Raw genomic sequence first — 72,089 nt, 5'->3', positions numbered from 1 at the left:
AATTGTGCTTCTAATCATAACCTTTTGGTGCTCATATTTTGGTGCTTGTCACTTCATAACCAGTTCTGGCTCAAACTAAAAGCATGAATCCCCCACATACTAAGTCATATGGGGCCATTCTGAATGTATGTTGTGAAACAGAGCAGTTAGGGGGTTGTGAACTCATTCAACTCTGAATGAAAGCACTTTTTCAGGGTCTCAGAATCACTTTGGTTTTGCTTCTTGGGGTTTTCTGCATGCAAATGATGCACCTGCCTATTGATCTATGGCTCTTTGATTGATTGATTTATGCATTCATTTGACCATTTGCCAGAAAGATCAGGAAATTATATTTGTACTTAGGGCAATTCCTGTTTGGCTTGTTGCAATGCTCCAAAATCAATCCTGGACTTATACGAATTCTAGTGCTGCCTAGGAACACTCCAATCAGTGAGAACAGGTGGTATATAAATTCACCTTCTTTCAAACAACACAATATATAGTAGTATGGGGTATAAATGGACAATCTTCTAGCCTCTATTGGATAATATTGGCCAGTTTACTGGTTATGAATGCCATTCTCTTTTGTGAAATTTACTTTCAGGTACAATAAATCAAAGATTGGGAAACCTCCTTTGGTCTGGTCTTTCATCTGAAAATATTACAGATTTGGAGGGGTGGGGACAGAGGGGTGGGCTGCTACAGGTTCGCCCGGGTTCCGGGAGAACCTTTAGCTAACGTTATGGAGAGTTTGGAGACTCTCCAAATCCCACCCCTGGCTGGCCTCGCCCACCCCACCCTCCCAGGAGTCTCCATGCGGCCTGTTTTGGATGAGAGGTAAGTGCAGGGCCCATGGGGAGACTCAGGAAGGGGGAAATATGGGCTCAATGGAAGCTCTGAAGGGCCTCCGGAGCCCGGGGGAAGAGGTTTTTGCCCTCCCAGAGGCTCAAGGAAAGCCTCCAGAGCCTGGTGAAGGCGAAAACATGCCTTCCCTGCCATGGTGCAGGAGGCCGACTAGGCCACGCCTACCCAGCAACCGGGCAGAGAATCTGTTGCTGAAATTTTTGAAGCCCACCCCTACGTGGGGGGGGGAGAAGTAGGGGGGGTTTCAAACCCTTAAAAAGAGGTGCTTTACAACGCTTCATTTAATGCCGCCAACATCTTTGGCGGAAGCTCCTAGATCTGTTTCAGAAACCACTTCTGGCAGTCTACGCATGTTCAAATAGAATAACTGTGCATCTATCCCACCTAAAGAGATACCCAATAGCAGCTTCTGAAGCAGCCCTAGAACCTCACAAAAGATGCAGCTGCTTTAATGACTTGGAAAAGTGTGTGTCATGCTTGTTCCCACATGTTGTGAAGCATCTGGGTATGTTTAGCTTAAGAGAAAGAAGGACTAGGGGAGACATGATGGCATTGTTCCAATATCTCAGGGGTTGCCACAAAGAAGAGGGAGTCAAACTATTCTCCAAGGCACCTGAGGGCAGGACAAGAAGCAATGGGTGGAAACTAATCAAGGACAGAAGCAACGTAGAACTGAGGAGAAATTTCCTGACAGTTAGAACAATTAATCAGTGGAACAGCTTGCTCCAGAAGTTGTGAATGCTCCAACACTGGAAGTCTTTAAGAAGATGTTGGATAGCCATTTGTCTGAAACGGTATAGGGTTTCCTCCCTAGGCAGGGGGTTGGTCTAGAAGACCTCCAAGGTCCCTTCCAACTCTGCTATTGTATTGTATTGTATCTGTTTGGAATGCCTTGCTGAGCCCTGCTAAGGAGCCTCTCAGTGACCGATGTAGATTTTTTGGATATCTGGATTGGCGGATATGAAACCGTAACTGATAGGAGATATGATATGCACAAAAAAAAAAATTCCCACCGGTGACAAATAAGTAGTCTCTCTCAAAGGAGCAGGATTGGATGGAATTGGGCATCTACTGCATATTATTTACATATTATTGGCTAGAGCAATCGACTTTTTGTGCCAGCAGTGCACAATAAACAATGGAGATGCTCCAACTTGCAGCAAAGGTGCCATAACCTTTCTCATCTTCTCGCAGCTCTTGCGCAGGGAACCTCTGTGCCTACAGAGTTGCTTTGCTTTCTCCTCTTTCCTCCAACCCCGTTTTCTCCCACAATCTGGATCAGTGATGTGGCCGCACAATATCCAACTTGGTAAGCATTCAGCCACTTGACACTTAGCAATGCTAATGTCAGATGCCAGACAAACTGGATGTTGGACAAAAACCAGTTCCAGCCTTCTCTGTGATGTGCAGAGCTGGCTTCAGCCGAGTGTTTCCAAAGACAATGGTGTAATTTGTGCTGGGAAGCTGATCAGGCTCCTTCACGTACAACAGGAAGGAGCAAAGAAAAGTCACAAGGGATGTTTTTGGTGGTGGAAAGACAAAGAAGAGGAAAGTGCTTTGATCACTGCTAAGTTCCTCTCTCCCTCACTTTAGGCAATGCTGTTGCGTTTATAAGGGTTAAAAGATCACCATTTCTGCTTTGCCCGGGGCCTGTGCATACTGCATACAGTAGTCCTTGACTTACATCAGTTCATTTAGTGAACATTCAAAGTTACAACCGCACTGAAAAAAGAGACTTATGACAAGGTTGACTCAGCTTTCCATCCGGTAAATTGAGGACCCAGATTGTTGGGGGCCATATGCTGACTCTGTAAACTGTTTAGAGAGGGCTGTAAAGCACTGTGAAGCGGTATGTAAGTCTAAGTGCTTATTGCTGTTGCTATTTCTCACACTTGTGACCATTGCAGCCTCCCCATGGTCATGTGATTTACATTTGGATGCTTGACAACTGGTTCATAATTATGATGGTTGCAGTGTCCCTGGGTTATGTGGTCACTCTTTGTGACCGTCTGACAAGCAAAGTCAACGGGGAAGCCATATTCACTCAACTACCATGTTACTAATTTAACTACTGCAGTGATTCACTTTACAAATGTGGCAAGAAAAGTCGTAAAAATGCACTTAGCAAATTTCTCTGTTATCAACATAAATTCTGGGCTCCACTTTGGTCCTAAGTTGAGGACTACCTGTATTTCTAGGAAACAGAAAACCAAGTCCTTTTGCGTGAACCCCACAAGGCCCACATCTCCCTGAAGAGCAGGGGTATCTTACTCTTTCATCATTCATGGGGATTAATCCACTCTACCAAATTCTATGGATGAAACCAAATCCCAGCAAACCATTGCGTGAAGTTCTTTCCAAGTCTATCAGCTTTGGGAGAAAGAAACACCTGTGGTCCAAATATACTTTCTCATGCATATTCTATGCCTTCCCTGTTCTTTCTTTCTTTTTCTCAGGCAGTCTCCTTGCCCCCAAATTACTATATTTTTATTTCTACCTACAACCCAATAAAGATCCTTGTATTCTGTTCCTATTGTCAACTCCTTATTAAGTGTCAGCCTCCTCCTCCTCCTCTCTCCTGGGTATCCCCATCACTTCCCTTCCTTTTTTATTTTAAACAATTGCCAATTCCGTAAAAGTATTGTTCATGTAATCATTCTTTCTATTTTGTAAAAAACAAAACAAAAATACAGATGACTGACTCATGAATGGATCCAATTAGTTTACAAGAAAATGTTGGGAGTCCAAGAAAATATTCAGAGCACTGGAGTCCTGGCTCTGAGCATTGGAGCACCATTCTCTCTCCCCCCAAGGGAAAAATGGAGATTCTCCAATCCTAGGATTAAGAGGTCCTGTAACCCAAAGCTACTCAGTTTTGCTAGGATTGAGTTGAAGCTTATTTATTCTGACCCCCACAACCTCAATAATCCCTTGGTCAGCTGGGGCAAAGTTATATAGTACAACTGAATATCATCAGCATGCTGATAATACTGCACTCTTTAGCCACAGAGGATGGTGAACAAAAACAGGGAGAGGTACACCAAAAAGCAGAGACCTAAGGTTAGACTAAAGGGGCACACGGTGGCTCAGTGGCTAAGACGCTGAGCTTGTCAATCAGAAAGGTCAGCAGTTCGGTGGTTCGAATCCCTAGGGAGCTCCCATTACTTGTCCCAGCTTGTGCCAACCTAGCAGTTTGAAAGCATGTAAAAATGCAAGTAGAAAAATAGGAACCACCTTTGGTGGGAAGGTAACAGCGTTCTGTGTGCCTTCAGCGTTTAGTCATGCCGGCCACATGGACAGTGCTGGCTCTTCGGCTTTGAAACAGAGATGAGCACCGCCCCCTAGAGTTGGGAATGACTAGCACATATGTGCGAGGGGAACCTTTACCTTTAAGGTTAGACTGCTCCCCCCCCCCCCACAAATGGAATCAGGCTCAGAGGAAGGAGGAGAAACATTAGAATGCCCCACAATATCCTGAGCCAGTGCAGAAGACTGTCAATAGTATTGAAGGCCATTGAAGGATCTAGATAAGGGGTGTCCAAACTTGGGAACTTTAAGACTTGTGGACTTCAACTCCCAGAATTCCCCAGCCAGCTGGGAGTTGAAGTCCACAAGTCTTAAAGTTCTCAAGTTTGGACACCCCTGATCTAGATAATCCATTTCCTCCAAGACCCTTTGGTTCTACAAGCCAACCATCTTCTCAGAAAACTTCTCTGGGGACAGGACAAAAATGTTCAACTCTATTGGATCCACTGATAGCTTGTTGAGGAAAGGATGGACCACTGCTTCTTTCAAAGATGGCAGAACCATCTCCTCTCTCAATAATACATTTACTACCTAAGCATGCCTTCTCTGGAGGTCGTCACCAGGGGTGGGACAAGGACCTAAATTGCAAGTGGATACATTAATAGCCCCAAGGATTCTGTTCACTTATTCAGAATTCCTAACATCTATTGTAACTTCAAACATAAGTTTCCCTCTCGTGCTGGTAGCCTTTTAGCTATCTACAGCTAGCACTTGGAGAACTAAGATTGCTTTTCATGAATATGATTAAATATTTCTTTTCCCTTTTCTTTCTTATTTTCTCTTATGGGACGTTTGAAAGAAAAATCCTGAAGTGGTTGTAAGCTTGTGTAAAATTATTTGCTGTTTTCCTCAGGAGCAACTGGTTTACAAAAGAAAATGTTGATTAAAATTTCCAGACAAATATGCAAATGCCATTGATATGTGTCATTTTGAGACCACAATATTAAAGGGGGTTCCCTATTCAGAAAAAAAACAGGAAATGAGGTACCCAGATTTTTTTTTAAAATGGGGTAGAAAAATCTTGATGTTCAAATACTTTAAACAGTATCCCCCCCTTTTTTTTTGCAACAAATACTGTGATTAGTTAAAATTTAAAAAAAATGTAAATCTTACAGCTATGGAAAAAAATGCAGTGAAAATCTTGCGTTAACTTTGGTTGGATAATAAGGTAGCTACTTAACAATGTCTCACATGAATGAATGTAAATCAGAAGGAATTCCTCCCTATTTATCCCCAGAGAGTTAAACATGGTTTGTCACCCTGAGAGAATATTCTATAACATAGGAATAATCAGAACACATTGTTGGCTCCAATTTTCCCTCATTTTATTTTTCACAAAGTAAAGTCAGCTTCACAATGTAGTCCCAGGTAGGAGGAGAATTAGCTGTATAATACGAGCTGTTTGGGGGAAAGTAGATGAAAGGGACACTCCATATACTCCGTCGTGTTTCCCTGCATTTACCAACGCTATAGAAATCGCCCTGATTTTCATTGTTATGTGCTTTGTATGTTGTTTGTATTAAGCAAATCTGCTGCTTTCCTTGCCTATTCTCCCCACAGCAAATCCACACGGATCTTTTGAAAGAAAACTGAACTCTCCTAGACAAAGACTGATGCCACATCCATCTGACATGTCCAACAAATGGGGTTTTGTGCGCTCTGTCAGCATCTTAATCAGAGTGTCATGCTAAGCCCACACGACACCTTCTCTGTGCCGGAAGCTCAGTCAGGACTTAATCCTTCAACTTGTATATACTGAACTAACATTCCGATGAGCCTTGATAATTCGTACCTTTTACATGTTTTCTGTCACCCCCTCAGATTTATCACGTCATGAAATCTGCCTTGTCAATCCTACTTCAAAACTGAGGGGGGGGGAAGTCCTGCGGTAGGTTAGAGCAAGCTGCTGTTCGCTCTTCATTAGCAAGTCAGCCCGTTTAAGTTGTGAGCAAGGTGGCAATTGAATTCCTAGCTGAGAGTAAGCCCCACTAATTCCATTGAATTCATTTCGTAATAAGTGTATACTATTAAAAAAAAGCTGCTAATTCATCTGACAGGTTCTACTTTTGCTTGATAGAGGAGAATAAGCAAATGGATAGGGTTTGGTAAGATAGGCATGGCAACTTTGTTAATTATTGAAATCCACAAAAACCTAGTCAACCCATCTGGTCCACAAGCAATAGCAAGAGCATTTAGACTTATATAATGCTTCACGGTACTTTGCAGTCCTTTCTAAACGGTTTACAAAGTCAGTATATTGCCCCACAACAACTGGGGCCTCATTTTACCAACCTCAAAAGGATGGAAGGCTGTCCATCTTGAGTCAGTCAGGATCGAACTGTTGTCAGTTTTTAGAATTAGCCTGCAAGATTGCATTCTAGCCACGGCTACTTCCATGTAGTTTCTAGGCATCTGTCACCACAGGGTTCACACACTTCTTTTTTTTAAAAGAATTTTATTGGTTTTTAAACATTTATGGGAAAAGGTAAAGGGGTGCATAGAAAATTTTGGCAGCTCCCACGCTAGTGGTAGAAATCCCTCCAAATCTCACAATTTTTACAATATTAAAAACAAGATATAAAAGATAAGCAAAAAACAGAATCTTATTCTACATTGTATCAACCATGTGTCCAATCATTTTTCCTTTGTCACTTTCTAGTATATCAACAATTACAAATATTTCAAATACTTTTATTTTTGTGACCTGAGCCTTTTCGATATTGCTCCTTCCTCCCTGTCCCCAGGTGGAGCCACAGCCCCCCCTCCTTCATATCTTGTAGCTTGCTACCCTTTTCACTACCTTCCCTGTGTTCGTCCTCTAGGAGAGAAAAATGTTTTTAATGAAGGCTTCAGCCTCCTGCACTATATTAATTCTAATCCTATTTCCCTCCCAAAAGATCAACATTCCCTCTGGCAATAACCATCTAAACCAAATTCCTTTATTGTATAATTTCTTTGATAAGAAGGAATACTTCCTCCTTCTTTCTCTTATCTTTTTCAGAATCTGCTTAAGAATGGTGATTTCTTCATCTTTATGTTTTAGTGGTCCCTCCCTTTGGGCCCCAAGCGCCTCATCCCTTGTGGTCCTCCTGAGAAATTTAACATGTACCTCCCTTGGAACATTATGACTTCTAGCATATGCTGAATTAATCCTATAAACCAGGTCCATATCCCACCACAACTATTCTTTGTCTCTCTTAATATATTCTGCTAAAATTGTACTCATAATATCCTTAAGATCTTCATTTTCTGACTCTGGTAGGTTCTGGGATGTGAGAAAAAAGGACATTCTTTCAAATTCTATTTTTGCCTTGAAGTTTTCCAATTCTACATTTCCCTTCCAGACTGCTTTAACCTCCTCCCCTAGCCCAGCCGTCCCCTCCTCCAACACCATAATTCTCTGTTTGTTTTCTGAAATATGAAGTTGAACACCTCTGAGTTCATCTTTAAGATCTGTCACCTCTTTTTTCAACTCATTTTGACCCCTCATAATTTCTTGAAACATTTGGGTAACAGATAGCTCTTTCGGGCTCTCTCCAGACCCTTCTTGTTGTAACAATGAGGTAATTTTCGTTTGCTGCATGCTTGGACTGGAGGTGGCAGATGGAGGAGCCGAAAATAACTTGTATGTATATAAGTCTTTTACAAAAAAAATGGCATTGGTGGATTGCACAGCTGTGCCGGTCCAAGGAGGCAGGCAAATCCGAAAGCAAAGAGTTAATTCTCCTTCACTGTTCCAAGACACCGAAGCACAGCAGAAAGGGGAAAGTCAAATAATCAAAGTCCAGGTAGACCACATAACAGGAGAGGTCCCGGTCTCCCTCAGAGATGGTAATAAAACAATACCAGAGGGTTTCTTTTTCCGAAGCTAGTTTCAAAAGGCAGACTTCATTTGTAAGTGCAAAAACAAAGATGGAAGGGAGCTATCTTAGCTCCTCCTTTCACAGGGAGAAGAACGGAGGTTTCCATAAGATTTTTTTTAAAAAAAAGACAGCTCAGTAATCATCTCTTGCAATTGTGATAGTGATCTTTCTCACAGTTAGTTCAAGTGATGAGTCAGCCTTTGTTCTCTCTCCATTCGAATAGAGAGAGAGATAGTTCAAATGCCGCTTAATCCGAGGGGGGGGGGGTAAAGAGAAGAAACACCCCCCTCTAATCTTCAGTTTCAAATAAATTGAACACGAATTTACAGTAGTCTACTGCTTATCCTTTAATGACGATTAAGGAGATCAGGGTGGCTCCCCCACCAACAGCATTTAGCCGCTCTTCCTTGGATAACCTCCTTCCTTCCGGAGCCCATTCGGCGAAAGGGCGGACAGCCTGAAGCTGTCCCAACCCCCCCCTCCACTCCCCAGCTCCTAGGCAAGGCTGAAAACACCCCCGCCGGCTGCCACCAATTCCGGGGGGTTTCAGCAAGCCCTTAACACGCCCTTCGGCAGGGGACCCCTCCAAGGCCCCCTGTGCTCCTTACGGAGCCAACCAAGGAGACAAGCGGCGGACAGCACGTCCATCGCCAGCAGGAACCGGAAGTGATCTCCAGGGTTCACACACTTCTTATTGGGATGTTCTGAGGGTTTGAGACTCCATGTGGGCCGGTGATACAGAAAAATGTCTTGCCCTTGGATTCTTGAAGTTCCAGCGCATTTCTTTTCACTTCAGGGGACTTCTGCACCACTACTATATCCTGTCTCCAATCTCTGAAGTAGGCCCACCATTCTCTTCATGTCTATCTGCCTTGAATGCCAGGGAGGCTAATTGTGCCCAGGAAAAGACACAAAGGGCCCACCAGATAAAGATGTGCAAAGGCCATAGCTCCTGCCAGCTCATCAAGCAGGAATGATGAATCCAAGACGACCTCCAATTGACCTTCAATTATCTCATATAGGAAATAGCATCCAGTCAACAAGCTGAAAATGAATTCTGAGAAAATCCAAATTACAGAATTTCTGGTTATAAATCTAATTTGGCTTGCAAATCAGCTATAGGAGACAGTTTTCAAGAAATGGGGGATTCTTTGGACAATTTTTTAGTGCCATGGTAACATGACAGAGCACGGAATCGCAGTGAGGAGTTGGGCAACCTGTAAATTGAACACGCTTACATGTAGTCCTCAACTTACAACCTTCAAACGTACCACAGAACTCCTAATAGGTACCTACGACCTGGATTCGAATTTCTGAAGATGGTCCTCCCACAGTCATGTGACTGAACTTTGGGTGATTAGCCCAGGCCCCATTTAGTGCTTTTTGCAGCATGCTGAAGTCACATGACTGTGTTTTATAACAGCCTCACTGAAACCTGGCATTCACTTCTGGTTTTTGGCAAAACCGTGCCCATAGCAAACCACTGGTTTGCATAATAACCACACTGTTTGCTTGACAACTACTGTAAGCAAAAAAAAGGACGGGTGACCCAATTTACAACTGTCACAAATTTCGATCACAATGGGAAGGCTGTTATTATGATTGTTAATCCTAGGATTCCTGTATATATGAATAAGAAGTACAGTACATGCATGCATACCTATGTGTACATGGAATGAATTGGTGAGGAGTTATTTTCTTTCCTCTTGAATTTGCCAAGGGTTTGAAGTATCACCTGTTTCTGCTTTTCCTTTTCCATTTACCTTTGTTCAATAGGAAATGTCACACTTCTATTCATGTATGAACAGAAAGAATAAGTGCTGGGTTATTTCTCTTCTGGAGGATTCAAGAACAGGTCTTTGGGGGACTTTTACTTTTGATGCAGTATCAGATGCAGATCAGCTCCACCCTGCATTTGCAGCAATAATGACCTCTATGTACTAGTTAAGAGAGTGAGTACTAGTTAAGTTTCTCCCTCCCCCATCTGAAAACAGTGAGGAACTAGAGAGAGAGAAAGAGAGAGAGAGACATGTTTGAGGAGGGAACGCTTCTCGAAAATGTGACTGAAGAGATCCAACTCTTGAATCCAAAGAAAATGGCTGCCCAGATAATTAGCGTACAGCTTTACGGATGCTTCTGAAAGTCAATATGCACATTTACACAAAAGACATTTATTACTATTGGAATCTACTTCTTCTTTAGCATAATAAGAGTTTGCATATTGCTGTTAGGAGGAATTTGCACAAGGACCTATTCTCTGGCAGGTAATAGTAAGCAAATTCCTTAGGATCAAAAGGGGAATCAAATGAAAATAACAATTAGGGAGAAGAAAAATAGTTTGGGATGTTGTAGGCAAGGATGCTGTGTGTGTGTGAGTGTGCTTGTGCCATGAGGAAACTCGGCACAATTGTCCAGTTAACTAAGAAATCGGAGAGTAAACACCCCTCCACCCCATATCCACTCCTAACTGAATTGCTTTACCTGAAGTGAAGATTGCCAAAACTGGTTTTATTTTGTAAAGAAATCGCTCTAGCAGGTGGTCCTCAACTTAGGATCACAATTGAGCCCAGAATTTATGTTGCTAAGTGAGAAATTTATTAAGTGAGTTAAGTGCCCCATCTTATGGCTTTTCTTGCCACATTTGTTAAGTGAACCACTGCAGTTGTCAAGTTAGTAGCACGGTTATTACTAGCTGAATCTGGCTACCCCATTGATTTTGCTTGTCAGAAGGTCACAAAAGGGAATCCCATGAGCCCGGGACACTGCAACTGTCATAAATACGAACCAGTTGTCAAGCATATGTATGTAAATCACGTGACCATGGGAATGCTGCAAAGGTTGTAAGTGTGAAAAATGGTTATCAGTCACTTTTTTCAGTACCATTGTAACTAAATGAATGATTGTAAGTCTAGGACTACCTGTATCAGGTCTGATTGTTTTGATGGTGAAATTCATATTAATTCAAATCCCCCTAAAGCTGTGTTCCCTCAACTCCTGGTTTGACTTCAGGTGCGAAGTATCACAGTTGCAAAAAAGTGAATGATCACCTGATTACTTTTGTGGAACCAACAGCAGGTTAGAGCCGATTCATGTAACCATTCAGCTTTCCATTCAACTGTCTCAAACAACTATCTGACGGATTCCCTTTTGTGCTACATATCTTTGCATTCGCTAAGATATGCAGCATAAGGTATTTGACAGATGCCTCAATAGTCCAAAGTCCTCCTGTCTGGCATTCAGATGATTTTCCCAGGCTATGGGACACACTTCTTGGTGAGTTGAATATGGTGTTCCGGAAATCTGTAAAGATGTGTCCTTTTTTCCAGCCTTTTCATGGTTAACTGAAAATGTGTTAGCTTTGAGTGCTTATTTAAACTGAAAAGTGGCAGAAATAAATTCCCCACTATCCTGTCAGAGCTGAAGAAGCTTCTTAGATGAGAAACAAAACGTCTTCTAAAGAAAAAAATAATAAGAAAGTCAGTTGCCTCCTGAAAAAAAGCACCTTTATGACTGGATGACTGAGAATCTCTACAGACTTTTGGCAGAAATAAACAAATGCAGGTAGTCCTCGACTTATAACAGTTCACTTAGTGACCATTTGAAGTTACAACAGAAGTGGGAAAATGTGACATGACGGTTTTTCACAAGACCATTATAGCATCCCCATATTTATGAATGGTTGTGGTCTCCCAGGATCATGAATTACCTTTGGCATACTTCTTACAAGCAAAGTCAATGGGGAAGTCAGATTCACTTAACAACCATATTACTAACTTAACAACTGCAGTGATTCACTTAACAACAGTGGCAAGAAAGGTCATAAAATGGAGCAAAAGTCACTTAACAACTGTCATGCTTTAGCAACAGAAATTTTGAGCTCCATTGTGATCGTAAATTGAGGATTACCTATATATTCAACAACTGGAGAGAAGAGTGGTTATGATTTTAATTTTGGACCACCTTCCACATTCTCACCCTAATAAACAACTGCATTTCCATGGTGCTAGATTAAGGAATGGGCAAGGGTTAAATGAAATCTACAAGTCTCACAGGTGACTCACTATAGTTTTAACCAAATCTTACCTCTTTTTTTTAGCCTTCAAAAGCTGTAACTAAGTCAGCTAGCAAAAAAAAGGGGGGGGATCAGATCCTCTCTCCCATTTTGTAATTTACAAACTACCCTTATTAAAAATTAACTCCAAGCTACTCCAAGACTAAAGGCTCAGGTAACTCAATTTCATTACCTCCTAATTTATTTTGGACTGTCTTTTTTTTTAAAGAATCACTGTAAGCCATCAAATAATGTGCATCAGAAATTTATCAAGCTTGTAACAGACCTGGAATTTACAGACAGCCCAATGGTAGACGATAGAAAACTGGTGTCCACTTTGCCAATTTCTAAAGTTAGTTGAGGCGTCCTGATAATAATAAAGGTGATTTCAAAAATCCATTACAAAACAGGTATTCCACAAAAACATGCTTATTCGTAGCAATTGGTCCTAATCCAGAAGAATTCTGGAAACTGAGTCAGCTGACCGGTTCATCTCACTGGTCTAGCTGAGCAGAAGTCTTCCAAGGGGGGCCTCAGACAGAAATTCTTTTTCCCTCCTGCAGCCAATTTCTCTCTCAGATTTATTGTAATTAATGTAATACTTTTTCCATGTGTCAGCTATTCCCTGAGTTAGAACACACGCTGTCAGGCTTTTGAGCCTATCAAGGAATGGGAAAATTGTGTGCATTTATTGCACCGGGAAATTGTTCAATGGATTAGAGAAATACTGTGCCCTCCTTGCAAAAGAACATAGCAATGGCTGAAAAACCTGAGTCGATGCTGGAAAGCAAAAAAAAAAAAAGAGCCTTCCTTCTCTGGTGCAGAGTTGCAGCCTGCCTGCCTGCAGTCGAAACGGAGCTGCAGTTACTAATTGTACCAAAGATACAAAGACTGACACTAACCTGATGTTCACTAAAGGTCATGGAGCCAATCCAGGAGCTCCCTTAGCTGGCATCTGAGAAAAAAAATCCAAAGGAAAATACCAGCTTTTTAAAAGAAAAAGAAAGAAAAGAGGTTTTCTCTTGTAGATGAGAATGAGAAATAGATACTGCATGTGCCCCCCCCCCCCCCAAATTTGGCCCAAGTTTCTCGCAGTTTCAGAAGGCCTTGGTTGGGTGCCTTTCTGGAAGAGAATCTACAAGGGTAGTTCGGTTCCTGTGTATCTACACTGGAGTATTTTGGGGGGCGGGGGTCCTGCACAGAAAAGCAGCCAACCCCAGGGGGAAAGACTTCACACATCCCAATAGCTCTGAAACAAAGCAGAACAAAAATGGGCTGCAGAGATTTCACTTCCTCCTCCTGTCCACTTACGCCCTTCCACAGAGGGTCCTTTAGAACCGTAACACTGAGCGTGGAGCTTGGGTGGTTCCCCCTCCCTTCCTTTCCCCGGACGACTTTTAAATCTAATTTCCATTTTTCAAGACTCCCGTTGCGCTAAGCATTCCGAAGGGGTGGGGGGAGGCGCCTGGATTCGGGGAAGGCGAATGCGGTGAGTGCGGTGCTCCTTTCGGCCAAAAGAGGGCAGTGTTGCTGTTTTGAATCCCAGACCGGGGAGAGAACCGTACCTGGCGGTGTGTTCCGGGCTGGTAAGTAACAGCTGCTGTCTCTTTTCTTTTGCTATGTACACGTTTTCACATGTCTCCGTATTCTGTAGTTAATCAGGACTTTGTAACTATCTGTCCTGCCTATTAACTGCACCAACTTCGAAACTGTTTAAAGGTTAACACGTTTCACTCCCATGCATGAGTGGCACACATAAGCGGGGAATAATGCTTGCTCGCGGAACTTTCCTTGCTACGAGGAAAGAAACCCAGCCAAGAGGAGAAAGGACTTACAGTTGCAAAGTGGTAACAGAAACTTACCACTTACATTAGGTAGCGTCTACTTTTACTAGGATTTGAGCAAATTACGCTCTTGCACGTACACCACATAATAATGTGGATTGGAACGGGCTGTTTGTCGAATCTCAGCTAAGTCCGCCTTGGAAATTCAAACTTGAAGACGTTGGACCTCCTTGTAAAATTCAGGTTTTTAATTTTCTTTGGCTCAGATCTGTGCTATTAGGAGAAAGGATGAATTGGAAAACAGCCCTTACGAAGTGCAAAATGATGCGATGGTTTGTTGCACTGTCAGATGTTTAGGCTAGATTTGGCATTTTCAAGACTTTGCCAAGGACCGAGGATGGGCAGATAGCGGTATCCTTTGCTGGATGTAAGCTACTCCAAGTAAAACTGACTCAGGGTGATTTTGTCAATGTCGATGGTGTTCAAATAGTACTTCAATTGTTTTGGGATCGCAACCTTATTTACTGTTGGTACTGTCTTGGCTTTCTTTTGCCACAGTTGTTCTACATTTATATGCAGGTTTTTGTGTTTTGTGATTTTCTCCAGTTCTTTTTTTTCTGCCACCTCCAGGTAGAGCAACATCTACTATCCAGACTTTGTGTCTTTCTCATTGGCAGTTACTAAGTTTGGAGTGTTATGAGGAAGATCCTTGTCTGTTTGAGTTCTAAAGTCCCAAAGCACTTTTTAAAGTTGCTGTGATTATTAATACTACTAGTAGTAGTACTATTAGCACTACTACTATAACTACAACTGTTAGCCTTCACTTTTTTTTACTTTATTCAAGCATTGAGCGTAATACCGATAACTCCATTTTTCCTAATGCTCTTCCTAGAATGAAAAAAAATGCTATTTTTCTCTGCAAGTGCAAAACTCAACTGGAAGTGTGCCCTTTGCATGTTGATGGATCTGCTATTCCACACCTAAGTGATGAAAGAAATGTCCTTCTGGGTTCGGCTCCAAGTGGGGAAAAAGACACTGGAGACATGGAGGCTGCTTGGAAAGATGGTTTAATGATGGACAGAAGCACACTGCTTGAGTCCTGAACAGAAAAGATGATCACATGCTTCAATGTTGGTGGAGAAAAAGAGAAGGAAGGGCTGAGATGCTGAAAGTTCCTGGTTTTATGCCCTCTCTGGCCTTTTATCTTGAACTTGTATTCTGATTGGTTGTCAGACTCCCATGGGGCCATGCAGGGGCAACCCTCTAGGCTGTGTTTTGAATCCAGGTTTGGTTGAGTTCTCAGATGCCATGTGGGGAGTGGGTGATGGCTAGTCATGCCTGAAGGGGAGCTGAGCAGAAGGGGAGAACTTTTTATTATGTAAAGGGACTGGTCTGGGCATCTTAATGGCCCATTGACAAAGGGGGATGGGCAGGAAGCTGCAGGGAGCTACTCTGTCTTTTTAAAACATGTTTCTTCCTTTTCACATCCAGGGAAATATAATATTCTGCCATTTCAATATTTCCTAGGATATTTCATTTTTCTGGGAGAGGGCTGGGCGATAACTTTCCACGTAAAGAAAGCCAACTTCATGATGAGAACCTTAGTTAATTGTAACAGAATGCTGTTCATCAAACCGAATAGCAGAGGCTGCCATATTGTTCCATATAAATGACTAGGGTAGCATTTCTCTGCCATAGAGAGATTCAGTGGGCAACTAGCAGGTGTCATCTAAGTCTAATGCTGATCTTAGGACTTAATACAATACAAAGTGGATCTATCTGGCAAAAGGATTTCCTTCCTTCCTCTCCCCCTGTTGCCTTCCTCCCGCCTTCTTTCCTCCTCCCTCCCTCCTTCCTTCCTTCTTTCCGTATTGTCCCAACACATTTTGAAGCACCAGGTTGAGGAGATTTCTCTCAAGGTATCTCAGAAAATTAAAAATATTATCAAGTACCAATAAACAAATGCTAGTTAGAATGTTAGTATGTTCTCAATCGCAAAAGTGACCTGGCACCAGACTTTTAAGAGGTAGAAGCGTCCGGTTTTGACTGATTGGATCCAGGGCAATCTCCTAGCCTATCTTAATAATTTTCTTGAAACTAGGATGTGGTCCCATGTCTCTGTTCTCCTCCTCTAAATGCTCTTTGGGTCAGACACTGTATACAAAATTGCTGACTTCAATTCTCTATTGTAGAAAGTCTAGATAGGAGGAAGGGGAAAATATCCGCACAATCTTAACTATAATTATGATTTCCAATGTTACCTTTTGGGCCACAAATGCAGACCCATGTTGTATTGAACAAATATATCTGGTACATAACCAATCTGTGCAGAAAATGATACATACTACAGTATCACTTTTTTAAAAAACATTGACCCTTGAGCCTTGAGGCTATTTTGAGAGTTCACAAAAACACATTGATCTAAAGAGAGAGAGGGAGGGAGGGAGGGAGGGAAGGAGGGAGAGAGAGAGAGAGAGATAATATTCACATGGCTTTGGAATTCATTTATTTTACTCCCACTTTCTGTATCACTCCTTACACAATGCAGAAAAGCATTCAAATATATTCTAGCACATGTAACACAGGTGAAACTTTGAAAATCTCTACTGGACTTTATCTTATTATCTGGAAAGAAAACATTAAAACATTTCCACGCATTTAGCAAGTCAGGAAGCACTTAAATTGAACCCACACAACTGGAATCCTCCAAAATGTATAGGATTTTTAAAAAGTTACATCAAAGTAAAAAAAACACACACACACAACCCCTCTACTTAACAATGCCTTAGTTTGCTTCTCCTCTTCCTTAAAGCCACTTGCCTCCCCAAATGCTTAGATCTCAAACTATCCATCTCAGTTCTGGTGCCTTCTCCAATGTCTGTCCGTAAATGTACCAGGGGCAGAGAAAAAAAAACCCACCCTCATGTTCTTAAAAGAATAATAATCGTCTTGCAGGTTTCTGAAGTCCAAATTATATTTCTCTTTCTCAAATATTCATTTAAAAAGTATAGATTGTATTTGATTGAAGAGGAGGTCTGTAATGAATGGTATTCTTGTTTGCGTACAAAAACTAGCTCCCCGTGCCATGCTCTGACAGTAATTGTGGTCTGAATGCAGACAGCACAATCACGGAGTGGGCTTAATGGCTACCCTGTGGATTGAGTGCTCCAATTTTGTTATTATCAGACTACTTTTTTAAAATGCAGAAATTAGCCAGGCCAGCAAAGAGTTAATTGAGTTCCTGTGCCAGAAAAACTCTCCAAGAGTGTTAGTTGAAAGGAATGCTTTGTCTTTTTAGGCACAGAGGAAATTTCAAAGAGACTCTAGATGATATCATGGATCTGGCAACTGAGGATCTTTTTAAAGAGCCCTGACAATCAGGGAGATTCCCCTCAGAAGCATGCTCATCACTTGGTGGCATCTGAAAGAAACCCCATAGCATCAGTTTATCTCCCTAACGCAGGAGGAAAAACAGGCATCGAAAACCTGGAGTCTCCTTGATTCCTTTCCTCTGCATCCAATCCCTTTTTACCACTAGGATACAGAGATTCTAGCGAAAGGGATCGACCCCAGCCGTGTAAAAAAGGGACAGCTCTCTCGTTTCCATGCTTTCTCGCGCTCTTTCTGTCAAACAAGCTGCCAAAGCGATTGCTGGAACTCCTTGCCAACATTTCGTTTATCCTCCTAATCAGCACATTCAGGTAGTCCTCAACTTACAACTTAGTGACTGTCCAAAGTTACAGGGGCACTGAAAAAAGTGACGTATGACCATTCTCCGCACTTACGACCATGGCAGCATTCCCATGCTCACGTGATCAAAATTCAGACACTTGGCAACGGACTCATATTTATAACGGCTGCAGGGTCATGTTTTTGCAAGCTTCTGACAAGCAAAGTTAATGGGGAGGCCAGATTCACTTAAAAACCATGTTACTAATTTAACAGCTGTGGTGATTCACTTAACAGCAGTGGCAAGAAAGAGGGTAAAACGGAGCAAAGCTCACTTAACAAATTTCCCACTTAGATCAAAACAGAAATTTTGGACTTGGTGGTGGTCGTAAGTCGAGGATTACCTGTACTCTGGTTCTCTAGACAGAGGTTTGCTTCTTCTGCAGAAGGACTCAAGCACAGTTGGTCTCCTGGAGTTCTTCGCCCTTCATCCTCTTGGGATCCCCTCTCAACCCAGTAACCCAACTCTCAGAACCAAAATTCATCGCCTGATCAGGCCGCTTTCCCCTTCCAAGCATTTTCCAAAATGATTTGGGATGGATCCAGAAAGGAACTGATGGTGTTGCTGTTCTACAAGATGTGGTGTGAGAACTAGCAAAATAAAAAATAAAAACCTTGTCACAATCTGGACTTCAAACGTGTGTGCACCTGGTAGAATTGCACAGGAGAGCACGCAATGCCAACGATGAAAGGAGACACTGAGAATCGCAGAAGAGTTAATTACTGTAGCCTATCCGGTTTGGCACTGCCTACACTGACTGGCAATAGCTCTATGAGGTTTCTGGGAAGGTTTTTTTGATTATTCAATCCACCTGGAGGAGCTGGGGATTAAACAGAAAAGATGGAGATGAGAAAAGTTTTCCAGATTATAGAATAGAATAGAATAACAGAGTTGGCAGGGACTTTGGAGGTCTTCTAGTCCAACCCCCTGCCTAGGCAGGAAACCCTACACCACTTCAAACAAATGGTTATCCAACATCTTCTTAAAGACTTCCAGTGTTGGAGTATTTACAACTTCTGGAGGCAAGTTATTCCAATGATTAATTATTCTGTCAGGAAATTTCTCCTCAGTTCTAAGTTGCTTCTCTCCTTGATTAGTTTCCACCTATTGCTTCTTGTCTGCCCTCAGGTGCTTTGGAGAATAGTTTGACACCCTCTTCTTTGTGGCAACCCCTGAGATATTGGAACACTGCTATCATGTCACCCCTAGTCCTTCTTCTCATTAGACTAGACCAGTGGTGGGCAACCTTTTTTTTCAACTGAGCCAAATCTCGCCAAAACCACGATTGAAATTTACTTTGAGAGCCACATTTTTAAAACCGAAAATACATAGGATGGTACACTGTTTTTAGTTTCAATAAGTTTTTATTGAGAATATTCTGCATGCAAGTATCCACATAGGTCGGGAGGATACAAATAACACAACTAATAAAACAAAAACTTTAGAACGATATTATTTATCGATAACATTAAATTCCGTAAAATTTGCCTTACAATGTAGAGAAAATTACATCCTGACATTGACTGACAAAGTCACAACCACTAATGTGAACATCGGCCTTGCATTTCCTTGGATAGTTTGAGTAAGTCAGGTTTGTATGTTGTTGTTTTTAATTTCATCTCTCTCTCCCACTTTCTTTCTTTTTTTCTTTTTCTTTCTCTCTCTCTCTCTGGCTCTTTGTCTCTCTCTCCCTCCCTCCCCCATCTCTGTCACTCTGTGTGTGTGTGTGTCTGTCTGTCTCTCACTCACTCTGTGTGTGTGTGTGTGTGTCTGTCTGTCTCTGTCTCTCCCTCTGTCTCTGTCCCCTCCCTTCCTCTCTCTCTGTCACTCTGTGTATGTGGGTGTGTCTGTCTCTCACTCATTAACTTAATCACTCACTCTGTGTGTGTCTCTCTGTTTGTCTATCTTTCTCTCCCTCCCTCCCCCTCTCTGTCTCTCTCTGTCTGTGTGTGTGTGTGTGTCTGTCTGTCTGTCAGTCTCTCTCTGATTCCCTCCCTCACTCCCTCTCTCTGTTCCTCTCTCTGTCTGTCTTTCTCACTCTCTCTCTCTCTCTCACACACACACTGTGGTCACCTTGTTGAGTGTTCCAATCACATTGAAACACTCAACAACTGGCCTGCATTTATGGTATTTTGCAGCATTCTGCAGTCATAGGACCAAAATTGGTTGTCACTCGACCGGGCTTTTGCAGAAGCTTCCCTCCGAAGCCCGAGAGGAGGGAGGGGAGCAGGCACCCGGCACACAGAAGAGCCGCATTAAAGGGTGTAAAGAGCCGCATGTGGCTCCCGAGCCGCGGGTTGCCCACCACTATATCGCTCCTGACAGGTTTTTATTAGTGTAATTCAATTAAATTTATTTATTGGGGTTTTTAAATATTGTGACTTTTTAATTGTTTCAATTGTTAATTGTTTAATTGTTTTTAGCTATCAGCCTACCTCCTCCTTGTATACGTCTTATATACGTCCTTGTTATATGTATGTCCTGTCCAGATTTGTATTGTATTGTATTGTATTGTACTTTGTATTTTATTTGTTTTATTGTACGCCGCCCCGAGTCCTTCGGGAGAGGGTGCGGCTTAGAAATAAATATTCTATTCTATTCTATTCTATACTGGACTAGACATACCCAGTTCCTGCAACTGTTCTTCATGTTTTAGCCTCCTGTCCCCTAATCAACTTTGTTGCTCTTCTCTGCACTCTTTCTAGAGTTTCTACATCTTTTTTTACATTGTGGCGACCAGAACTGAATGCAGTATTCCAAGTGTGGCCTTACCAAGGCATTATAAAGTGGTATTAACACTTCACGTGATCTTGATTCTATCCCTCTGTTTATGCAGCCTAGAACTGTGTTGGCTTTTTTGGCAGCTGCTGCACACTGCTGGCTCATATTTAGGACTCCAAGATCCCTCTCACAGTTACTACTATTGAGCAAGGTACCACATATACTGTACCTGGGCATTTTGTTTTTCCTGCCTAAATGTACTTTATTCACTGTTGAATTTCATTTTGTTAGATAGCACCCAATGTTCAAGATGGTGCCCTATTATGACAGAAATGGTTTGGGTGGTAGAAAAGTAAGCTTGCTACGCAAGTTTACAAACTTGGCTTTATTTAGCTGTGATTAACTAAATAAAGATTGGCCACCTACAAACTTTCAAGTCACCTTATTCTGTAAGATGTAGGCAGACAGTCTGTTAACCTGCCATCCTCCGATTTTGAGATAGCAGAAAGGTATCATCCTCGCATTAATTGTACTGTCCTGGCTGCTGAATCCTTTTGCAGGAACATTGCCCAAATGTTGCTCTCCTGATAGTTTTAATGTGGGACGACTTCCAGGATTGTGTTTGGTAGATTCTCGTGGCTTCTCTCTTGCCACAGAGCATCGCCAGCAGGGAAAAACAACCCCCAATCTCTCTGTGTGTGTGTGATGAGTGCCACACGTAAATCCAGTTAAAAGGAGCAGGGGACTGGCTAAAAGGAAGTGACAGAAGAGATAAAACTTTGGGCAACAATTATATGTCATCGTTGGTCAGGAAGAGAATATTTGATGCTCAGAATCTACATCGCTTTAGTCTGAAGACTGTTTTTAATTAAACATTACTGTAATTAAACTAGACGTACCAAATCCATTCTCGGTGTGATCTCTAAGCCCGCGATAATCATTCTTTTCCCCACATGCCTTAGAGATATTGAAAAAGCTCCAAAATCATATTGTTGCTTTTTGCTGGTCGATGAGGCGTACCTGTATTTACAACAACAGGAAGAGGTCCAGATGAGAATGGTTTTATTTTCTGTTCTCCTATTTGCGCTATTTCTTCTGCTGCTCTCATGAATGGGAAAGGCTCAAGGAAGGAAAGGGGAAAGGCTGGCCATAAAGGAGATGGAGCAGGGAAAAAAAACAACCTTCAGGCATTTGGTCTTCCTTTGCAGCAAGCTGTTTCACCAAAAACAAAGAAATAAACCCATTCATAGAAATACGAAGGAGGGCAGGGGGCAGAGAGGTATAAATAAAAACCAAAGGTACTATCTGCAGAATTGGAGAAACATGAATAAATGGACTTTTTAAGAGGTTACACATTCAAATAAAAATAAGAACCATCAACAGAATGGTGCGGGCACGTCCACACATGACTCCCCTGCACTCCCCCCACTTTGGGCAGTATACAATATACAATATGCTAGATTTCCCCCTGTGAGATTGGCAAAAGACCTGAATTTTGGGTTTCTGTTTCTGCATCTCTTGTGAAGGAAGCAAATATCTAATTGTTGCTGATTTGCCCACTGTTCTAATCGGGTAAAAGGACAAGGAATACAGTGGACTGAAGAGGAAGATAAAATGCTTCAGCAATGCACAGAGAGGGTAGTAAATTCTACTCTAACCCAAAAGATGAAAATGTAGTTCTGGATTTGGGATTGTACTTCACTTCCCCCAAACTGTTTATTGGTCAGTGATTCTGCGATTTAAGCAGTGGTGGGTTCCGGATCCCATTGCAACCAGGCCCAGCATCCACTATATGAGTGCGCGCAGTGAGCACATGCATCCTTACTCTTGGGATGCTTCCGCGATGCTCCAGCTGCGCTGCGGAGCATCGCACAGGCGCCGTGTGCTTTGTCCGCATGCGCGGAAGCGCGGAAGAGCTCAAATACAGGTAAGGAGCTCAGGCGGGCAGGTGGGCCCTCTGGAGCACCGTACCGGAATGGTACCCGGTGCTCCGGGCAGGCACTGGTACACCTGGACCGGAGCGTACCGCCTGCAAGCCACCACTGGATTTAAGACATAATATGTACTATAGATGAATTGTGGCTATTGGAACCCCAGGATATTTAGTGTTTGTTGACATTTACTGTTCCATTTAGGCAAAAACCGTTCTATCTTTACACATTTTAAGCTTCACTCATACTTGAGTGTAAGCAGTGCAATACAATGTGCAAAGAAGTGACCAGCTTTTCCTGAGTTCAGATTGTATGCGAGCAAACTTAATCCCAGTGTTCACAGTTCCTTCTTCTTATGCCAGTCACAATTTCTAATTAGCTTTCCCAATGGAGAAAGAAGATGGATTATATTTTAATATCCAGAGACTAAAATTAGTTTATATTTTAGCAAGTTAGCACTTCTTAGCAGTTGATTTACTCTTGAAGCTGCAAAATCTGCGAGCTTGCAATTAATCATGCGATGGTCATTTTCTTTCAAAAATGTTCATTTTGTCTGTCTGGATCATAATAGGGGAAAACATGTAATTTATGCAGTTTCAAAATTATTGCCTTGTGTTTAACTATGTCATAATATATTTTCTCACCCGCTCATTGTTCGTAACATGATAAACGAATATCGTTTTCAGAAATGTATCTTATTTTCTTTTTTTTTAAAAGAGGAAATCAGAGTAATTATGTGAAACATTACTAACATCTAATTATTTTAGTGTTTTATGTATCGTAGTATCTTTTGCTGTCTGTGCATTGTCTTTTGAAAAATTATAAACACATCAATTTTTAAAAACTTTAAAAAGTCTTTTTTCGACAACTTAGGTTTTACACTACAGGTTCGAACAGAAAAGTAAATCATGGAATTTGATGATCCCAAAGCATGCATTAAAAAGCGACCAATTATTTTTAGCCAACTAATTTTTTTTAGTTATTTCCCAAGGCATCTGAAGGTAGAACAAGAAGCAATGGGTGGAAACTAATCAAGGAGAAAAGCAACTTAGAACTGAGGAGAAACTTCCTGACAGTTAGAACAATTAATCAGTGGAACAGCTTGCCTCCAGAAGTTGTGAATGCCCCAACACTGGAAGTCTTTAAGAAGATGTTGGATAGCCATCTGTCTGAAATGGTATAGGGTTTCCTGCCTAGGCAGGGGGTTGGACTAGAAGACCTCCAAGGTCCCTTCCAACTCTGCTATTGTATTGTATTGTATTGTATTGTATTGTAACTTCTGCCAAAATACTAATACTAAACTGTTTGACATGCAAAAATAATTTATTAAAATGCGGGCTGTGTACTGATCACTCACTATGCTGTGGCAGCAAATCAATTAGGCTACCAATTGTGTTCATTAGAACTCATTTAAATCGCAATTAAAAAGTTAATTAAAAGTAAGAGTGAAGGGGAAATCATGTCTAATATCCATATTAAATCCAAATCACCAAATTAATTTCAAATCCAAATCTGCAATCAGTATTGCAATTTCATAAATACTGTACATATGTGAGAATTAACAGAATTATTTGTATGAAACTGAAATGCTGAGCCAAGTTATTTGTTTTATAAACATTGTGATCTTTGATGAGTCAGACTTTTTCCATTTCTGGGAAGTATATTATACAAATACTATTTTAGTTCTACAGATTTGCTCCACTTATACTATTTGTCTGATTCAGAGACTTAAAAGTGCTACATGCTTCTTTCCCTGCTTAACAACATCTATAGTATAGGTCACAGGTTCATGCAAACATGCCTACATGTTTGTGACATGTCAGTGTTGAAGCTTCTGCATTTGAAAAATTCTATCCTTCATTCTAGCTTTTTCATTTGTTTTGAGGTTATTTTGTGTTGTTGTTAGTTGTGAAGTCGTGTCCGACCCATCGTGACCCCATGGACAACGTTCCTCCAGGCCTTCCTGTCCTCTACGATCTTCTGGAGTCCATTTAAGCTGACACCAACTGCTTCAGTGACTCCATCCAGCCACCTCGTTGTCTGTCGTCACCTTCTTTTGCCCTCAGTCTTTCCCAGTGAGTCTTTTGCCCTCAGTCTTTCCCAGTGAGTGTATAGAATGGATAATTATTTTGTACAGAATGGGTAATTTAAAAGAAACCTCCCTCACTAAAACTCAGAGATCCACAATCTTGAAAATATTGTGGCAGAACACAGTTGCAGAAAGTTTAGAGTTTATTTGGTTTCGTATTTGGGGTTTAATTTCTGTAGGCCACCCAGAGTCATTCTGAATGAGTTGGGCAGCCATATAAATTTGCTTAATAAATAGTTAAGCTGTAGCTCAGAGATGGGCAACTATGGCACATTTATGACCTGTGGACTTCAACTCCTAGAATTCCTGGCAGGAATTCTGGGAGATGAAGTCCACAGGTCATAAAGGTACTGTCAGAAGAATAATTTGGGGTTCCAACTTGAGTCAGGGCTGCACAAGAAGAAATAAAAATGGGATCCAGTCAGCTGTGAGGAAAGAAGAGCAGCAGATTTTTATAGGTGGAGTTTGGAGTGAAAATTCTAGGGTGACACAAGGTGTGTGTGTGTGTGTGTATTCTTGTGAACATGCAGTTCCTCTGGGAGACCTAATTTAATTAATTCTGTTCGTGTTTGTAGACCTTATCCTTTGATATGTGAATTAGGTCTGGGGAACTTATTTGGGGATTTGAGGAAGTTCGCTAATTTCAGTTGATTAACTTAGTTATAGCTTGACTGTCAATTATCTAATGGAGACACTGGATTCTCAGACCATTGTGGATTCTGTTAACATTTTTAAGGGGAAGATGAAAACAGTATAAAGAATCAAATAATCTTGATATCAAACTTCTCACAGTGCCATAGTTGCCCATACCTGGTGCACCATTGAAACTGCAAAAGTGTTCCTCCCACAGTTTATACCTGCTCTGTGGGACACCTGTCTTCCATCCAAGCGATCTTCCCAGAGTGATTATCCTCCAGTCCCAGAGAGAATAGGTTGAAATCGACCAATACAATTTGCCTGGTGGATCATCAACCTGTTGTGGTCTGCCAGCAGCCTCAGTGAGGATGTTGGAGAGGAACAGGAGCCAGTGCTGAGAGCTGAGGAAAGCTCATATGAGGGCTCTGTGTCGGAGGCAGAGAAGGAGCTAGATAGCAGCGAGGCAGAGGAACAGCTGGAGCCTGTCCTAGTGTGCGCATGCGCAGAGCTGCCAGAAGATAAGAGCAACTAAGAATGCAGGGTCGACTCAAGAGTAAAGCCACACCTTGGAGTTGATTGGCCTCTCCCATAGGAAACAAAAGTGGAACAAACAGGGAGTGGGCTTTTGCAGGAAAAAAATTTGTTCATTGGTCTGGAAAGTTCTGTTTGTGAGAAACTCTGTGCCAAATTTTGATTTGCTCTGTGTTTGAACACTAGTTATCTGGCAGCGCTCTTAACGGGATAAGGTGCGTGTGGATAACATTCCTTTGAAAGACTGTTTGACAAGCCTTGCTGACTGTGAATGAAAGGAATTCACAGTCGTATAAACAAAAGAGGTTTTGTTGGGACTAAGACTTTGCTCTTTTACTTTTTAAGGAAGCCTGCATCAGAACACAACCCTCCTGCCATGAGATAAATTGAGTGGGTAAGGGATGCTGCCCTGCAGCTGGGAGAACAATTCAATAGCAGGAACCTCAGCCGACCCCTTTAACACAAATGTCACAAGTTAAGGCTGCAAAATGGCCACTTGCTGTCTAAATTAATCTTCAGAATTGATGTTAGAGTTACCATTTTATAGAATAACGGGTACTTTACTGCCTGCAGGTATCATATGGATGACCCATGGACTACATAGTTATGTGGGTTTGGGGTTGTGGGTGTGTCTGTGTCCATCCCCTGTCGTATGTCTGAGTAAACAAGAGGGAGATGTAGTTTCTTTTAAGCCTTACTTAATTGAAAGAAAGGATATAAACCTGGCAATGAAAATGCTGCAAAGTGCCAGTTAAAATTCTAGAAAGCATCTAAAATATACCAATATAATAACATCTGTAAGTAGCAGCAGAGAATGTTGAGAAGTGAAAATGACTTAGAATTCACTTAAAAGTCAAAGGAACTGATTTGTATACTTTCGAAGAAACTAGAATGGAACTTTAAAAAAGAATATTAAACTGAGAATGTATTAAGAACATAAGAAGAGTTATTGGGAATCAGAACAAAATTTACCTAGTCAAACATCAGGATTCCCACAATGGTTAACTAGGGCTAAGAATTATTTATTTGTGGTTTATTTGTTGAATTTATATCCCACTTTTATTTCTACAATTCCTGACTTCATCCTGTTTTTCTACAACCACAGTCTTGCAGTGTGGGATGAGAGAAAGTCACTGGTCCAATGTCAATCAGCCAGGTTTCATACCTAACAGAGGATTAGAACTCATGATCTCCCTGTTTCTAGCCCAGCACTGTAATCACCACACCAAACTGGCTCTCAGCTATGATATGGGACCCACAGGTTGTCCTTGAGTTACAAGCATTATGATTTCATTGAATGAATGGTATTTACAATGGATTCTCAGAATGCCACCCATTGCAACATCCCCTTGGTCACATGATTACAGGCTTGCTATTACAGTATGAAGTTGTAGAGTTCCACAGTCAAGTAATTGCGATTTCTGACATTCCCTACCAGTTTCCCACAAGCAAAGTCAATGGGGAAGCTGGCAGGAAGTCAGAAGTTGCAGTCACATGAGGTCGTTGCTTAACAAAAGCAACTGGCAATGCCAGAATTGCCCTCACTAAGCAGTGCAGTCATATGATCTCACGTTTTATGGCCATGCCAGTTAGGGACAGCAGTCCCAGGTTTTTTTTTCCTTTGCTTTAGTGTTAAGATAGAGTGACCTGATCCTCATTGAGACCATAATGCTGAGTGTTTTGTTTTATAAATTTCATATACCGTACACATGTTCCACATCTGCCTGCCTGCCTGCCTGCCTGTCTCTGTCTCTTTTTCTTTGTGTCTTTCTTTCTTTGTGTCTTTCTTCCTTCCTTCCTTCCTTTCTTTCTCCCTTTCTTTCTTTTACCTTTCTCTCTTCCTTTCTCCCTTTCCCTCTTCCTCTTCACTATATGGACTCCACTGCATTTACCTTACAATAGATTAAAAAACTGCAACTACAGGTTACAAATGTATTATATAAATCAACACCTTCATGGCTCCAACCAATAAAGCTTAAATATGCTATGAGTCACTGACCTGTTTGTTCCAGCAACCAATGTTCACAAATATAACCCATTACTGTATTTTATTCTACTGTAAAGTTTCCCCAAAAATAGATGGCTATTCCTTCATTTGGTGTCACAAATTCCAGAAGTATTGTGTTTCCCGAAAATAAGACAGGGTCTTATTTTCTTTTGACCCCCGAAAAAAGCGCTTGGCCTTATTTTTGAGGAGGTCTTATTATTTCTGAGGTGCAGGAGGCAGCAAGCGTGGTCACCTCATGGCTGCTGCTCTCTTGCCATATTTTCAGAGAGGGCTTATTTTAGCACATGCGCTCAAAAGCCCGGTTGGGCTTATTATCCGCGGAGGTCTTATTTTCAGGGAAACAGGATAAATTGTAGAGAATTTCTTGGAATCGTGGGCCTTTTGGTGAGCCCTACAGATAGGAATCTGTTTCTCCCACTGATCAGTTGGCATCTTGGGCATCACGTGGGCATTCCCCCCCCCACTTAATCTAAAAAAAATGGATTTCAGAGTCAAACAAGGCAGACCAAACTCTGCTGTTCCGGAAGGTTATCTTGCTGTGCAATGCAGATGATAGCACAAATGGCTCTGAGCGATGCATTCCTCTCTGGAAGCCCTTGTTTTACAGGAAAATAATTTCTCCAGCTACCTTTCCTTTTGTCTCCTGCAGGCCCAATAAAAGAAGCCTTGGAAGTGGCGATGACTCATCCTGACAAGCCAGAGGAAGCTTTCCCCCCTAATTTCACATGCAGTCCTTGGCAGGGAGGTCTGGGCAGAGATGGGCAGGGTCCACCCAGTCCTTCAATCTCATTAATCATTTGACTTGCCTCTTCCCTCCCCCTCTCCGCACCCACTGCTCAAAGCCTCATTGGGAGGAGCTTTCCCTTTATTCATTCAGATAACCCTTTGGATTAAACAGAGCCAGCTAAATGTCAAACCAAATCTGAGTCTTGATGCAGATAATCATTTCAATAATATTTCTCCATTTGTGCCCAAACACCAAGGGAATAAAGCTTTTCTGCTGTCAGGTAGTGTAAGACTGCAGTTGGTGTAAATGCTTGACACTGAGCCAGATGGCTTAGCCGTGCCTCAAACATATGTTCAACAAGCAGGCTTGCACACATTGGAATTTTATTATTTTGAACTGGTGAGGCATGCATATTTATTTACTTGACCCTTTCCGGTGTCACTTTGGTTTTAAAACAATCAGTTATAAAGCTCCCTGAAGCAGCAGGATAGGGCAGGCTTTATAAGCCCCTTCACAAGGCAGGAGAGGATCTTTTTTTTTTTTTTGAGATTTCCATTGATCTATTGAAAGGAGATGAAAAGTCCAAACTTACATTTTATATCACACTCAGAAACACATTCAATTAGTTACAATGCATAGATAATTGTTCAAGGGGGTAAGGAGAGGGAGGGAGAGGAAGATGGAAAGGGAGATTAGATAGCTACCTGGAGAGATAGATAGATAGATAGATAGATAGATAGATAGATAGATAGATAGATAGATGATAGATAGATAGATAGATAGATGATAGATAGATAGATAGATAGATAGATAGATAGATAGACAGACAGACGATAGATAGATAGATAGATAGATGATAGACAGACAGACAGACAGACAGACAGATGATAGACAGACAGACAGACAGATGATAGATAGATAGATAGATAGATAGATAGATAGATAGATAGATAGATAGATAGATAGATAGATGATAGATAGATGATGATAGATAGATAGATAGATAGATAGATAGATAGATGATAGATAGATAGATGATAGATAGATAGATGATAGATTGATTGATAGATAGATGATAGAGTAGGTAGGTAGGTAGGTAGATATGGTAGGTAGGTAGATATGGTAGGTAGGTAGATATGGTAGGTAGGTAGATATGGTAGGTAGGTAGATATGGTAGGTAGGTAGATATGGTAGGTAGATAATAGGTAGATACGGTAGGTAGGTATGGTAGATGGATGGATAGATAGATGATAGATAGGTAGATATGGTAGGTAGGTAGGGTGGGTGGGTGGGTGGGTGGATGGTGGATGGATGGATGGATAGATGGATGGATATTGATCACTTCTACCAGCCCTACCACCTTTTTTCTCTTGGCTAAAAATCTATAACTGCATTACACAGATATATTTCTGCCTGTGAAATCAGCATGGAGGAGCCTGGGTGATGAAAATAAGATACATTAGGAATCTTATGTCCCCCTGCAAAGTCTGCATAGTTCCTTGCAAGATCACTTCTTGTATTGCTTGCATGCTAGCATGCCAAATGATATTTTTAGGCCCAGGAAAATAATTTCAGGAACCAGGACCCTCTCTGACAACTACCTCAGATGTTTCTGATCCACATAATCCAGATCTCTGAACCAGTGGTGGGTCCCTACCGGTTCAGCTGAACCAGTAGTGGTTTGGCAGCCTGGATTGCTGGAACCGGCAGCAACCCAGGCCTGCCACACCCTTGAACCAGTTCTCCGGGTGGCTCCTATGGCGCCGCCATGTGCACACATCAAGCACGCACATGCAGCGTGGCCATGAGCAAAGTGGCGGTAGTGACTGCCGGAACCCACCCCTGCTCTGAATATGCCCTTCTTTCAGTAATCTGACAAGAGACTTGCTTGAACTATTCAGTTCACACAGCTCTCTCCTCACTGTGAAATAAGTCTCAAAAGTGGGGCTGCCTTGTGCGATGCCTTTTTCCTTTGCATCCACAGCAGAAACATTCTTCTCTGTTTTCCTGTCTGAGAATTAGGGAGATGCTCAAGACTGGCCCTTCTGGCCTTTGCGATCAGTTTACTCAACAGGAGGGGACGGGCACTGTAAGTGCACTGAGAAATACGTATGGCACTCCAAGCAAGAGAGTCACTTAATCAAGATGCCATCTCCAATCTGTGCAACTTTTTGACTGAGGCTTACAGGCCATATTGAGTTGCCCTGTGCAACTAGTTATGTATGCAGTAGAGGACCATGCTAGCTTTTTAATTTCCCCCTTGTAGTCTTTCAACGTGTCTGAGTGTGTAATGTTGGGGACCATTGAATTCTCCCATAAATAGCCATAGTATGATTTTTGAGGATGCAACCCCCAAAATAGGCCCAAGTTAAGATCGCCAGCCCTCGGGGGTATGGCCAGCACAGGAGTTGTGGCTAGCCAGCCAGGCCCTCCAAGTAGCAGGCAGAGACAGATGTTGGGGGAGGCATGTGATCTGGCCTGCCCCATCTCAGACGTGGGCAAGCAAAGACAGACAGTGGAACGGAGTGGGTGGGGGTCCATGCAGTGTGTCTGGTGGGAAGGATCACATGCCTCCCCCCTCTGCCTGCTGCTTGATTGGCCGGCCAGGCAGTCACAGCGCTTGGACTCACCTGCGCTGCACAGGCTGCGCAGCCCCAGAGTGCACTACCTCTTGTCTACTCACCAGGGCCAATCTCTTGCCATCACCCTGATACTATGTTTCCCTGAAAATATGCCCTAATACGTCTTTCGGAGCAAAAAATATAAGACCAGGTCTTATTTTGGAAAACATGATGTTGCCTTTCAAATAAGCGTATACATATGACTATTTATTTGGCAATTTCTTCTTTGAATTTCAATCACACAACCCCACATTTATGCATAGAACAGTTGGCAATTTCCTCTTCACTGGTCAGTGAACTTCACTCCCTTGCTTCTGAAAAGCAGGAGATGTGCTCTCTAAGGATTCCTGTTCCCATGACGTGACAGAGAGCAGGTTAGACTCTTTTATTTTAAAGTTGCATGGAAAGTTGAATTGGAATTGGAACATAAGCCAGATCTGGTCCTGCCATAAAAATAGAGCAATAAGAAAAGATAGCAATACATCTTCCAACAAAATGTTTAGGGTTAATAGACAAAGATCTTGAAAACAAAAAAGGAACATCGATGATATATATGCTGAGAGCAGCAAGAATGCTCTGTGCACAAAATTGACTGCTTTAATTAAGGAAAAGAATATCATCAACTTCATTTCTACTTGGAAACCATTTCTGGATTTTGTGCATGAGATGGGGGGCGGGGAAATGAAACTTTGATTTTGGTTTTTGCTCATTTGATAGGTTTATATAAATGGCTAGAATATTTTATAATGCAAAAGTAAAAAGTTGAGGCTGTATGTTATTACTTTATTCTATTGTGCTAAAAAGGGTAGGAAGTCAATGCTTTTTTTTCTTTTATCCTACACTTTTTCCTCTTCCATTTTCCTTCCTTACTTTCAATTTTTTTTTCATTTTTCTTTGCATTTTATACTCTGATAAACTAACCTTATCATATAAATTTGATAAATTCAGGAACATCTTCCAATATAATTGATACCCATGCAACTTTATCAAAAGGTGTCTGACCATTGCCCAACCAACATAAACCCTAAAAAAGAATTACACCACCATATATCAAAAATATATCAGAAACAACCAACAGACTATTGCTACCACCAGGCATCACTGTAGTACACAAGACAACTGAAACATCCTAAGTAAACCAAAAGACCCAGCAGCCTCAAGGAAGAAACAGAACCATCCAAATGGTACTGTGGAGCAGGAAATACAGGTAGTCCTTGACTTATGACTGGTCACTTACTGAACCCAAAAAGGTATTTACGATCCAGATTCCAAGTTCCGATGCCACCCTGCAATCATGTGAACACACAATTTGCATTTTTTTTTTTGCCAGAAACCAGCATTTCCTTCTGATTTTTGGCAAAATAAATAAATAAAAAATCCCTACCCATTGCAAGCTTTGGGTTTCTTTAATCACAGTTTGCTTAACAACCCCTGCAAAAAAATGTTGTAAAATTGGGTCAGTCACACAATGCCCTGCTGAACACCTGGCCTGCAGTAAGTTACAAATGTGATTCCAGGCTTAATTATAGCAAAGGCTTATAAACCACCCCATAGCACTCTACAGCACTCTCTGGGGTGGTTCACAATATCATCATTATTTGCACATTTCAGAGGTGGACCATGGTACTACCGGTTCAGTCCGGATCGGGCGAACCAATAGTATCATGATGGGAGGCTCCTCCGACCCACCCAGATGCTTCTGCACATCCACAGAAGCTTCACAAGCGAGCGCAAGGAGGTGCATGCCCCAAACGGTATTTAAAAAATTGCCAGCCCACCTCTGCATCATTTCCTAATTCCTAACCACAATGATGCCAAAATCATTCTCTGAGAATGGTGCTATCATTTAATAAGCCTGGGTTTTATTTTTGTCCTTGGGTTTTCTTTTGGGGCCAGTTGCAGAAAACCAAGAAGGCACACTAATATATATTTTTATTATTTTAATCTTAGTAAAACCTCTATACTGCATGAATAAATTTTTGCATTGGCTCCTCCCACCTCAAACCCCTCCCTCATATCCTGGCCTCCATTCCTGTACCTCCCTTCTTGCTTCCAAATTCTACTTTCCTATAAAAAAAAGTTTCTATCCTCGGTACTTCCTAAATGCCAGGGCTGTCAAACTCGCGGCCCGCAGGCCAGATGCGTCATACACTGGCCACGCCCACCCCTGTTTTAGCAAAGGGGAGGGAGTCACAATACGTCACATAACCATAACGTGACGACACGAGTTTGACACCTCGGCTACATGCCCTCATTTTAAATGTCAGCAGTGAATGATGCCAACCTTTACCTGCCTTAGGTGCATCTCATGTGAAAGACCCTGTCATTTTCCCATTTTGTGACCCGTTAGTCTTTTAAATAATAATAATAAAAAATAGTTGAGCAGGTATACCTTTTGGAAGTCTGGCAAGTTGCATGTTGCCAATTCCTGAGTATAATTTAAAAAAAAATCTGTTCTAAATGTGAAATTGAAAGAATAATTTGCAGACCAATTTTTTTTAAAAAAACACGGTATCTATAGGGGTGTAAGTGGTAAGCTAATCGCCATAAGCAAGCAACTGAAAGAAGGAGCAAAAAAGAAAAATGAATTTCACGAAGGAATTATTTATTGCTAATAATTCAGTCCACTTTCTAATTTGGACATTACTTCTTATTGGGCATTTTATTGCTCATTTAAAACATTTCATCATATAACCATCAATCACCCGTATGCTAAATTAGTTCTTCTGGAGCAGCATTTCAGCAGAATTAGAATAAAAGATATAGATGGGTGCTCCAAAATGCAGCACCTCCTGGGAAAGGAAGTCCTAGGACTTAATCCATCTCTGGGTTCCTACATGCATAATGCCCTTATTAACCATTGAGATGCCATAAGAATCTCCTTTCGGTTTTAATGAAGGTGAATTACAGGATGGGTAGAGTTTCCAACTTTTCTTCTACCTTTGTACACCGTGTCTATAAACATTTTTTTAAAAAAAATCACACCTTAAAAAGAAATCCAAATGAAATCCTTATTGCTAACACATATACCCTCAATTGGAAACGAATGAAAATTACATCCCGGGTTCTTTTTTAAAAAATAAGTCTTTTCCCAGTGATCTGGGTCATTAATTTTTCCCCCCTTGGATGTGCTGCACAGTCAGAAGGCATAGCTGTCCAGTTGTGGTCTTTGTGTTATAATGAGCTGCAATAAGCAAGGCCGAAAATACCTTTCCAGAAAATTTATCCTGATTATTCTGTGTCAGAATGAACAGGGCCAACAGATTTTAAAAACAGCAGGTAAGCAAAGCATGCGGCAATAACTGCATAGGGACAATAGATGTCTCTGAAATCTAAGCTCACTGAGTGGATGAATCATGAGATTTACTGCTGTAAAGTAGTGCTAGAAAGCTTTAGTTCGGCAACTTGCAAAGCATAACACCCCACTCTCCAACTGAACATAGGCTTATAACTATTTTGGTTTCATAAAAGCACTTTCAGGAATAAAACAACGAAGTTTCTCCTCCTTATGTCCAAACTCACTTCCTATTAATCGGGTTATATTTTTTTTTAGAGTTTTCAAAGTTTCTGATAATGCTCAAGGCCTAAGGCAGATCAAGAAATCAAAAGCAAAAAACAGGCCTCCCAGAAGTTCTGGAAGTCTGGAAACGGGCCTGTTTCCGGCCTCCTGAGTCCAGGGGAGGCTGTTTTCGCCCTCCGGAGGCTCAAAGAAAGTCTCTGGAGCTTTGCGAGGGTGAAAACGCCCCCCCTTGTGGTGCAGGAAGCCAAGTAGGCCACACCCACTATGGCCACACCCACCTAGCAACTGGACAGAGAACCGATTGCTAAAATTTTTGAATCCCATCCCTAGTAGCAAGTGATGATGGAATAGCAGGGAAACTGTGCTCTCTATAATTCCCCCATTGTTTACAATTGGTTTTTTTTTTTAGAAAAAGTAGAACCAAGAAGGGGGCTGGGAAAAATATGTATGTATGATGAAGTAATGGGGATCTCTAGAGTTAATAGCATCCACAGTCCCATAATCTTGAAAGATCAGTCACTGATTCTCAGAAGGGAATGGTACCCATCTTTCTCTCTGATTGATCTACACAAATATACAACAGAATATCAAACAATAAACCCAACTAGAGTTACAAACTATTAGGTATGAGGTAAAGGAGGTCTTTAAGAACTTTAGGGTAGCCAGTTTAGTGTAGTGATGGAGACACCAGGCTGGAAACCAGGAGACAGAGCGTTCTAGCCTTTCCTTGGGCACAAAGCAAACTGGGACCTAAGGGCCAGTCATTCTCCTAACTTCCAGGAAGCAGGCAATGGCAAAGCATCTCTGAAAAGCCTTGCCAAGAAAACTTCCAGATACTTGTTCGGGTAGTCTCCAGGAAAAGAGTGCACACATTTGTATGTGCACATACACACACAGGAGCTTGGCAAATCTCACATGAGAAATCTTTCTCACTAAGAGAAAGATAGTTATTCTTGGTTATGCTACTATTGCCCTCAATTCGGGGCTGCCCTCAATTCTATTGTCTCCTATAAACACAGTGAAATAAGCTATTATACAGTGGATGGAATTTATCACTGATGCTTGCAGATTAAGAATAAGATTAAGAGAATTGATGCCTGGTATAATGTTCGAAGTGAGGTTTCCATTCAACTTACAGCTGGAACACCAAGAGATATGTTGTATGTGTGAAACAGTCATCCTAGATACAATTTCCCATCATCTCATTATCTTGTCAGTATAATACCTTCACTAGGGACAATTCGGATGTAAATCTGTGAAATATGAAATAATTAACAAACACGGTGCATACATTAGCCATTTTGCATTCCTCTGGAAGGAATTTGATTCATCATCAACCCATTGCTAATTTGTCTTCATATCCTCTATCAAACAATTCAAAATATATGCTTGGACAGTTTTTATAACTTCCGTGGAGAAAATATTGAATTGCTGAATTATTCCAAGAGTTTGAAATCAACTGTATCCAATGGTATATAGTTCTGTCCTCGTGTAAATGGTCTACAATCTGTTGATTTGACCAAATAAAGTTGAACAATCCAAAATGACCAGATTGTTCAACTTTTTTAAAAAACAGAATTTTAAGGTTCACCAGATCAGAATGATGAAGCTTTTTGGATGAAAAGCGAAATATTTTCTTCTTCCTCAAGGAAAAAAACAACAGTCCAGTTGCCTTTTAAAGAAAAAAAGCACCTTTGAGACAATTATGATATGGATGATTGAGAGTCTCCACAGGCAAAACAATCAGATCTTTCAAATGGGGGTAAAGTAGTAGAAGTTAATATTGTGGAAGCAAGAAGCTCGCTCTTAATTTAGGCCAGTAATGTTTTTGAATCGATAATTTTGCAATCATATATTCTATTATGCATATTTGTTTTAAAAGAGAGAGCTTCAAGATCCAAACCAGAAAAATAGACTTTAAAAGAAAAGCTAAAATAAAAACAGATGAAGAAAGAGATGTAATTATAGGGGACAATCTTCATGTCAGACATACTTTTGATGACATATTTGTTCGTAGGTAACAATATTCTCTGAATGACTTGAAAATCATCTTGTTTTTTTTCTTTTTCTGCCCTAGTTATATATACTGGATGCCAAAATGTTACTCTAATTTCAGGTTTGAATGAATTGACTGAAAGACTAATCAAACAAGCCTTAGTGACAATATTCTGTTAGGATGAAACAAAATATATTTATTAAGTAAAAGAGCATATTAAAGGCTATATTAGGGGGAAATAGCTTGTAAAACCCATGCGTCCTAAAAAAATAACATATTTGATATTTCTAAGGAGGAAATGTGCATTAAAATACATATAGGTATTGTGTGTGCATGTGCATGTTAAATTTGCTTATTTTTTGTTTTCTCATGTTCTCAAACTGATACCGAAAGAGACCAAGACAAAATGATGTAAAGGAAAATGAATTACTTGTAAACAAAAATGATAGGTGCATCCCTTTCTTCAAGGAATCCTCGACTTACGATCAAATTTGGGACCAGAACTTCCATTGCTAAGCAAGGTGGTTGTAAACAACTGATTTTATGACCTTTTTTGCCATGGTTGTTAAGTGAATCACTACAGTTGTTACAAGGATAATGAGGTTGTTACGTAAATCCAGGTTCCCCCATTGATTTTGCTTGTAGGAAACCAGCTGAGAAGGTCAAAAACCATGATCACATGACCTTGGGATGCTATAACCATCGTAAATACCTGCAAGTAGCCCAAAGTTCTCATTTTTATCATATGACCATGGGGCTGTGCAAGGATCGTAAGTGCAAGGACTGGTCATAGGCCATGTTTTTTTCAGTTCTGTTGTAACTTTGAACAGACTTATAATGTTGTAAGTCAAGATTTACCTGTACTCTAAACCATGATTCTTTGCCTTATCCAGAGCTAGAATAATTAATTAATTTAATTAAAAAGAAAGAGGCATTTCTTACACTTACTGACAACTGTGAAGCTAGGGTATCATGTTGAACTCAGTGGTCTTAAAGAGGGCTTATTGTAGAAACAACTGTGTACATTAGCTTTCCACCTCACTGTGGTAGTTGAGTCCTACTGCATTGGGGGAGAGGTGTCCTTTGCTGATTTTGCACAGTAGTGTTTTATCCACCTGTTACGTATTGAATATAAATAGTTGTGTTAAGTCCTGCTAAAGTGAAACTAACTGTTTAGCTGACCCTAACTGTTAACCGCAACTGCTTTGGAGGGAAACTTAGAACATTCATATTTGGGCGGGCTTTTTCAAGTATGTGATTGGTTAAGGCCCCGTGGGCCCAGAGTATAAATTACAGGGATTTGCCTGTTGTTCCACACAGGGGTGGCTTCCGGCTGCTGCTACTGCTGGTTTGCTCAGGGATGTGCTATGTGCACATGCGCAGTACTAAAAAAAACAGGATGGTGCTGCCTATGGTGCCACCGAGAGAACCAGTTTGGGAGTGTAGCAGGCCGAGTTACTACCTACTTGGCTGAACCAGTCCGAACCAGTAGGAACCCACCTCTGGTTCCACAGTTCCAGTTTTGAGTCAATAAATGCTGTTGGATCTATGCTGGTCTGTTCTTGCATACTGAAGCCCACTACATAATACCACTTACTACCCTGCGGTGATGTGCAGTCAGGGGAGGCAGGGGAGGCACAGCCTCACCACTGTCATCATGAAAAGAAAAAAAATGTAGAAGGAAAAAGGCGAGAGCTGAGGTCAGGCTGAGCTAGTTGCTGCCTCACTATGGATGACTCTGCTTAACTGTTTAAAAAAGCCTCTAAAAAAGCGCCCTCTACTATGAGGCAGGAGAACTGCATGCCTCATCTAGTCTGACTTTAGGCGTTTTATGATCACTTGAGCAGAGTTAAGCAAGGGTTAAAAGCCTAAAAATTCCTGACGTAGGTGAGGCACGCAGTTCTTCTGCCTCATAGTAGAGGGCGCTCGTTTGGGCGGGGCTTCTTCAGAGGACCCGAGGCAAGAGCAGAGTTGAAATCCTCAATGAAACAGCTGGAAAAGGTACGTGTGGGTCGGAGGGAGGGGGACGAATTCAAACTTCATCCTTCTAGTGTGGGGCTTTGGGCAAAGGCTGGAGGGAAGGACCCTGGCTCGCTTGTGCTCTTCTTTCCCAAGTGTAGTTTGATTGCAGGCAGAGCCACGTTGCCTTTTCAAACATGTAATCAGTGAAGCTAGGCTGGATCCTTCCAGGACTGGGGAAAGTGTGTGTAGTCCAATCCAACTTCTGTGTGTGTGTGTGTGTGTGTGTTTGAGAGAGAGGGAGGGAGGGAGGGAGGGAGAGAGGAGGGGAAGGGAGAAGAAAAAGAAAGAAGGGAACTTCTTTCGCAAAAGAGAAAAACAAATGCTGTCACTTTAAATTGGAACTGAGCATGCCTGGCTGTGGAATTCTGGGAGTTGAAGTCCACAAGTCTAAAAAAATTTGAAACCCACCATTGGGTCAGTGCCTCACCAGCCATAAACCTCGCCGCACGTCACTGCTACCCTGTCATGGCATTGCTGCTCACTGATCTACAATTATGAAAGGAGAAGGCTCAGATGGACCAGATGGACATGACTCTTCCATTCATTCAACCCTTACGCAGATTCCTACCAGAATGGAGTAAGCTCACAAATACACAATACAAGCATGGACATAGCTAAGGCAAATTCTAAAGTAACAGCTGAGTTCGCTCTGCAGCTAGAGAGAAACTCTTCTGGTGGTTTTGTGCATTTTCTCAAGCTGCAAAACCTCAGTGACATTTGTTTCTAAAGACAGATGCAGAATCCTCCAGTCTCGGGGGCTCCCTCACTGGGTTTGTCTAGGCGGCAGATGCTGAGGAATCCCTGCTGTTCCAACTCCTTCCTGTGGAGAAGAAAGTATCATCGGAGAACTTCAGCCAGCTCCCTGTGGATGACGCCACTGGGATACGCAGCAGAGCCCGTCCCTCTACTCACATCATTCTTTAAATGTATGCAAATGGAAAATACAGGAAGCTATAAAACCTGTAACTAACGCCGAAGGAAGGAGGAAGTTCTGTATTTTAGTTATTAATCGACTCTTCAGCAAATAACATTTTTACAGGAAGGAAACAACACTAGCGTGAAATAGAAATGGCCAATCATCTAATATGACATTCCACACAAATAGAAACCTATTGGCATATTTACGAAGCTCATAGAGTTAGTGAATCCTAAAAACATTTAAGGAATAAACACTATTGAATATCATGGACTTTGGTTTTTTTTTTTACCAAAGATGTATGGTTCTGCTTTGTTAATTCTTAATCTTTTTCACTGATAATGATCCATATATTTGACTGCTATAGCAATAAATATATTTAGATGAACTCTTTAAAAAAAAATCTAACCTGGGGGAAAATTAACTAAGATGCTAGAAGATTCAGAAGAGATTCTTGAGAAGAAAGGAAATACAAATATACTCTGAATTATTTTCATTGTTGATGTCGCTTTTGTTATTCCAATCCACTCAGTAATAGGTTCTCCAAATAGGTTAAAAATTACTAAATGTTTACTAAACACTGTTCAGGGTTGAACAGTGGAATCCTTGGTGCTCTCTGAGCTTAGTTATTTGCTTACAGACATTTCATTACCAAACTAGGTAACATCATCAGTGAGTCCTTGGTGTTCTCTGCCCTCACATAACTTTACAAGTAGGTTTCAGGGCTGCCTGTTTTAAATGCAATTTTTTCCTGGAAGTTGCTACCTGAGAAGGATACGTCACAATAGGATAGAAACTCATTCCTACACTTTAGTTTCCAGAAAGGTCTTTGGGATTTTCTTTTTGTCTCTCTTGAATTTACAGATTTTCTTTTTGTCTCTCTGTGTGTACAGATAACATCCCAATCGCAATTTGTGGATGTAAATCAAAGGTGTGTGTGTAAGACACTGTTCAGAATGGCTTTCTCATACTGTAGTGGCCCTTCTGAATGCTTATAGCATTCGCTGCTCACTTACAGACACCGAAGGTTAATAACATTAAACTGAGTTCTGTATTGTTTTATACGGAATTAATGGAGCAACTGAAACGTCCACTGAGTAAATAAATTCACTCAGTAAATAAAAACCCTGTGATCCAGCAAAAACAATCCATGAAAAGAAAGTGACCTTGCTTTTCTTCTCTGCAAAACTACCCATAAATCCATTTCTCACATTCTCTGATACAATACACAGCATTTGTATGCAATCTGCCCACGAGATGGTTAAACTTGCTATTTCTGGCACCAGTGATCAGTTTTGGGGGGGAAAGATTTCATGCATACTTTTGTTCATGGTTAGCAGATTATCATCATGATTGGATTAATCGTGTGTGTGTGTGTGTGTGTGTGTGTGTGTGTGTGCATACGTGCGCAAGCAAATTCTCAAAAGTACCATTGGAAATGCTGCCAGCATGACATCTATCCCACATCTGTCTACAACTCTGATGCCAAAGTTAAGAAAAATATAACTCAACATGATTTCTAAATTCAGACATGAAAAACCTGTAATAAGTCCTTCTGGAAATGCAAAGCATCTACACATCTCACATCTCATCTCTCTCTCTCTCTCTCTCTCTCTCTCTCTCTCTCTCTCTCTCTCTCTCTCTCTCTCTCTGTCTGTCTCCTCTCTCTCTCTCTCTCTCTCTCTCTCTGTCTCCTCTCTCTCTCTCTGTTTGTTTGTGTGTGTGTCTCTCTCTCTTTGTGTGTGTCTCTCTCTGTCCCTCTCTCTCTCTTTGTGTGTCTCTGTGTCTCTCTTTGTGTGTCTCTCTCTGTCTCTGTCTCTCTCTCTCTCTCTCTTTGTGTGTCTCTGTCTCTCTCTCTGTCTCTCTCTCTCTCTCATGTCATATATAGCTGTGCTTATAATGTCATGCAAATAGTGTTCCTGAGGCTGTGTGCTCTTTTCTCACTCTGCAGTGGGAAGCCAAAGATGGAGACAAAGGCCACAGCAGGGACATGATTGCTGAAGAAGACTGCCAAACCATTAATACATTCCAGGCAGTGCTCAACTTGCCACAGTTCACTTAGTGACCATTCAAAGTTACAACGGCCCTTTCACACTTAGGACTGTTGTAGCATCCCCATGATTTACATTCAGATGCTTGACAACTGGCTCACATTTATGATGGTTGCAGGGTCACATGATCCCCTAACAGGCAAACCCAGATTCTCTTAACAACCATGCTACTAATTTAACAACTGCAGTGATTCACTTAACAAATGTGGCAAGGAGAGTCATAAAATGGGGCAAACTCACTTAACAAATTTCTCGCTTATCAACATAAATGTTGGGCTCAATTGTGATGGTAAGTTGAGGATTACCTGAATTTGTTTGTTGATTTATTTATTCAATTTCTATGGCCGACTATCTCAGTCAATGACTATTACAGAAGGACTAGTTGCTGCTCGGAAGAGGATGCCGTCCAAAGCATCCATCAGAGCCATGCTGATATCACTTGCACCGGGATGCTATTGCAAAAATTTTTGAATTTGCATCAATGTCATCATGAGGCTGATGCAAATTATACTATCCGCCATGAATATGTCATGATGCATATGACATTCCCCACTTTTGCGGATGTCAAAGGATGGCATCATTTTAGCCAGTTCTGACCTAAATATCTTGATTTGAACATATTAATATTTTTAGTTGTGTTCGGGTTTTTCAAGTTTTGTGTACTGCTTTTATTGGCAACCATTTCCATTGGAAATGGTTGCCAATAAATTTCAATAAATAAATATTAGGAGATCCGAGATGTACAACATAGTATCTCTTTTGAATCCAATCTTTAGTGACTCCACGGACAAAACCATCCATTTTACTTGTAGCAACATTTCTTTCGTCTTGAATGCTTTGAATGAGTCTTGAATTGGCCAAGACTCTAGCCCTGAGTGTCTTGTCTGCTTTCCTATCCAGATACTAACCAAGGTTGAACCTACTTAGCTTTCAAGATCAGGCAAAGTTGTCAGCTTGATGTCTACAGAGATTCTCAGTCACCCAGGTCATGTTTATCCCAAAGGTGCTTTTTCAAGAAGCAACTGGACTTTCTGGTTTTTATTTGAAGATGTTTTGCTTCTCAGCTTGGAAAAGCAGGAAGTCCATTTGCCTCTTGAAAAAGCACCTTTGCGATTGTCAGCTTGATCCTGCCACATGCCTGGCAAATACGCACATAAAGTCTAGGACCTCTAGGTTCTCTTTATGGACATTTGAAAATTTGTAAAGTATATTTGTCTCTCCTTGTTCAACAGGCAATGAGGGAAGCATGATACATGATCACAGTATTTACCTGAAAAAGGATATCTGTCTCCAGGATATCTTAAAAAAAAAAGCTTAGGCATTTTTAATCATTTTTCATTTAAATCAGTTCCATCATGCACTTAATGCTGTCTGGCGCGCATGGAAGCTGAGTGCTGATACATAATTCTGTGAAGCCTACACTATTCACAGTGAATACAGGACAAACTAGTGCAAAGCATCAAGAAACATATGCCACAGAAATAATAGCTGCCTCATATTTAATAACTCAATCTGGTTATTAAAGTATATTTGAGCTGTTGGTTGAATTATCATAGTGCGCCAAGCCAAAAATTGATTCACTTAGTTTTGGTGTGTGTATCGACTCAACGGTTGTGATTTGCAAAACATAGCTTCTGGTTTAATGCAGTGGTGTAATACAGGTAACAGTGAGTTATTCCGTGAAGTAAGGTAAACAAACCATTTCTTACTATTCTGCTTGAACCAGTTGAAATTTAGTTCTATTTAGACATGCTAGACATAGGTGCCATGGTGGCGCAGTGGTTAGAAGGCAGTATTGTAGGCTAATTTTGCGGACTGCCGATTGCCAACTGTGTGGTGGCAGTTCGATTCTCACCAGCTCAAGGTTGACTCAGCTTTTCATCCTTTCGAGGTTGGTAAAATGAGGACCCAGATTGTTGGGGGGCAATAGGCTGACTCTGTAAACCGCTTAGAGAGGGCAATAAAACACTGCAAAGTGGTATATAAGTCTAAGTGCTATTGCTATTCAAACAGCAGTTGTAGTTTGCAGGCTCATAAGCAAAAATATTAGAGCTCAGCATAATTTGGAAGCTGATTCATTAAATGCAAGGTTTTAAAACAATTACAACTCTTTCAGATCTTTCAGAAGCCTGAAGAGAAAGGGGCAGTTTGTTTGAAGGATCAGAAGAGAGGCAATGTACATACAGTATGTGTGGTTCAAAAAGTTTCTGAATCATTTGCAAAGCATACTCAATGAATAATGCTGATGTTCACAGGGTCCTGATTTCTAACTGATTTGAAAATAGTTAAAATTGTTTGAATCAATGTCAAGTAAATTTTTAACTAGTCTTTTAAAGGGTTGGGCGATGAATAGGGCTAGTCATCAGTTCTAAAAACAGATTTTGGAATGGAAGAAAAATTATGTTATGCTTGAATATATTGAATGTAGTCCAAATGTGTTAACACATCAAATCCAGAGAATAATATATATCCAATGTAGTTAAACTTTGCTGCAGTCTTTTGGTGACTATTTTTTTTACACTGCCTTAAAGGGTAATTTTATTGGACTCTTTGTACTTCAAGTGGCTTTGTGTCTCTTCTGGCCCTCTAATTTTTTAGTGTGAAAGGACATTTAGTCATTCATAGTTGCTCCAAAGTGAGAGCAAGACAGAATATTTCGATACAAGCATCCTCGACTTACAACCACAATTGAGCTCAAAATTTCTGCTGCTGATACAGTTGTTAAATGGGTTTTGCCCCATTATTCAACCTTTCTTGCCACAGTTGTTCAGCGAATCGCTCCAGTTGCTAAGTCATTAATATGGTTGTTAAATGAATCTGGATTCCCCTTTGACTTTGTTTGTCAGAAGGCTGCCAAAGGTGATCACATGACCCTGGGACATTGCAACCATCATAAATATGAACCAGTTGCCAATGGTTTGCGTTTTGGTCATGCAACCATGGGGAGGCTGCAATGCTGTAAGTGTGAAAAATAGTCATAAGTCTTTTTTCAGTCCCGTAACTTCAAATGGTCACTAAACGAATAGTGTTAAGTCGGGGACTATGGGAGCATGGTGGCTCACATGGTTAGGATGCTGGGTTGATGATCAGCAAGCCTGCATTTGAGAGCCTGTTGCCACTGCCTGGTGAGCTCCTGTTATTCGCTCCAGCTCCTGCCGTTAGCAGTTTGAAAGCATGTAATCGCAATTAGATAGATAGGTACCACTTTGGTGGGTCCATTAATGGGGACGTGAAAGGAGCCCTCTGTTCTGACCTAGGCTTCCTTAACAAACATGAAGCAGAGTCTTGGTCCCGGCAAAACGTCTTTTATTTACACAACTCTGAATTCCTTTCATTCACAGTCAGCAAGTCTTGGCAAACAGTCTTTCAGAGGAATATTTATCAACACGAACCTCATCTCACTTGGCGAACTGCCAGATAACTAGTTTGTTAGTTAGTTACTGGGCACCCAGGGCAAGGGAACACATGGCACAGAGTCTCTTATAGTTACACACAGAACTTTCCACTCTTGAAACGACCGAAGGAACGAATTGTTTCCTGCAAAAGCCCACTCCCCGTTTGTTCCTCTTTTGTTTCCTATTGGAGGGGCCAATCAACTCCAAGGTGTGGCTCTACTCCCAAGTTGACCCTGCTTTCTTAGTTGTTTCTTGTCTTCTGGCACTCTGTGCATGTGCACACTGGGAACAGGCTCCAGCTGTTCCTCTGCCTCACTGCTGTCCAGCTCCCTCTCTGCCTCTGACGCAGAGCCCTTGCCTGAGCTTTCCTCGACCCCCAGGACTGGCCCATGTTTCTCCCCAACATCTTCACTGTCCGACTCTGCTGCCAGCTCCATTGGCTGCCAGCGGGCCACAGCACCCTCAACCAAACATCTCCTGGACAACAGTGATGTCCCTGGCTAATCCTTTCAAACTTGGAGCATCTTAGGTGCTTCTGACATGAATATGTGCGAGTCAAGGACTACTTGTACTTGTTTTATGTCCACTTTTATTCAGTTTGTTAACCATCTTTCTTGTGTTTCTGATTGTGTTTTCAAGAAGAAAGGCAGAGAAGAGGCTGCTTGCAAAGGATTGCATTTTTAACTCAGACCCAACCAAACCGTTCTTTGCCTTCAACTAAATAAAGGTATAAAATAAAAAGTAAATTGCACCTACCAATGATTTTTTTCCTTTAAAAAAATGAAATGGAGCTGAAGTTGACTTAGGATATAGATCTCTATCCTCTCAGTCATTTTTGCGATATTTTTTCATAAACTCAGCTGCTTCTGCTTTGCCCTCTAATAATACTCAGAAGGCTTATTTCCCCTGTATAACTCTATGTAAACATAAAGTTGAGAGAAGGGTATTTAGACTCATCCTCCAGGAATGCTGCTTTTCAGAAAATGCTTGTTTACCCAAGCCACTAGTTTTCAAGACTATAACATGCATTTTAAAAATCATCATCATTGTCATCACCGCCGGGGAAATTGATAGCCTTTTCAATCAGGTTCTGGTAAAATGCATTCATCCTGAGCATGTGCTTCTCCGGTGTTTATTTGCCATGGGGAAAAAAAATCTTGATTTTCTGGTAGTACTGAATCATTGTTCCTGTTTTGCATTCCTGAAAATGCTGCTCAGCGTGCAGGCCTCTCAGAACCAGCCTTCGGTTGCCCCATTGGGAAGCTTGTCCTGAAGACCAAGGTGGACAAGGCAGCAAGATGGAGATAATACTGAACTGGGTTTGATGATTCAGACCACTTCCAAATCAGCCTTGTAAAGCATAGTACTTGTACTGCTATTCTCACTGCTACACTCTCTCCTTTCATGGAGTGAGGCAGTGTTCGTTCCACAAGGATGCTGCTACCGTGCACTTACTTGATTCTTCCCTTCTTAGTGTCCACTGTATGAAGATGCCTCTTGAGCATCTGTAGGGGATGGAGGGATGGTGGCACTTCACCATGTTGGGTATATGGAAAGAAGAAGGAACATCCCATGATCAAGGTGACTTTGGATTCATTACTGTGACAGCTTCTCAATTCCCACTTTAACCACATAGTATCATGGCCATGTAGACACATGGTTGATCTGACATAGCACCAGCCAGTGGGAGGGATCTCAATGTTAAATAGAAGATCTGCAGGGAGTTAGGCTGGCTACAAACTTATGCTTGGCAGTAAATCTCATGGAACTGTTTGATTCTTAATAGAGATCTTTAGCATTACATATCCATATAGAATCAGTCTTCTTAAGTTCAATTCTCCAGCAGTCTCGGGGAGGAGGGGGAGATCTATAAGAATCTTGCATGAGAATGAATGAATGAATACAACACAAATACCACAGCTTAGATATATGCATCAGACTCTGGCACACAAGTACCCTATTTCCCCGAAAATAAGACCTCCCTGGATAATAAGGTCAATCGGGCTTTTGAACGCATGAGCTAAAATAAGCCCTCCCCCCCAAATAAGCCCTTCTCGAAAATATTGCAACACAGCAGCAGCCACACTCGCACCTCAAAAATAATAAGGCCTCCCGAAAATAAAGCCAAGTGCTTATTTCAGGGGTCAAAAGAAAATAAGACCCTGTCTTATTTTTTTGGAAACACGGTACATAATGACACTATTTACATGATGACATCACTCGGTGTTTGTTGCTCCAACTTGTTGCAAACAATATCAAAGGCCATAATAAGTAGGTGTAAGATCTCTCAGAATCATTTGATTTTGTTTGTTTTTTGATTGCCAGAGTTCTACGGGTGTTTGAGGTTGTTTCTACAAATAGGATCATTATAATACAAGTTTGATCTAATCTAAATGAAACAATTTTTACTTGGGCAACATTGTCAAAAATATACATACAGCCCTTTTCAACTGCTCTCATCACTATAAACTTAGATTCTCAACAGGAACTTAGATTCTTCCAAACAGCAATGTATTTTCTTAAAAGGTTTTTTGGGGGGAGGGGAGGGAGGGTAATATATGACAAAATAAAGCCCTATCTATTAAAAGAAAAGGAGTTAAATTTGCATTGTACTGGGGAATTTTGGGAGGGGGCTTAAGGTTGTGGAAGAAAGGCTCTTGGGAAGCAAAGGAAGGGAAGGGGATGTTTAGAATAGAATTAGAATTAGAATTAGAATTAGAATAGAATAGAATAGAATAGAATAGAATAAACAGAGTTGGAAGGGACCTTGAAGGTCTTCTAATCCAACCCCCTGCTCAGGCAGGAAACCCTACACCACTTCAGACAAATGGTTATCCAATCTCTTCTTTAAAACTCCCAGTGTTGGAGCATTCACAACTTCTGACGTAAGTACTCTCTCTTTACCCATGAACTAACGGTATGTCAAAAATTCAAATAGGCCATTCTGTCATCGCTAGGGTGGGGCAGGGATTTAGACTCATGGGGGAAGCAGATTCAGCTCATGCTGGCAAACATTCACCATTTCCGTCAGCGGTTCCTAAAATGCCAGTATGTTGTATCTTCTACTGTGTCTGTATAACATGTGCTTGATTTAAAGATGCATGGAAGGAGTGATGTGCAGGGCATATGCAGTTCAAATCATTCTTGCTCTTTGAATCCAGCTGTGCTATGAGAGTAGAAGTTATTAGTCCATTAGAAACATCCATAAGAAATGTCTATGAAGATTCTCACTCATCCAGGTCATGGTTGTCCCAAATGTGTTGTTCAAAAGGCAACTGGGTTCCCCCTGCCCCCCCCCCCCCCGCCCGTGAAGACGTTTTGCTTCTGATCCAAGAAACTGAAGAAGCTTCTTGGATTAGAAGCAAAACGTCTTCAAGGAAAAGCAAAGTCCATTTGCCTCTTGAAAAAGCATCTTTGAAATATTGGATGCCATGAGATTTTCTCTATCTTTTTTTTTTAATTGTCAGTGTTCAAAATATGTTTCACTCTAAGGATGAAGTTTAGCCCACCCTGCACGCATCCTGACATAAGATAAGAAGAATGGAATTGGAATATTTTCTTTCACGATTAAGGAGAGGACTGTTAATTAACAGTATGACGGCGGAAAATATGCTGTTCAACCCCTCTCTGCGCTGCACCCAAAGCGTCCAATGCTTTAGCAATCACTTGTTTTTAGCAACGCTCACCTGAAGTTAGGACAAGCGGTGTGGAAAGATGTGCTAGCCCCTTTCTCTGACATGCCTTCACTAAAGCCTTTCCCAACTCTGAAAGTGACAGTGAAGAGATAGGGAGAACCTTCGACTGCTTTGCTCAAGCAAGGAGCATTACAAAAAAAAATATTGCGCGTTTGCTTTAAGGAAGAGAAATCCTATCAGAGCAAAAGGCAGGGTGTGGGTGGATCTTGCTCCACTGATGAATCTACAGCCTTGTCTATACAGGTAGTCCTCGATTTATGACAGTTCATTTGGTGAACGTTGAAAGTTACGACGGCACTGAAAAAAGAGATTTATGGCCATTTTTTTTTCACAGTTACAATCTTTGTAGCATCCCCATGTGATCAAAATGTGGATGCTTGGCAACTGGTTCATACTTACGACCATTGCTGGGTCCCAAGATCATTTGGTCACCTTTTGCAACGTTCTGACAAACAAAGTCTATGCGGAAGCCAGATTCCCTTAACAGCCATGTTGCTAACTTATCAACTGCACAGATTCACTTAATTGTGGCAAGGAAGGTTGGAAACTGGGGCAAATCTCACTTAATAAATGTCACACTTAATGACAGGGAGTTTGGCCTCAATTGTGGTCGTAAGTCAAGGACTACGTAGTAATTTTCTGAGCCTCCCTGCTCAAGTGAACCTTGCTAAACAACTTCTAACAGAAAAATGAAATACCAGCACTTTTCCAAGCAGTGCGATGAATAGGATTTGCTGAAGTGACATCACTATCAAATAATCCATCAAACTGCTAAATCATCCAACCTTCTTCTCAGCTTCATCCAGATACAGAAACTGCTATGGAATTTGAGACTCTATAACTATGATGGCGAACCTATGGCACATGTGCCAGCGGTGGCACACAGCGCCCTCTCTGAAGGCACGCAAGCCATTGCCCCAATTCAGTTCCGCTGCATATGTACATGCACCTCCTGCCAGCCAGCTTGTCTTTGGGTCTCTGCCATGCATAGGGGCAGGGCGCATGGGGGGCATGCTCACACGGGACACATGTGGGGGTGTGCACAGGGTGCACACGTATTGCATTTGGGGGGGTTAGGCACACAGGTGCACATTTGCACGCACGCACACTTTGGGCATTCAGTCTGGAAAAGGTTAGGCATCACTGCTCTAGAAGACCTTCCTTTTAACCTCTGAATTGCCTTGAAGCATTTCAAAGGCATCCAATTTGATTCGGAATCTCATATTGTTTCAAAGGATCTTATGCCCCAAAAATACAGCTGCCCCTCCTTTAATCTGGAAGCTTTTCGCAGCCCTAGTTAAAACAATCTTAAACAATATCCTCATTGTTCCACATAATACATAATAATATCCATGATGCCTTCATGCAGAAGAAGGAGGGGATAGCAGAAAGTCCTCTCAAGATGAAGAAGTATCCAGAGCAAAGAATGAAAGTTTGTAAAGAAAGTACTGAACACAGACCTTCCTGTGGTATCAAAAGGAAAATTTATGCATCGCCTTTGAGTTCAACTTCTCCATTAAAGCTTTTTCCCTATAATCTAGGGAGTTCTTATCTTGGTGACTTATGATATTATGGAGGGGCTCATGCATGGAAAATGTCAATAGAAATAGTAACTCTAGAAGGGAAGGGCCTCCTAATTAGTCCCCATTTAGATTTTATGATGGCTTTGAGATCTGCTCATCCTGACAGTGCGCACTCTGGTTACATATTGTTCTAGCCTGAGGGAACCATAGGAAAATCCAGATTTATTGTACCTATCATACCAGCATATTTCATTTGCCATTATGAGCAGCCATCTCACAATGATGCAGGAGTATTTATTACAGATTAAATTGTAGGACCTGGATGGTTTAGTGAGGTTCTTGAGGTATCATTTATGTCATTAACGGGCTCATTATCAGATCTGCAAATCTCAATTTTCCCCTCCTGCCTGCTTTTCTTTCTTTTTTTCTTTCTTTTTTTCTTTCTTTCTTTCTTTCTTTCTTTCTTTCTTTCTTTCTTTCTTTCTTTCTTTCTCATACATCCTGTTTAAGAGCAAAGCTCAGTGAACTGTAGTTTGTGTAGGAAAGTCATTGAGTGCATCAGATTCGAATGCAGTCAATGACAAATCAGTGGTATTGTTATTTGCATTGGGAGAAATATTACCGAATGCAGAACTATGTTGATTTTCAGAAGGGCAGACAAATTATATCTAGCTTGATGGAAGGTCATAAATTACAATGCCAGTCTGTGAGGTTAACCTAAAAAAAAAAAGATACAAATCTTGCAATTCTTGAAGAGGAATTTCAAGGGATCATTTTCCATATGTCTCCTCCTCCTCCTCCTCCTCCTAATTACTCCCCCTCAAATGAGATTCGGATGGTGGGGGGGGAACAGAGGAAGGTACTAAAAGAGGGAGTAATTTAATTATTATCTCAAGAGACCAGGCAACATAACTCTGCTGCAACACACAAAATGGCACAGAAAGCTTCTCCTAATGTAAAATTCATCTTTTACACAGGAAAGATTGAGAATGGGTCTAGGAAACAGACATATCCATGTTTATTACTATTATTTAGGTATAAAAACGGGGGGGGGGGTCTTTTATTTATGATGGGTTTCGTTATTTAACTATTTATTCCAAAACTACACCCTCTGGGGAAGCTTCACTAAAACACTGCCTCCTAGGGTAGGATTTAGTTATATTATTTGATTTTATTGTTTGACTCAACTGGTGTGTCCCTCCTTGATGATATTTGCCCTATCTAGTCTCCTATATTGCTTTTTCATAAAACCAGGGGGCTGGCATTTAAGTTGTTGTGTTCTTTGGTATTAAAATGTACACCACGCAGGCCCAGATGTCTGTGCAGGATTGCTATTTTCCCGGGACAAGTTGCATAGGAAATAAGTTCCTCTTGTTGTGATTGGCTGAAATCAATTCATTTCTTGATTTCTTCCTAAAAAACTATGTTTAGGTTGTTGAAGAGGGGTAAGGGTAGCTACCACATCTTAAAATAGTTGTTATCTTTCCTAAAATACTCTGTGGTTTTGCATGCTTAGAAGGATGGGACCTGGTGTGAAAGATTCATTTTCTATATTATGTGATATATTTTTGCAATTATGCATAGAGATTCCTAAGGACTCGGGTAAGTTGAAAAGTTGAAAATAGGAAGCTCACAATTGGTTTATCCCTTGATAAAGAATTGGACTAGAAGACCACCAAGATCCCTCCCAACTCTATCATTCTGTTATTCTCCTATCAAACACTGTACTAACTGAAGACTGTTTTTGCACATTACAGTTTGCAGTAGAAAATTGAGGGTTTCAAGGAAAGATGTTTTTGATTTGTTGCCAGTCTAGCTTTCTGGACAAGTGTCACTAAATGAGGTTCATCCATGGTTTCATTTGTTGTCCTTTAGTGATGCTCACTAACGGTGGTCCAGATCTCATAGCCCTGGTATATGTCTACATCTAAAATGTAACATGAAAGGAGGGAGAACTCCAGATGGAATAAATAGTACATTTAGTCAATTCTCCTATTACCAATCTTCTCTTGTCAAGCCATTTAGCACAATCTAACTAGGGGCTTATGACTCTATGTTTTTATTTGCCTCATTAAATGTGTAGCAATAGAACTCTTTTGTGTTGTAAAATAAAATTCCTAGTGCGTGCTACTGTACTATGCATACTAACCATGGATTTAGTGTATGAAGTTCCAGTGCCTGAAACAAAATGTGTGTGAAATAATGTTTTTTACATCTTACTCCACAGTACTTTTAAAAAAGAAGGAAAGCTACACCGAGCTTTCCTGAAATAAAGGTCAAGTCTTAAAATAAAAGCTCTCTGGAATCGCTAAGAAGTTTGAATGTTTTCAATTGAGAAATTATATTGTTAAAAGTAGCTGAATTAACATTACCTTATTCCTTACTGTCATTCCAGGTGAAGGATGTTCTAAAGAGGTTTATGGATTTGCCCAGTAATATAAATGGTGAGTAGAACCAGGGAAAGGGGCTAGAGATAGAAAGCTGAATAAAAAGAGAACAGGAAAACAATACACATTCTTTCTTGAAAATATCAGTAAATATTAAATAGAACAAAATAAAGTTTACTATTTGTCATGGCAGAAAGGGAATAGGACAACAGAATCATTTTTTTAAAAATGCTTTTAAATGATGAAAATATAAAAGAGCTAAAAGTCAAAACCTCAGAGTTTGAGGGCTGTACAGAGATGCAGATCAGATTAAGACAATGAACTCTTTTTCTATAAAACAAAGCCATTTTAGATATTTCACCTTACTCTCATCAAACTCCCAACTCCCACTGCTCTGAACCTACTTTTAAATATATGGTTACCATTTTTAAAAAGAAAAAGAGAAAAGATGCATGTCCTTTTATATGTAAAATAGTAAATTGCTTCTCATTCATAAAATATTCAATTTGTTTATAAAATAGTGTTTGGTTCTGTCATGAGAGATTATTTTACCTTTGTTTATTTTATTATGCCATTTAGGCACTTTTTAAAAAATGTATTGAAATTAAATCTGAACAGAGGAATATCTGGGACAAATTATTTTCTACATTCATAGCTGTAATTTAACTCAAATGGCTGGTTGAAAATATTCTTAAGATTGAAGGAAAAAGACCTCAACCCACAATTTCACAAATCACAAAGGTCCCTTAGGCACAATTTAATGTCTTTACTCATACCATTGTTTTCTATAAGGTTGGCTTTAATGCTGTATGTAAATGTACCCATCTTCTTTTTAAAATATGTGTGTGAGGGGAGGATCCATAAATACAGAAATGCATAGAATATTTTTTGGCTTTTCCCCTGATAAATGTTTTAAACTGGGTTAGCAATGAATTGCAATTATTTTCCTTAAAAAGACTCTACCTGAGTGATGGCCAATTAAAGAGAACTTAGTACTAAATGAGCACGCTTTCACACTTCGGTGTACTATAGGCACACCTGAATAAATAAAATCCTTAATTGCTATAAATAGTTGTCTTGATATAATAGATTTCTGGATGTAGGTTCTTTATAATGCCTCTGTCAGCGTCCCTTAATACTTGCTCTGTGCAATATAATCTTAATATCAAGCCCGCTCATTAATCTACATTCCTTTTTTCTCCTTTCTTTTCTTTTCTTGTTCTTCCTTTTAAAAAAAATGAAAAGATGAGTCTAGACTGTTCTTGTAGCAGGAGTTCTCGGTGGGTTGCCGTAGGAACAAAAGACCCAAGTAAATATGCTTATGGAGAAGAAATGACTACTAATTAAACGTGAATAGCATTTATAAATTGTCCAGTTCTCGCAGAAAGCTGAGCTTAATATGCATTGATATCCCAGGCGGGGGGGGGGGGGGGAGAGGGAGCAGGAAAAAACCAGCTAGATACATATTTTTTCTCTTTAAAAAAAAAAACCCGGGGACGACGAAACACATGCCCATGTGATACATCCTTTCAACCTACCTAGAAAGTGCAGACCAAAATTTTAAAACATAAATGCTGTGTGTGTGTGAGAGAGAGAGAGAGTGGTAGAAAGGCTGACTATGTTGAATATTTCTTCAGCGAAGCTTAATTTCTCTTTTATCAAACAACTGTAATGTCTCGGTTCTTTTTAATATATTCTATATCTATACCTATATCTATACCATCTATCTATCTATCTATCTATCTATCTATCTATCTATCTATCTATCTATCTATCTATCTATCTCTATCTGTGTGCGTGTGTGTGTGTATGTATGTATGTATATATATATGCTGGTCTTGTTGTATTCACGTCTTTTCACGTGTAAAATTGAGATTGTCTTGGCAACGTTTCAGCGAGGTTTCACTCGCCATCTTTAGGCTGGGTTTTGGGCTTAAAGTGTGATCGGAGCTGCCGTCTTTCTATAAATCTTGGTGGGAGGTGATGGGGTGCTGGCTTTCTTTCAGTAAGTAGAATGATTGGTTGTATGGTTGTATCATGATTCGTAGATTGGTGCTGATTGGTGCTCGTTGTGTGTCTATTGTTGTTTCATGTTGTAACCGCCTGGGTGGTGGGTGGGGTTCGTTTGTTGACTAGGGCTGGTTTCCAGATGTCTGGTAGGCAGGAGGTATCGTCACGTTTATTCATGTTGTGGGGGTGTTTCTCTATTTCGATAGCTTCCATAATTATTCTCTTGTTGAAGTGTTCTGTTTTGGAGATTAACCTGGTTCCTTCAAAATTAATTTCATGTCCTGTAGCTTTTAAGGTGCTGGAAAAGGGAGGACGTTTTTTTCTTTTTTTCTTACTGCGTTCTTGTGTTCTGCGATGCGTGCATTTATTCTCCTGTTCTTGGAACATTTTGAAACTAACGCCTTAGATAAATCTGAACCCAAACCCAAACTCTGGTTTAGATATGTTGATGACACTTCGTGATTTGGCCATACGGGAAAGAAAAACTGGACAACTTCCTCACACATCTCAACAGCCTAGACCAAGGGTAGTCAAACTTTTTATACCTACCGCTCACTTTTATATTTCTGGTAGTATTAAAATTTTCTAACCACCCACTGGTTCCACAGTAATGGTGATTTATAAAGTAGGTAAGTAACTTTACTTTATAAAATTTATAAAGCAGAGTTACAGCAAACCCCTACCATCCACCATGAAAGCTGGAACGCCCACTAGAGGGTGGTAGGGACCAGGTTGACTACCACTGGCCTAGACCCCCAAATACAATTCACAATGGAACTACAAGCAAACAACCAACTTCTCTTTCTGGATGTCCTAATCTACAAAAAAACCAATGGCTCCCTAGGACACACCAACCAACCGCTACTTAAATGCACAATCCCATCACCACCCTGCACAGATCAACTCTGTACCCAAGACCCTCATCTTCAGAACCAAACGCCTAGCTGACAAAGACCATCTGAAATCTGAATTACACACTCTCACCAACGTATTAATATCCAACGGAGTCCAAAGAAAAAGAATTACCAACCTAATCCAAAGGGAGACTCTCCCCAAAAACCAAGATACAGAACAGGACAACAGCATCACCCTCCTTCCTTACATCAAAGGCACCACAGATAAAATCAGCAAAATTCTCCACAAACACAATATCAAGACAGCCTTCAACACTGACCAAAAAATAGCCAACATTTTAAGAAACCCCCAAAGACAAAATCCAGCTAGAAAACCAAGGAGTCTACGAAATACCATGCAAAATCTGCCTGGCAACATACATGGGACAAACGACCAGGAGAATAAATGCACGCATCGCAGAACACAAGAACGTAGTACGAAAAAAAGAAAAAACTTCCTCCCTTTTCCAGAACCTTAAAGCTACAGGACATGAAATTAATTTTGAAGGAGCCAGGTTAATCTCCAAAACAGAACACTTCAACAAGAGAATAAGTATGGAAGCTATCGAAATAGAGAAACACCCCCACAACATGAATAAACGTGACGATACCTCCCGCCTACCAGACATCTGGAAACCAGCCCTAGTCAACAAACGAGCCCCACCCATCATCCAGGCCGTTACAATACGAAACAACAATAGACACACAGTCAGCACCAATCTACCAATCATGATACAACCACACAACCAATCATTCCACTTACTGAAACAAAGCCAGCACTCCACACCCTCCCACAAAGATTTATAGAAAGATGGCAGCTCCGATCACACTTTAAGCCCAAGACCCAGCCTGAAGATGGCGAGTGAGACCTCGCTGAAACATTGCCAAGACAATCTCAATTTTACACGGGAAAAGACCCGAATACAACAAGACCAGCATACCTACACCCGTGAAAATCTACGAAAACATATATATATATATATATATATATATATATATATATGTGTGTGTGTGTGTGTGTGTGTGTGTGTGTGTGTGTGTGTGTGTGTGTGTGTGCTTCAGAGGAATTTCTGTATCATAGAGCGTTTCCTTCTTTTGACAGACTGAGAAAGCGATTTTTCAGCTTCATGTGGTTGATGGAAGTGATAGATCTTCAAAATGGGAGGGAACAAGTTTTACACTGGATCTGTGCACATGTGGGGAAGAGGAGTGAGGAGCACCAGATCCTCAGAGAGGAGAAGACTTCATTTTGTTTTGAAGTCTTGAATCAGCTTTTAATGCATTTGTAATAGTTTGGACAATACATAAGAAAAATTCTTGGGAGCAGAGATGAGAGTCAGGGCAATTTTTTTTCTCTTTTACTTCACTGCATTTCTTATACAGAAAAGAAATTAAATGGCTTAAAAGACACACACACATACACAAATGCTGATACTGGAAATCATTCTAGTTCTCCCTTGGAGGAAGCACACATTTTTCTTTGGCCACGCCCCTTCATAGCCTGGTGCTGACTGAGTTCCACCTCTCCAGGATGTGCTGGGGCTTGTTGGCCTGCCATGGAGGGCAAATAAAAAACAGAGACAATCCATGGACTCACACAGCCCCATATTTCATCTCATGATTTTGCCATGGAACTTGAGGCATTGAATATTTGAGGAAATTGCAACTCCTATGCAACGGATGTGGCACAGCCTGTAGTTGTAAATGATTAATTAGCTTTTATTCAATAAGAGTAAAAAATAATATTGTGCCGTTGATGTATTGATGAGTACAGAGTAGCAGAGCACAAATCTCTGCCCTAAAGGAGCTTATAATGCATCTAAAATTTGGACCAGGAAAACCACAAAAAGAAGGAAAGAGAAGGAAAGCAGAGAGAGCCCTGTGCTCAATTGCGGGGCTAAGGCTGTGTTGCAACATTGGTTAGTTGGTAGGTTAAGTGAATGGGTTTGTAATCAGCAAAAAATGATATGGGAATAGGAGGTGATATCCCCATTCTTTTCCTTCCCATATTTGAGTAAGAAAAGCTAGCAGCAAATGATTCTGTATCCATAGTGGAGCACCTATCACCAGGGGTGGGCTTTAAACATTTCGACAACGGGTTCTCTCTGCATGGCCTAGTCGACCTACTACATCATGGCGAGGGGGGGGGGCATTTTCGCCTTCCCCAGGCTCCGGAAGCTTTCCTCAAGCCTCTGGGAGGGCAAAAACTGCTTCCCACAGACACCAGAGGCCTTCTGGAGGCCAAAAACAGGCCCGTTTCCGGCCTTCCGGAACTTCTGGGAGGCATTTTTGCCCCTCCCTGAGCCTCCGCGCAGGCCCTGCACTTATCTCTCACATCCAAAACAGGCTGCGTGGAGACTCCTGGGAGGGAAGAGTCAGGGTGGGTGGGTGGGTGGGGCAGGCAGGCAGAGCCGGTCAGGTGAGGGATTTGGAGGTTCTCTAAACCGGCCATAATATTAGCTACGGGTTCTCCTGAACCAGGACAAACCCGTAGCAGCCCACCCCTGCCTATCACTCTACACAAGATCTCTTGGTTTCTTTTGTATTTCCTCTTATGCCAGTCCCAGGGAATGGTTCAAGGGCACTTCACCAGTTCTTTGGCTCTCTATTGCCCAAACCTTATCCCAACAAGTAAAATATGTTACCTTAAGATAAAGAGGCCTCCTTATATGCACCTTCATTTGTTATTCACTGCTGTTAATATCACATCTTTGCATCCATAGAAGCCCAGGGACCACAGAGACTGGCACCTGCCAAATTTTTCTAGTTTTGTGTGCCACAGCAAGAGTCCCCATTCTGATGAAATTTTGTAGTGGTGGCAAAGTCAAAGCAGTTACTCTGCTGCCTACTGAATCCAGGAAACATTCTAGTAGATTCTAGATTCCTGATAAAGATTGCAGGATTGCCCATAACTTGATTGTCTCCATTTTGTAATTTATTATACCAATATTTTTTTTTAAATTTCTGATTTAATATATTATACAATTTGCACCAGAACAGATAATGATATTTGTGTTTGCAGTTGTACACTGGAAAACATTTTGTAGAAGTTGCCAAATATAACACATAGGTATATATGGCATAACTGGCATAACTTGAAAAAATGTAAGAAGAAATTATGAAATACCAATCCAAATATATAACATGCTATAGGCTAAGGTCTTATGAATTCTGGTTTCTTATTGGAAGATTATAGCTATATCAGGAGCAGCCTTCTCATTCTCTGAACATGTCAGTATATACAGTTAGTATATTCTGACATGTACACAGAATGAGAAGGCTCATTCTGTGTACTCAATAAGTAAGTATATAATTCCAAATTAAACCACCATGTTTTGAAGTATAAAACTGGAATTTTCCACTTTTAACCATGATTAATTTTTCAAAATGCTGAGTCTTCTGTATTGTAATCTTTGCCTCTCTCAATCTGCTCCTCCTCAGGAGAAATATGTGGTAGAGCTGAAGGAAAATCCAAGAACTGGATCTAATCATGTTACAGTCAACTAATTTTGGTTTTAAAAATCATAGAGAAATCTGTCTTCAAACATGATTGGGCAAGGGAGGAATTCACAACACAGTGTCAAGCAAAAGTGATCAGATGTTTATTTATTTTTATTTTGTTTTTAGTGTTGGGAAATAGCTTTTAAAAATATGTCAAAACACATTTTGCTGCAAGTCACCTGGAAGATCATTAACACCTGTGGAAATGGCAACTAACCTTGAAATAAGGCCAAAACGATAGTTATCCACCTTTTCCTTGATCTGCCTTATTACAAATCAGTTATCTGTTATTATTGGAATTTAATTTGACCTGTTTTCTTCCCTTATTCATTACACTACTTTCTTGATCCATTACCCTCACAAGAACAACTATTTAGAATATCAGTGTGAATTAAAATATCTATACATCTAAATTTTAAAAAGTATTATTTTATTAGTCACCATCTACCCTGGATAATGTAAAATTGTGGTTATTGGTTTTGGAGGGGGGAAAACTAGATCTCCTCATACATGGGAATGTGAGCAGAAATGTAGTAATCTTTAGTCCCTGGAAAAAGTAATATTTCTTGATGACCTGAAGTGCAAACAGAACTAAGGCATCGTCATAGAAATGAAAGTTGTCATGGGATTATCTAATCATTGTGATTAGGTTTTGGAAGATTAATTTTCAGTATGCATGAGAATAATATTTGTTTTATCCCTTGCTCATATCATGGTCATGCCAAGAAGTTATCTATCATATTACCATTATTCTAAGCATCAAATAATATGCTCAAGATGGCTGAGAGAAAAACAGAACTGGGCACAATTGTCTTTTAAAAATTTTCATTGGTGAACATAGTTTAATGAAAAGAAGGACTAGGGGAGGCATGACAGTAGTGTTCCAATATTTCAGGAGCTGCCATAAAGAAGAGGGGGTTAAGCTATTCTCCAAAGCACCTGAGGGTAGAACAAGAAGCAATGGGTGGATATTAATCAAGGAGAGAAGCAACCTTAGAACTAAGGAGAAATTTCTTGACAGTTAGAACAATTAATCACTAGAACAACTTACCTCCAGAAGTTGTAAATGCTCCAACACTAGAAGTTTTTAAGAAGAGATTGGATAACCATTTGTCTGAAGTGGTGTAGGATGGATGGATGGATGGATGGATGGATGGATGGATGGATGGATGGATAAATAGATAGATAGATGATAGATAGATGATAGATAGATAGATAGACAGACAGACAGACAGACAGACAGACAGACAGACAGACAGACAGACAGACACAGTAGGCACGTTGGTGTGTTTATGTATGCCCCTTACAGACCTCTTAGGAATGGGGTCAGGTCGACAGTAGACAGTCTAAAATTAAAGTTTTGGGGGTTTGGACTAAAAGACATCCAACGTCCCTTCCAACTCTGTTATTCTATCCTATTCTAGTAAATAATTTCTATGCATTTCCTCAGGGGAAAAAGAACTCCAACTATTTATCAAGGTCAACATCTTTTCAGGAAGAATTTTTTTTAAAAAAATGGGAAGGAAACCTTCCTGAAGTATGGAGCAGAATAACTTCCTGAAGCATGGAGACAAAAACCTGCTGGAATGTAACATGAAAGACACAATTTTCACACAACCCCCTCTTGGCTACTTCACAACTGCACTATAGTAATAGCAATAGCGCTTAGACTTATATACTGCTCCGTAGTGCTTTACAGCATTCTCTGGACCTTTTACAATATCAGCATATTGACCCCAACTATCTGGGTCTTTGTTTTACTGACCACAGAAGGATGGGAGGTTGAGTGAACCTTGAGCCCTATCAGGATCGAACGGCAGGCTGTGGACAAAGTTTGCCTGCAATACTATGTGCTACCCATGAGAAGCCTTTCAGAGTTCTTTCCTCCTTTGAAAGAATACCTTTTCTTATATTCTAAATCAGTGACAGGATTCACACAATCTGCTCAGAGTGTATCAGGACAGGATTGGAACTCTAACTAGGGTGCTAGATTTTTTTCCACCCCTACTGGCATTTTCCTAAACTGACTGTAAGAATAGGCCAAGAGTATCAATTTAGAAACTGCGGCAGTACCTGATACCACTGAAAATGAAGCTAAGATAAAGCATAGGTAAAGGTTCCCCTTGTACATATTGTGTTAGTTGTCCCGACTGTAGGAGGTGGTGCTCATCTCCATTTCAAAGCTGAAGAGTCAACGTTGTCCGAAGACGTCTCTGTGGTCATGTGGCCGGCATGACTAAATGCCTAAGGTACACAGAACGCTGTTACCTTCCCACCAAAGGTGGCCCCTATTTTTCTACTTGCATTTTTACATGCTTTCGAACTGCTAGGTTGCAGAAGCTGGGACAAGTAATGGGAGCTCACGCCATTATACGGCACTAGGGATTCGAACCGCCGAGCTGCCGATCTTTCTGATCGACAAGCTCAGCATATTAGCCACTGAACCACCACATCCCTGTAGATAAAGCATAGCAATATCCGAAAAAACTTAAATAATCTGCAATGGATTAAGTTTAATACTGAAGCAAAAGCAGCCAAATGTATGCTAAAAATGGTTCATACTTACTGTACACAGGCAAGCTAGCAACTGTCAGATCAAAAGGCCGAGTTGAAGATCTTCATGTATGCCAGATAATGTTATCCAAAAATTATTTTTTATTGATTTGCCATTTCAGTATTGATTTTTTTATGCTCTCCCTTCTAGGATGAGACAGTTTGGAATGAATTTTAAGTGATAATTTCAGCAGGATCCAAATTATGGATAAAAACATGAGACAATATTTGCACTGATCAGAACACTCAAAATTTTTGAGTGATCCTCAAAGCCATTTTGTGTATCGTGGAACCACGTGACTATTTAATTGCTTGTTTACATAATTTACATACTGCCCAATTTTTTAAACTTTAGCTATCTTACATGAAAAGCAATAGCAGAAATATCAGAAAAATAGTTAATTAAAGTAAATTTCCCAAATTTAAGGATTTCCAAAGGAATTGGGACTATCCTTAGTAGTTATGATCGATAGTCAGTTTGTGAAAAATTTGTGTAGGAGTTTTGGAGTTTTTCATCCCAAATTATAAAGTATACCATGGTTGTACAATGCAAATTATGTTGTAATTTCCCTGCAGGGTTGCCTTTTGGGGAGGGAGGGGGGCTCAAAAACAAACAAACATAGGAGTGTGACTGTGTCTGGAAAGCTCTTGCGATTTTGCTCTTATTAACCAGGTGGGTGAAAAGTTCTTTCTGGTTCAATTGTAACAGGTCAAATTTTGACCCACGGTGATAAAAAATTAAAAATGTTAATTGAGGGCATATTGCTCTCAATAAATGAGAGAGGACTTGAAAGAGAGATGCCAGAATAAATAAATAAACATTTCTTGCATCTGGCAAACTCAGATGCAAAACAGGAAAAGTATATCACTGATATGGAGAGAGTGTAATTCTATGTTCTGTATTAACTATTTGTACCTAAAAAAAATGCCACGGTTTATTTTCAACAGTTCCAGATTCAAACACAAAGAGATCTTATTGGCCCAAAGCATTTGTATGTACCAGGTTTAAAACACAATTCCATTTCAGGAATCAGTCGTTTTTCCAGACGTGATGCTTTTGAATGGCCACAAATCCATTGTTTCTGTGTGGAGCAATTAATAAGGGGAGGGAGGTTAGGACCCACACAAAGTTGCAGCTTTATCATTTAGGTGAGCGGAGACTCTCATCTGAATAAATGTTTATGGTCTCTCACAGGGGAGAAAGCATTAGAAAGCAAGCAAGAGAGAGAGAGGGAAGGAGAGAGAGGGGGAGGGAGAGAAGATAGATAGATAGAGGGAGGGAGAATAGAGAGAGGAGAAGGAGGAATGAAAAGAAGATAGAGGGAGGGAGGGAGAGAAGATAGATGGAGGGAGGGAAGATGGAGGGAGGGAGAAGAGAGAGAGAAGAGAAAAGGAGGAAAGAAAAGAAGATAGAGAGAGGGAGGGAGGGAGAGAAGCTAGATGGAGGGAGGAGAAAGAAGATAGGGAGGCAGGGAAGATGGAGGGAGGGAGGATAGAGAGAGAAGAGAGAGGGAGGAATGAAAAGAAGATAGAGGGAGGGAGGGAGAAAAGATAGATGGAGGGAGGGGAGAAGAGAGAGAGAAGACAAGGAGGAAGGAAAAGAAGATAGAGAGAGGGAGGGAGGGAGAGAAGCTAGATGGAGGGAGGGAGGAGAAAGAAGATAGGGAGGGAGGGAAGATGGAGGGAGGGAGTATAGAGAGAGAAGAGAGGGAGGAATGAAAAGAAGATAGAGGGAGGGAGAGAAGATAGATGGAGGAAAGGAGGAGAAAGAAGATAGGGAGGGAGGGAAGATGGAGGGAGGGAGAAGAGAGAGAAGAGAAAAGGAGGAAGGAAAAGAAGATAGAGGGAGGGAGGGAGATAGATAGATAGATAGATAGATAGATAGATAGATAGATAGATAGATAGATAATAGATAGATAGATAGATAGATAGATAGATAGATAGATAGATAGATGATAGATAGATAGATAGATAGATAGATAGATAGATAGATAGATATCCCTATTTTCTCCTGACAGTGGGGAAATTGGGGAAATGCCCAGGTTACGGCATTTCCAAATGTATGCATTTCCTACTTTTTATTTTTCACTGGTCACCAAGAGGGGGAAAAATGAGGTAGGATCAAATTAACTATTTTAACTCTTGCCATCACCATGAAAGTAGTGGCAGAGGCATGTAGCAAGCCTTCACATTATGCAGACTGACCTTTCAGCTGAAAGTCTCATACATACCATTTTCTTCTACTTTGTCTTTGTCAGGTATGTTATGTTCTGGAGAGGAAGGTAAGAATTAGAATACTCTTCTGTCTGAGAGAGATTCCCTACAGAAAGAACTATATGATAAATGGAACGTGGCATTAGGTTCCTAGTCAGACATTGCTAGATATTGTCTCGGGCGTTTGTGTTGCGGGTTTTTATCTTTCCATTGCCCTTCCGTGAGACTGAAGATCCTCCAGAAGAAAAATAGCAGCATTTCTCCTTTTTTTCAACCCTCTAATCACAAACTCTCTTGGCAATACAAGAGTCATTTTATTTATTTATTTGTATCCCACCTTTATTATTATTATTATTTCAAATAACTCAAGGCGCGAACATATCCAAAACACCTTCCTCCTTCTATTTTCCCCACAACAACTATGTGTGGCAAGTTGGGCTGAGAGAAAAAGAAAGCGACTGGCCCAAAGTCACCCAACTGGCTTTCATGGCTAAGGCAGGACTTGAACTCACAGCCTCCTGCTTTCGAGGGCGGTGCTTTAATCACGAGACCAGGGTTTCCAACCTTGGCAACAGATTTGTGGACTTCAACTCCCAGAATTCTCCAGGCAGCATAGCTGGGAGTTGAATTGCACAGGTCTTCAAAGTTGCCTAGGTTGGACACTCCTGCATTTGTCCACACTGGGTCTCTGTTGAAATTTCTGTGGAAAAGGAAAGGAAACAACAATGGATTGTTGCACAAAAGGTGTCAGTGAATGGACACAACAGAAAGGTGTTCTGACCGAAGTTTCCGGAGAGCATGAAGCAAACTCCTTGTCCCGACAAAACCCCTTTTATTAATTTACTGTGAATTCTGTGCATTCACATCCAGCAAATTCTTTTAAGCGGGGATTTACAGTCACAGACTTTATCTAGCTTGGAGAGCTGACAGGCTGATATCTGCAAAACTTGGCAAGGAGTCTTGGAGAGTCACAAAGCAAACTAATAGTCTCCTGTAAACTCCACTCCTCTTTCGCTCCTCTTTTATTTTCTCTGGGAGGGCCATTCATTGTCCTCCTGTGGCTTTATTCCCAAGTCAACCCATGTTCTTTAGCTGTTCTGGCAACTATGCATGCACACACTGGGAACAGACTTCAGCTGTTCATCTGCCCCACTGATGTCTGACTCTGAAGGCAGCTGATAACTGGCATGTGGCTGTGGCCCGCTCTCTGCCTCAGACACAGAGCCCTCATCAGAGCCTTCCTCAGACTCCAGGACTGCCTGGCCAGGATCCTTCCCAATCTCCTCACTGTCCGAATCTGCTGCCAGCTCTGCTGGCTGCTGGTGGGCCACAACAAAAGAACATTCAGATTCCATTTCTATCCTAAGGTTTTACTGGGGCAACTGGTGATGCAATTATCTTTCTGAGCAAAAAATAAAATGCTCTAAATACCACTTACAGCCCCAGTTCATAACAAACTGGTTATGAAAGGGGATTCATTCCTTCCTTCTTTTCTGAAAACAACAAGAATAACACCTCTTCAAGGGACAGTTTAGTGCCCAGTAACATAAGGGTTTTAAATGGAAGTGAGGCCCCAGGAGCACAAACAATTTCCGAACATCATGGATGCAGCAGGCATGGTGAATCTTTCAAAATATTGTTTGTTTATTTATCAAATTTAGAGACCACCCAGAGCAACTCTTGTTACCAAAATATAATTTTTAATATGATAACAAGGGGTGGGGGAATTAAAAACACACCTGGAGCTTAATCAAATGTTAATTAAATCAAAGTAAAATAAAATGTAATTTTTGCCCAATATTACAACCTGTAAGATACTTTTCACAGACAAATAAGTTAATAAGAATATTTTCATGACACAATTAAGTTCCTTGAACATCCTTAGACAAACTCCTTGGTGGTGATGCCTTTAACCTACCAGATATTCAAGTATATTATTAGGCTTTTATTTAAAATTTAAAATCTTTTGGGATGAACTTTCGATGAGTATTATATGAGAATCAATGTATAATATCTCTGAACTCTTGCCAAGTTTTAGGATCCAGGCCAGTGGATTCACTTACCTTCCCTACTGGTTCGCAAATGTACCGGTCTGCTTCGCTCACATGCACCACATCCGTGCATGCGCAGTGCTCGCGCATTACATCAGGGTGGGTGGGCGGAGCCTCCCGCAGCCCCCACTACCTGTTCGCCTGAACTGGAGAGAACTGGCTGAATACCACCTCTGATCCAGACATATTAAGCAGACGTCTTTATTGTTGAAAGCTGCCAGCCAGGCACATGTGATTATCAATAGATAAGTGGTTAAATTTTGATACTGAATCACATGGAAAATGGACATCATCTAAAGTTATTGGAATTAATATTCCAATAACATTAATGTTATTTGAATGCTTGGGCAAACAAGGGATCAGTATTTTGAATCAGTTGAATACTAATTGTTACTTTAAAGACTTGGAGAAATTGTATTTTGTAAATGACTTACAACATTTGCTTGAGAATATTTACTGAGACTTGTACAGTACTAACTAACAGCATGTTCCAGAAAGTCTCCAAGGTACCAACACTTTTAGAATCCTTGCTTAATGGAGATGCCGTGTTTAAATGGAAACCAACACCCAATTTTATAAGTATTTTAAAAGTGGAATGAAATTTAGTGTTAGTTATGCATCTAAATTTGGAATAAAAAACTGGAATGTCTAATTTTGGAGACTCAATTGATGCAAGTGGAAAGAAATGTAAAATATGCCCATTATGATTTTTTTAAAAATGAAAGTATTCACATATACTAATTTGTGGGATCCCTTAAAAATACCTTAATAAGGTTGGACACCACAGGTTTTGTGCTAGTATTACAAAGAATGTGAAGGTTCTTTGATTCTTATTCAGGTAGTCCTCGACTCACAACCACAACTGGGGCCAGAATGTCCATTGTTAAGCAAAACACTTGCTAAGTAAGTTCCACCCAATCTTATCTGCCATACTGTTGATATAATTTATTTGGACTTCAGAAATGCATTTGATAAAGTAGACCATAACCTACTACTTGATAAAATAGAGAAATGTGGATTAGACAGCATCACCACCAGGTGGATTCGTAACTTTACTTTACTTTACTTTATTTAGATTTATAAACCGCTCCCTCTCCCCGAAGGGACTCGGGGCGGTGTACAGTCAGAGTTAAAACACCATATACATACATATACATAGAGGAGGCATATACAAACTGTACAGTAATAATAAAATTAGAAACAACATTAAAATCTACCCCAAAATCTACCCCAAAATTAAAATAACTGCCAGGAGGATTAAAGAATAGGACTATAAATGAGCCAGGCCAGCTAATTGGGACAGGTGGGTCTTGAGTTTCTTGCGGAAGGAGCGGAGATCAGTGGTGGTTCTAATATCGGGGGGGAGGTCATTCCAGAGGGTTGGGCCCATCACAGAGAAGGCCCTACTCCTGGGCGCCGCCCGCTGGCATTGCTTGGTGGACGGCACCCGGAGGAGTCCCTTCCTGTGAGAGCGAATTGGTCGCAGGGATGTTTGGGGTAGGATGTGATGGCTGACCAAGCACACTCAACGTGTAATCCTCAATGGAACTGCATCTACATGGAGGGAAGTATGCAGTGCAGTACCTCAAGTCTCTGTTTTAGGCCCAGTACTCTTCAACAGCTTCATGAGGGGATAGATGGGAAACTCGTCAAATTTGCAGATGACCCCAAGGTGGCAAGAATAGCCAACCCTCCAGAAGATAGGCTCAAGATAAAGAAGGATCTTGACAGACTTGAACATTGGGCGCTATCTAACAAAATGAAATTCACTGGTGTAAAAAGTAAGGTTCTACATTTAGACAAGAAAAACAAAATGCACAGGTACGGTATGTGTGGTACCTTCCTCAATAGTAGTAACTGTGAGAGGGATCTTGGAGTCCTAGTGGACAACCATTTAAATATGAGCCAGCAGTGTGCTGCAGCTGCCAAAAAAGCCAACACAGCTCTAGGCTGCATTCACAGAAGGATAGAATCAAGATCACGTGAAGTGTTCATACCACTTTATAAGGCCTTGATAAGGCCACACTTGGATTACTGCATCCAGTTTTGGTCGCCACAATGTAAAAAAGATGTGGAGACTCTAGAAAGAGTGCAGAGAAGAGCAACAAAGATGATTAGGGGACAGGAGGCTAAAACATGAAGAACAGTTGCAGAAACTGGGTATGTCTAGTTTAATGAAAAGGACCAGGGGTGACATGATAGAAGTGGTCCAATATCTCAGGGGCTGCCTCAAAGAAGAGGGAATCAAAGCACCTGAGGGCAGGACAAGAAGCAATAGGTGGAAACTAATCAAGGAGAGAAGCAACTTAGAACAAAGGATATATTTCCTGACATAACAATTAATCAGTGGAACAACTTGCCTCCAGAAGTTGTAAATGCTCCAACACTGGAAGTTTTTAAGAAGATGTTGAATAACCATTTGTCTATAGTGGTGTAAATTTTCCTACCTAAGCAGAGGGTTGGAGTAGAAGACCTCCAAGGTACCTTCCAATTCTGTTATTCTATTCTATTCTATTCATTGTACTATCAGCATTTTTCATGTACCCTAAAATTACATATTGCCTTAATTAAATGTCATTCTATTTCTTTAAAGCAAATCATCTAGGCACAATCAAAAGTTTACCTTGGATGTTCCATTCCACATATCCAGTATATATTTAAGATTTTTTAATATATATTTGCACATGCTTAAGAATGCACGCTTGGAAGAAATGGTATCTTGGTTGAAATTTATGTGGAACACCGTGTTGCCATATTTTACTCAGATTCATGTGTCAATGCATCTGGGGAAGGAATGCAAAGTGGCAGAAGCCGCCGGATTTCCCCCCCCCCCAATGTCTTCGCCATGAAAATATGTTATCTTTATCTGTATCACAGCATTACTTATTATCAGCTTCACACACGGCACTTTGTCTTTGATTTACGCAAATAACTCTGAATGTTTTATATATTTGTGGGGAAGTGAATGATATTAGACTATCAATCCACGTGGACCGCAAATCGGTAGCATCGGGAGGGGGAGAAGGCTATTACATTTCAAAAGCTGTTAAATCAGTTGTGCCCCCTGGCTGGTTTTGTCAATTGTGTTTGCGGCTGGTAAAACCAATGATGCCTCGAATACTGTTGCAATTCTGGAAAGTAAATGGCGCTGCAGTGAAACTGCCCCATCCAGCCCATATTTCCTCGGTTATATGCTACTACGGAATAAAAGTGGTAGCTTTTTCTTCCTTTCCTCTTTTTTTTTAAAGGCAGGAATTAGACCCCCACCTTCTGTCACTGCCTCCAGCTTTGCCCCCCCCCCCCCAGCAGTCTGCCAACAGGGCACTGTTCTGCCAGTTGTAAATTTTAATTGGCCATCTGGGGAAAGCACAAACCACTGACTAGAGATTAATCAGTAAATTAACCCAGGCATAATACACATTTCCCAATGGACTCTCAGCCGCTCCAGGCTGGGGAGGTGCAGCTTGGGATTTAAGCGAACTTGTGTTGGGATGCTGTTACATCTTCCCTAGTGCAGCTGAACATCTTCTCCCTGTCCTAAAATCCCTTCAGTGTGACCTTCATCCTGCTCCTGATTTGTATGGCAGTTGCAAAGAGGGTTCTTTATACGTGCTAAACACAGATGGCACAGGTACTGCTCTGGGGGAGGAAGGGGGGGAGAAATGTTGACTAATCAGTGGATGTGACAACTTTTCTCCAGTGAACTGTTTTCTGGGTCTGCTAAAGGTCCTGCAGAAAGAAATAGTATTGTATCTTTGGTTTTACCAGGCCGAGACAAGGAAACTTGATTATTTATGCAGGACAGGGTGTCCCATATTCTAAGAAACAAAAGGTGCCTTCTGCAAAAATGAAAATTATACCTGCTGCCAATTGTTGCTGGGGTCCGAGCAACAAATCACAGCCCTTTTCTCTCTCAGCCAACCCCAAACCAAGAAAAATTCCACGACAGTTATAACTAGAAGTAGCGGATTTAGCAAAACCAGAACCCAGTACTGAAATGTAGGCATTGAAGGGGAAAATATTACAGAACCCTTTCCTTTCCTGGCAGTAATAAATGCAGAATTAAATAAATCACTAGTAATTTGCTGCCTGCTGTGATAACCAAATCAACTGATAAAAGTGGCCTTCACTCTGAGACATGTGGGACAATGGCCAATAACGTGTCCTAACATTCGAAATAGCACTGCTGTCCCTTAGGTATAATTGTGGTTTCCATGACCACAGCCAAGACATGCGGAAATCCTACAGTGCAATATATTCTCGTACTCCAGAAATGCCAAATATCCTTGGTCAATTCAGTGGGTTATCAATGAGATTAATACATTTCAGCTAGTCCTTGATTTAGGACCACGATTGGGATTGGAGCTTCCATGGCTAAGGAATGCAATTGTTAAGTGAGTCAGAAATGACTTTTGCACCTTTTGGGCCATCTTTATTGTGAATTGTATGGTTGTTAAGCAAATCACAGTCATTAAGTGAATCCAGTTGATCCTATTGACTATTCTTTTTGGAAGCCTCCAGGAGATGGAGGATGATCGTGGAGTCCAGGTTGCTGCAATTATCTAAATACATGCCAGTTGCCAAATGCCTAAATTTTGATCACATCACCACAACAGCTATAAATGCAAGGACTGGTTGTAAGTCACTTTATTTAGTACCCGTCATAACCATATGAATGGCCGCAAGGACTACGTATAAATAAATATCTAGACAGATGAAGGCAGGCAAGCTTATCCTCCTAAGACATAATGCAGATCTGCAAAACTCTTACAGCTGCCTTAGCAACCTGCATCTCATATCTCATATTCACTACTATAATTGGTTTTTTATCTTTGTCTTTATCAGAGACAAAGATGCAGCAAAGTCTTACTGCCTGTGTTTGGAATGATGGTTCCATCCTGATGCAGCTCCAGTTCTATTTACTCTACCATGTTGGTATGTATGGTTCAAACATCTTCTTCCGCTAAGGTACAGTTATAGCATGAATCTTAGTAGGGAAGGGATGTGCAATAGTCCTTGCTTTTTTATAAAAGTTTTTTTTTTCAAAACAAAGACAACACATCCTTCTTTACATAGTGTAGAAGTGTAGAAAGTGTATCAGTTGGTTACAAAAAGGCTTTCGTACATCTCTTCCACAGTCAACAACAAACATAATTTATATTAACTCAAGTATTTTAACTCAGATATTAATACATGTTACCATCATATCTCCATTTTCATTTGACTATAATTGGTTAAACGTCCTTCATCATAAAATATACCAAGATTTAATACATAACCACATACTGGCATTTCATTTACTATTTCTAAAATCCTCCAATAACACTGAGTCCTTATGTCCTATTCTAGCTAAACATCCATAATATTTAATAACAAAGTTTTCTAATCCTTTTTTCCAAATCACTGTTTACAATTTACATCCAGTTTTCTTATGTTGTACCCATACCTATATATACATTATTATCATTATCCCTCCTTTATTTGACTATATCCTGTATCATAACATTTCCCCCCTAATAATCAAGACTTAACTGAATCTAACTTAATTCTTTTTTATTAACCTTTATATATAATCCAAAAGGATTTCTAATCTTCCTTTCATGCAATACTTCTTGTAGTGAGTATTATCCCTTTTACTGAAACATTTGAAAACCCGAGGAGCATGTCATAGAGCACTATATTTCAGGGTTTTCTTTTTCAGTTCTCGGATGCAGTTTTATACAATAGGAGATTTACTTTTTAAAATACCATTTCATTTTTTTAAAAGATAGATTGACTTTGGTTTCTTGTTGATTTCTTTTTCTGTCTTCGCCAGTGGTGGGTTCCTACTGGTTCGGACTGGTTCGGCTGAACCGGTAGTAGCTTGGCAGCCTTGGGTCGCTGGAACCAGCAGCGACCTAGGCCTGCCACGCCCCCAAACTGGTTCTCCAAGCCAACTTGCCTTTTGCTTCTGCGCATGCACAGAACAATTTTAGTTGTACTGCGCCTGTGCGTGCAGCACACATCAAGCTTGTGGGGCATCCCTGAGCGAACCGGCAGTAGTCTCTGCTGGAACCCACCCTTTGGTCTTCGCCACAGTCTTGCACCCATAAAAGCAATCAAAAGACTAAATAGGTGTAGGAAAATTTTGTGTACTACCCCAAGTAAGGGCAAAATGTAACCCTTGTGGTCATATGAGAGAGAGAGAAAAATAAGCATGGGGAGCAAGGAAAGAGAGCAAGTGGTCAAAAGAGTCTCTAAGCCAGTGGTGTCAAACTCAAGGCCCATGGGCCAGATCCGACCTGCAGGGTGCTTAGATCTGGCCCTTGGGGCCACCCTAGAAACAGCAAAAGACCAGTCTGCGGTGCCTCTGCCAGTGAAAACGGAGCTCATGAGGGCTGCGCGTGGCCCTCCCAAGTTCCATTTTCACTGGCAGAGGGTCACAGGAGGCCGTTGCAGTCTAAAACGGAGCTTGGGAGCCCATTTTCGCTGGCAGAATGCTTGTGCCACCGCAGGTACCGCTGACATCAAGCTGGCCATGC

At 40.9% G+C, this 72,089-nt stretch overlaps 1 long non-coding RNA gene across 2 annotated transcripts; it reads left to right on the top strand.

Moving 5' to 3' along the window:
- The first annotated feature begins 13,575 nt into the window (after positions 1 to 13,575).
- LOC309384766 lies at positions 13,576 to 57,611 on the top strand. Of its 2 annotated transcripts, XR_014174115.1 has the most exons (4): positions 13,576 to 13,649; positions 37,003 to 37,127; positions 52,355 to 52,403; positions 56,352 to 57,611. It is a non-coding gene; the product is annotated as an uncharacterized lncRNA (long non-coding RNA). The 2 variants fall into 2 exon arrangements; XR_014174116.1 differs by lacking the exon at positions 37,003 to 37,127 and having other exon boundaries at positions 13,612 to 13,649.
- Positions 57,612 to 72,089: the final 14,478 nt, after the last annotated feature.

The sequence above is a fragment of the Natrix helvetica genome (assembly GCF_964273705.1).
Source record: "Natrix helvetica genome assembly, chromosome: 1".
NCBI lineage: Eukaryota > Metazoa > Chordata > Lepidosauria > Squamata > Natricidae > Natrix > Natrix helvetica.
This window is presented reverse-complemented; position numbering and strand designations above follow the sequence as displayed.